General features: G+C 36.9%; 4 protein-coding genes, 1 non-coding gene and 1 pseudogene across 5 annotated transcripts; 2 read left to right on the top strand and 4 right to left on the bottom strand.

The window, feature by feature from the left end:
- LOC113326905 overlaps positions 1 to 1,670 on the top strand; it is a 2,328-nt pseudogene extending 658 nt beyond the window's left edge.
- An 87-nt stretch (positions 1,671 to 1,757) lies between these two features.
- On the bottom strand, positions 1,758 to 4,844 carry LOC113326904 (subtilisin-like protease SBT1.8). The gene is made up of 2 exons (XM_026574568.1): positions 3,084 to 4,844; positions 1,758 to 2,778 (listed from the first exon to the last, which is right to left on the bottom strand). The coding sequence occupies exons 1-2, from the start codon at positions 4,753 to 4,755 to the stop codon at positions 2,078 to 2,080; spliced, it is 2,373 nt and encodes a 790-aa protein (XP_026430353.1). The 5' UTR covers positions 4,756 to 4,844; the 3' UTR covers positions 1,758 to 2,077.
- A 21,614-nt stretch (positions 4,845 to 26,458) lies between these two features.
- Positions 26,459 to 27,630, bottom strand: LOC113326455. Its single transcript, XM_026574182.1, has 2 exons — positions 27,248 to 27,630; positions 26,459 to 26,795 (listed from the first exon to the last, which is right to left on the bottom strand). The coding sequence occupies exons 1-2, from the start codon at positions 27,575 to 27,577 to the stop codon at positions 26,469 to 26,471; spliced, it is 657 nt and encodes a 218-aa protein (XP_026429967.1). The 5' UTR covers positions 27,578 to 27,630; the 3' UTR covers positions 26,459 to 26,468.
- A 2,789-nt stretch (positions 27,631 to 30,419) lies between these two features.
- On the top strand, positions 30,420 to 30,501 carry TRNAS-GCU. Its single transcript has one exon. It is a non-coding gene; the product is annotated as a tRNA-Ser (tRNA).
- A 346-nt stretch (positions 30,502 to 30,847) lies between these two features.
- Positions 30,848 to 33,603, bottom strand: LOC113326900 (RING-box protein 1-like). Its single transcript, XM_026574565.1, has 5 exons — positions 33,387 to 33,603; positions 33,223 to 33,273; positions 33,059 to 33,118; positions 31,288 to 31,359; positions 30,848 to 31,191 (listed from the first exon to the last, which is right to left on the bottom strand). The coding sequence occupies exons 1-5, from the start codon at positions 33,538 to 33,540 to the stop codon at positions 31,154 to 31,156; spliced, it is 375 nt and encodes a 124-aa protein (XP_026430350.1). The 5' UTR covers positions 33,541 to 33,603; the 3' UTR covers positions 30,848 to 31,153.
- A 26,473-nt stretch (positions 33,604 to 60,076) lies between these two features.
- Positions 60,077 to 61,595, bottom strand: LOC113326454 (UPF0481 protein At3g47200-like). Its single transcript, XM_026574181.1, has 2 exons — positions 61,002 to 61,595; positions 60,077 to 60,781 (listed from the first exon to the last, which is right to left on the bottom strand). Exons 1-2 carry the CDS (start codon positions 61,593 to 61,595, stop codon positions 60,077 to 60,079), a joined length of 1,299 nt encoding a protein of 432 aa, XP_026429966.1.
- Positions 61,596 to 72,089: the final 10,494 nt, after the last annotated feature.

The following is a 72,089-nucleotide window of genomic DNA, read 5'->3' as shown; positions in this document are numbered from 1 at the left end:
CTGTAGCTCCCGTCAAAGATGCTGGATTTTACGAATTTGCCCATGGTGAAGCCAGAGGAATGGCAACAAAAGCAAGGCTCTGAATATACAAAATTTGTTGGAAAGAAGGATGTCATGATGCTGATATTTTAGCTGCTTTAGACCAAGCCGTTTCCGATGGCGTCGACGTCATATCGATTTCGGTTAGCTTATCCGGTCAAAATGACTATGACGACGACTCCTTTGCAATCGGAGCGTTCGGAGCTGTTGAAAAGGGTATTTTCGTATCTACTGCAGGTGGTAATTCAGGTCCGAAGGCGGCAACAGTTGAAAACATCGCTCCGTGGTTATTAACAGTCCGTGCGGCATCAATGGACCGAAGTTTCCCCGTCGATACAATTTTAGGTGATGGAACGAAATTTCGGGGAATCAGTCTTTACTCCGGAGCTGGACTAGACCCTAAGGTTCAATATCCTCTTGTTTTTGCTGGCGACCATGGTCATAGACTTTGTGTACCAGGGACATTAAAGAGCGATGAAGTCAAGGGTACAATCGTCGTTTGTGACCGCGGCGCTAACAGTAACGTGGAAAAAGGTAGTGCCGTTAAGTTGGCCGGCGGTGTAGGTATGATTCTTGCCTGTACTGCTACTACCAATTCTGCTGATTTACATATTCTTCCATCGGCATTGGTCGATCTAACGGCCGGAGATAAAATCAAAGAATACATCGAGTCTGCAGCTTCTCCAACGGCTACTCTTATTCCACATGGGACCATAATTGGCCCATCTCCGGCGGCTCCGCAGGTTGCTTCCTTCTCTGGTCGGGGGCCTAACGAGGTAACTCCACAGATTATTAAACCGGATATTATTGCACCGGGGGTGAATATTTTGGCAAGTTGGACCGGAGCAGTGAGTCCATCTGAGTTAGATGTTGATCCAAGACGAGTTGAGTTTAATTTCCAATCGGGTACGTCTATGGCTTGTCCACATGTTAGTCGGCTTGCTGCATTGTTACGTAAAGCCCATCCAAAATGGAGTCCAGCTGCAATAAAATCAGCTATCATGACTACTGCTTACAACTTGGATAATTTGGGTGGCAATATTTAAGATGTCTTCACAGACAAAGATTCTACACCACACCAACACGGGTCCGGTCACGTCGACCCGAACCGAGCTGTCGATCCCGGCCTGATATACGATCTCGGTACCGATGACTATATCAAGTTCTTGTGCTCCAGTGAGTACGACGAAGATAGAATCGCAGTACTAGTGAAAGACCGTACAGTCGATTGCTCTACAATGACATTTGCTAATGGGCCTGGTGATCTTAACTACCCGTCTTTCTCGGTTGTTTTCAAGTCGGAAACCGAAGTTGTCAAGTACCGTAGAGTTGTGACGAATGTCGGGAAATCAACGAACGCAGTTTATGAAGCTAAGGTAATTAACGTCGGAGCCGTAGATGTGAAGGTAATCCCGAGTAAGTTGGTGTTCAATGAACAAAACAAGACCCTTTCTTATGAAATCAAGTTTACAAGTTTGGCTGGTAAAGGTGATGGAGAGCCCAAGTTTGGTGCCATACAATGGAGTGATGGGGCTCATATCGTTCGAAGCCCAATTGCATATTCATGGGATAGCTCACCACATTACTCCTCCATCTAAGAATTATTAGTTTGTACTTGGATTCAATGATCAAGAATAAGATTGCAAAGCTTCTTAGCAAGCTTCTAAGTAAAATACAAGATTGAAGAGTGAAAAATCTATGTGAAGATCGAAGAGTGAAAATTTGTTTTTCACTCCATTCTAATTTTCTTAATTTTGTTTGGAAAAATACAACATCCTCAAAATCAAGCCCATAACATAACAAACCCTCCAAAATCCTCCCCTATATATAAATATAAAAAAATGCACTTAGATTTTTGTAGTGACCCATAAAATCATCAAAATCTAAGCCCATTCCATCACTCTCTTTTTTGTGCCATTTTTTTTTTTTTTTGTGACACCCCCACTAGTTTCTTTTGGGTTAGGTTCATTTTCATCAAATTACACAAAAAAACCAACTCAAAATATTACATAAAATTTGATCTTCTTGTCATGATCTTTTACCCATGGACTTGAGAAGACCACTGGTAAGAAACTGGGGTTCTAACTTGATGCTGTTTACTACTCCAAACAATCTCACCAAATGAATCTCCACTAGCCTTCTTACTCATCCTCATTCCTCCTCTCTTAGCAACTCCTCTTTTAGCAACAAATGTAACCACAAATCTCTTCTTCTCACCAACTTGTCTGAATGTAAGCTGTTTGGGTCTGACTGAGACCCCAACATTCTTAGGCCCAGCAATCATAACATCATAAAGTGCCCTAGCTGGTCCCACATTTGTCAACTCTCTACTATATCTAACGGTCCTGTTTCCTCCAAAAAGAACAGTAAAAGATGGGTAGTTAAGTTCACCCACATCTTTAAACTTCTTGGCACACGTGACATTCGCACGCTTCACAACAGCTTGTACTTGGTTGATTGTGTAGTCCAAGCCGCATAGAAACGCAACGTAGTCCTCAGTTGTGATGTCGTACACAAGACCCGGGTTAAGGGCTTTTTGTGGATCGACATGACCGGATCCGTGAGCCCATGGGTTTGATTTAGATCCATCAGTTGCATCTCGGAGCGGTGATTTGGTGTTGTCTGTTGTATAAGCTGTTGTCATCAGTGCTGATTTCATTGCACTTGGACTCCAATCAGGATGTGCTGCTTTTAGTAACGCTGCTACACCGCTGATATGTGGGCATGACATTGATGTACCTACAAAAAGTGAAACATGGAATCATTATAACCCAACGGTCATGATCAAATCAATCACATCTTAATCAAAAGTAAAAAATCACCATCTAGTGGGCCCCAACTTTGTAGTAGCCCCCATCCATGTTCTATGATTATCTGTAAAGTCAGAGAAAAGTCCAGCATTTGTGCGGCTAATGATGTTAAAAAAACACATAGTGCCCCATTATTCTTGCTAGATCAAATCACGACCGTTTATTCTAACATGCTTATTTTTAGTATGGTACGTGATTTAGTACGATATCAACGAAATGATAGGGTGTACTTACCAGACATGATATTAAACTGAGTCTTCCTTGTATCTCTTGATAAACCAGTAGGACCCACTGATTCAGACCAAGCAGCTAAGATGTTGACACCTGGACCAATCAGATCAGGCTTGAGAATCTGTGGGGTGACAACATTTGGACCTCTAGAACTGAAAGCAGCAGCAACTGGAGATGGACGTATATTAAGAACAGTCCCCCCAAAGCTCAACACAGCCGTAGGCTTTTTAGTAGAGCGTACGTACGCCCTGATTTGGTCACTTACTTTTCTTCCGACGGCAACGGCAGGCAACAAATGGCTATCAGCAACCAGTTCTTCACCGGAGGCAGCCGTGTTTGCTAATATCATACCAATCCCACCAGCATCACGTACAACAGCACCCTTTTCGACACGTGCGTTAATTCCTCTATCACATAAGACCACTTTGCCCTTCACTTGGGCGGGTTCTAACGAACCGGGTAAGCACAAATTACTGGTTCCATTCTCTTTACTGTAAACTAAACTCAATGGCTTTTTACCCATACCCGAACCACTGTATAAAGATACACCCGAATACTTTATGTGGTTACCTAAATCAGCATAAGCTGGGAAATCACGGTCTAATGTACCAGCACCAACGGTCATGATCCATGGAGCAACATTAGCTAACGTTGCCCGACCCGGACCCGAATTACCAGCCGAACACGATACGAAGATACCTTTCTCCATTGCTGAAAATGCACCAATGGCGATCGTATCACGGTAATAGGGAGAAGAACCACCACCTAATGACATAGATAAGACGTCGACACCGTCTGTTATGGCTTGATCCATTGCAGCTAAAATATCCGACCCGAAACAACCAGTAGCCCAACAAACTTTATAAGCAGCAACACGTGCACTGGGTGCCATGCCACGTGCCGTACCCTTTGCGTACCCGAGCAAACTAGCATTCCTTACAATTGAACCAGCAGCCGTGCTGGCCGTATGAGTGCCGTGTCCATCGCGATCTCTAGGCGTCTCATTCTCTTTGGGCTTTTTAGTACCTCCTCCCGCTTCACCACCGCCACCACTAGCCATGCGAAACCCCTTGGAAAAACTCCTTGCACCAATCAGCTTCTTGTTACAACTCGTCGCTTTGAAATCAACACCCGATTCACACTTACCTTTCCACCGAGCTGGAACCGGCGGCATACCTGCATCCGAGAAACTCTCCGATTCAGGCCAAACACCCGTATCAAGAACCCCAACGATCACATCATTAGAAGCATTATCCAACTCTCTCGTGCTATGACCCGTCCATAAACCCATATCCGTATTAAGACCGAGAAACTCAGGTGTCCGAGTCGTGTGGAGCTGATAAACAGTATCTTCGTAAACTCCCAGAACCGAGTCAGATTTCCTCAACGAGTCAGCTTGTTCTGACTCGAGCGAAACTGCAAACCCGTTATAGACGGTATCATAAGTGTACAAAAGTGATGTTTCTGACTCGGTAGCAGTAGAGTCTGACTCAGATGTGAAGTATTGGAGATGAGCAGTGTACCATTCATTTGATGATGAATATGTAGTGGGTTTTAGATTATGATTCATATGAACAATATATGTTTTCTTCTCTGCATACGATGAAGAAATCAAGAAAGATGAGAAAATTATAAATGAAACCCAGAGAAGAGAAGAAGAAGAAGCCATGGCCATTAATGGCGATGGCTATGGGGAGATGAGATCTTGCAGAGAAGAAGAAGAGAGATGTTAGTGACAGTCTTCTCTTCTTGGAAGAAGGGATAAAAGAGAGTGAAGAAGAGAACTAGTGTCGTGTATATAAATAAGAAATAATAAAGAAATGGACTTGTGATTTTGTTTATTTTCTTAAAGTGCCACTGAGGGAAGATAGTGTGTTGTTAGCTGGTTAGAGCACGGACTATGGATCGAGGGTTCCCAATCAAAATGAATTAGTTTCATTAGATTTGATCAAATTAGGTGCTCCTATGTTGCGAGAACACCCACTCATTCATCAAAATTCACTCACATATTCATACAAGCGAATGAGTGGTCGACACTCTTTACTAGGAGGCTGATCTTCTGCCTCCTAAGAGAAACTTGAGTTAGGCTCCTGGAGAAAAAATTGTACTAAGAGGCTGATGTTCTGCCTCCTGGAGATAAAAAACAAAAAGAAAATATTAAAATATCTAAAATCATGTTGGGGAGGCTGATCTTCCGCCTCTTGGGTGATTTTTTCTCTCTCAAGAAATTTTCCCTCAAGAGACTGATCATGTGCCTCTTAGTGTGTATTTTAACCTCTCACATGATTAGAAACACACTCTTTCACTCAGCCTCTCTTTCGTTTAGGTAGTGAATGAGTGTTAAAAACACTCATTCCATAGCCTTGCTCTTAAAATTATTATTGTTTCTAGGTTTATCATTTTTTATTTTTTTGTAATAAAGGTTATTCCTACGTGTATCGCATTTGATTAAACATACTTAGGACTAATGTATCTTGGGTAACAACTAGGGATGTCAATGGATACCCATTACCCGGACCCTGAACCGGACCTGATATATTTGGGTCCGGTTCCGGGTCCTAAAGTTGGACCCATTAGCTACTTAGGACCCGGCGGATAATAAGAGAAATATATTAAGTTTTTGAGGTTTTTTAAATAGTTTTATTAAGATCCAATGGGTACCCGGAACCGACGGGTACCCGAGTATTTAAACGGGTCCGGTTCTGGGTCCACAAGTTTAGGAACCGGATCCGGAACCGTTAGAAACCAGACCCGACCATTATAAGTAGGGTCGGGGTCCGGGTCTTGTGATACCCGGACCCGTTGACACCCCTAGTAACAACTACTTGTAGTGCCTAATTGGAAAAAAAAAAAAAAAAAAAACTGTTGGATACAACCAGGCAATATCAACTCAACCCTCCTATAGCATCATGGGTGTTTTTTTTCTTCTTTTTCGGACTATATTAGCAAAAAATAAGTAGTTGTTGCTAGTGTGATATTAAAAATCGACGAAAAACTATAAGTTACAAGCAGAGAATAACTGAATTCGAAATTTGTTTACACCATAATTGCCGATTGGGTATTTTTTTTTTTTGAAATTATTTGTACAAATTAATAGAGTATTAGCAAGGCATTTAGACGCAAGATATTATTTTCCAAAGGCTTGCCAAAACAATTTGATCCTTGTGCAACATTATTTGTTAGTGGTGGTGGTCCAAGTGATTTTAGTTTCAACAAAGTGAATCATCATCCATCTCCAACTCATCATTTGAGAGCTTTTTTATCATGAAAGTGCAAGACATACTCATCAGCTAGTAGGTCATATTTAGCACACATATAAGATATTTTCTTGAGTTTCATAATTCCATTATCTTTGTGGATATTTGTTATTGATCTCGTTAACCCCACAAAAAGAAATGGATATTAACTAACTTAATCTACTCTTTCTATCAAGTAAAATTGGTGTATGATAACAATGTACCTTAGTATTTGCAATCTTATGTTATCGTACTAAAATTATCTACTAATCACAAAAGTTAATCAATGCAATGTAACACATAGAATCTCCAGTATCACCCTTAGAGCGTCCACAATGGACGACCAAAACTATAAATTTGGTCCAGAAACCAATCACAGGGAATGGGCTAAAGAGTAGTGGTGGACCAAAACTAAATATCAGATTATATTTATTTGGTCTCTAATCTGGACCAAAACTATATTTAGTTCGAAGTTTAAAAATGCGTTTCATATCAGGCACATGTATAATAACCGTTTGGAGTAGGGCGAATGTATAATATACGCTCGCTAACGAGGGAAGGTTTTAAAATCCGTTTGAATATAGCTAAGATATAAACTACACCCCACGGGCCCGTGAATATAAAGTATGCCCCATGCTAGGCAAACATTTAAAGTTCGCCAAAACTACTAGTATTTTTAAACTTCGAATTTTTATATACATAACTAACAAAATGAATTAACTTCGAACAAATACTATTGTCCGACAGCAGACGTACATTAAATCTCCGTCCCATACCAGGTGTTAATGATATATACGCACAACTCAAACGTAGTTTATATGTCCGTCCGAGTGTCAGACGGAGATTATACATGCGTTTAGTTTCAGGCGTAGTTTTAACATGCGCTTGATCAAATTTCACTCCTCACATAACATCACGGACTAAACCCAATTCTTTTAGTTTTTTTCTTTTGGTATTTAGTATTTGGTTATGGTCACACTATTGCAATTGCTCTTATGTTATCATACTAAATATAGTTTTCACCTTGAAAATGCATTACGAAAAATTTAGATCCCAAACTAGTTTTTGATCAAAAGGGTACTTCTATTTTTTTGATTAATTAAATTTAATCAAGTCGAAAAAATTATTCCTTTCTGAAAATTCAAGGGTAAAAATGTAATATTACCTTCGTTTGAAATACTTAGAAAATTGCTGAGGAATGTTTGGTAAAAATAAATAAATAGGGGGAGAGTGTTTGGTAAAATGTAATATCGGGAAACATCAAGGGCAAATAAGAATGGGCACACGTAACAAGAGAGGAGGAGGGTCTTTGTTTTGTAATTTTGTTGGTTGGAGAATTCTTGTTCGTTTGCTTTTATGTTCTTTTTTTTTTTAACTTTAAAATAATCTTTGTGTTGGAACGGAAACAGTAATTTATTTTGACCGAGAATTTCTCTCACTCTCACTCCTCTTTGTTGCTGCAGCAGCAGCACGAGTCAGACGGACCACATGACTTGCAGAAACGGATGAAAACCGCAGAGAGAAAATGGCGTCATTCAAACCCCAAACCCAACCAATAACAAGCTTCCCTTCAACTACACTCCATCTTCACTTGGCATGCAAAGAAATGCTTTATCCACTGAAAAAAGAATTCCAAGACAAAAACCCTGTCAATTTTGTAGCACGCATTTGTTTCTCTTTTTGCCAAAGTGTCTTGGTTTTTTTGTTTGTCTTAAGCATGCCTACTTACCTTTCGGTTTCCATGCCTTTCTCCACTCTAGGTATGTTATGGATAGACTTCTAGTCCATCCTTCCGTTACAAAGTTTGGTTCAAATGTCATCCCAGGATAGGATGGACGTACTGGTCACTTTTGAGCAAGAACTTAATTGATCCAACACAAGTTGAATTTCTCGCATCGCCACCAGCAAACACATAGAACGTATTCTCCATCGTTCATGAATCAAAAACAAACATACAAATTGAAGTTGGATACTATCCTAAAAATTGCCCAAAGGTGCATGACATTTTGTACATTTGGACGACTGTGGGTTTTGTGACATAAACGGCAGTTGGTTATGAGCATCAAAAGAGTCTGAATATGGAGAAGGACACCTATACACTAGATTTAGATTGCTTAATGGAGAGGAATAAGTCCCCATAATGGGGATTTTTGGTCCAATTTGAATCAGTCCCATAAATGGAATCCCTGATATTTTAGGCCTACCAACAAAAGAAAAGCCACTACTCTCCGTTGCAAAAACATATCGTCTCCAAGTCCACCTAACTCAGTGAATTCATGGAAGTGGTTGGAGAACTTTTTAACGGCTAGTATTTTCAAAAAGGAATAGTCATTCCATTCCCCGAATGTAGTGGTGGGCATAACTGATAAGAATACATGATCTTTGGTCATTGCATCACAAACCATTTCTTTATTGCAAAAAGAATTCATAAAGAGATGAAGACGGGGATGTTCATTATGAATCATGCACTAGTAGTTGTTTTGGAAAATTGGAATCTCACCATTGTTTTCATCATCTATACGCGCCATTACTTCATAATATGATGGCCTTCTTCGCATCAACTACATCACTATGGAGTGTATAGAAACAGTTTTATATGCAAATAACACTTACTTTGGGAACAGCCCATGGTGATTTGTTTGTCGTAAGAATAAACAATATGCAACATTATACATAATTCTGTTGCTAATTAAAGAATCTAATTAAACATCTAAACATGGTATGTCGCTACTGACATTGTCTGGAATATGATTAATTACTTGGTACCACCTTATTAATTTTAATCTTTCTTTTGATGGCACCACAATGGAAATGATATAGTAAGAACTATTATAATCTTGGAAGTTATGTAACGTCAACAAGCATCAACCAATGCTTCTGTGTTGAGCCCCTAATTATAAAGGTGGAATGCTTGTTATAATGTAGGCTCCTGCTTAGATATTTTCGAATATATAAATGAACGGTTGAAAATATGTTAAGAATAGGTGTAAACCAGTGTGTTTCCCCTTATGTCAATTTGTTTCTTGTATTGCGTAGGCAATTAAAGGCTAAATGGGCTTTAAAGTCGGTCTGGTCTGGTCTGGTCACACTACTCTATAGCAGGTTCCCACTCCAATTTATTTTTCCCATTTTGTCAAGTTTCCCGTTAGCATTTCTTTTTTCTCTTAAACTAGGATTTTTGTTTGGTAGCTCTATAGCACATGTAAAGATTGCATATAATTGATGGTTCGGTTTCGAAAAAGAAATTGTAGTTATTTGTAGGTTGTCTAATAACCTTTTTATTCAATCGAGTACCTTGTATCTAGTGAAACCATACGTTCCTTTTCATTTTCTATCGATACTTGAAGTTGTTTTCATTTTCTTTAATTCCGAAAGCTGTTTAACTAGGCATCATTCGGATTTTATTTTAATACATCTTGCCCTTTTTGAGTAAAAAGAATCGTCCGGATTTTATTTCGATTTTTCATGATTTGTCCATGCTATCCGAGACTTGTTAATTCAATATGTTTTGGATTCTTACATAATTTAGAAGTCAAAAAATTTCCGAACTATTGATTTATGGTTAACAAACTGGCAGTCCATAACAACCAGCGTGCAATGCCAATGAAGTTCGATGTGCAATACATAAACCTTTAATTTCGTACAGAGAAAAAAAAAGGTTCAATGTGCAATGAAAGTTTATTATGGAAATTAACAAAATCACATAAATTCAAGGTGCGCACATAGATTGAATGGAAAGCCAACAAAGACATGTATTTGAAAATAATTTTAAAGGAAAATTACAGTGAAATACTCATCCGTCCCTATTACAAAAACGAAGAAGGGAAAAAGCAATTTTTGGATGCATATCCAAAATAGGGTGCACATAACCTATCCACATCCGCCAACCCTATCCTATCCGCCAGTTTTTTAACCGTATCCTACCCTATCCACTATTTGGCGGGTAGGGTGGCGGGTGAAGATTTTCTTAACCACCAATAAACGGGTAAGGTGGCGGGTAAAGCTCAAAATTATCCTATCCTACTGGTCTTCGAGCAATTTCTACTAGGAGTGCACATATCCTACCCATACCCGCCAACCCTACCCTACCCGCCAGTTTTTTAATCGTATCCTACCCTATCCACTATTTGGCGGGTAGGGTGACGGGTAAAGATTTTCTTAGCCGCCAATAAACGGATAGGGTGGCGGGTATAGGCCATATCCTACCCACCCTACCCGTTGTGCAGCCCTATTCCAAACAGCCTATTAATAGTGCTAGTTCCCATCCTTCCATTCCCAAGACTAGATTCAAATGTCATCTGGGGATGGAGATGAGGATAAGATGTCAGCATGTGAACATTTTAACCAGTTTTGATCAGAAAAATTTGCCAACTTATTAAGAAAATAATACCAATCTAGCACATCGCCACCAGCGAATAAGTGAATATCGGATAACTTTGTCCCCATCATTTATAAATCAAAAACAAAGATGCAAATCGCATACAATACTAAAATTGCCTATCGGATAAGTGAATATCGTTAGCACACAATTTCTCGATTAAAAAAATATTTTGTTTTTATAAAATTTCATCTTTTTTCTGTTTTTTTCCTTTTATCTTATCCTCTATATAATTTCTCATACGACATAAACAGGAAAGGCATCTGGGAGTTGTAATTCCTCCTATCTAGCTAGTGGGATTAAGATAAATTCAATACTTCTCTTATATAAAAGGGACGGAGGGAATAATTACAAGCAAGCCAAAGAAATAATAATTTTAACAAGCTATTAAAATCTTATTAAAAAAAATGAAAAAAAAAAACAAAGCAAACGAGGGGACCTTGCGTCAAAGATAAAGAAAAAAATTTATGAAAATAACAAATTGTACTTTCAAATAGATATGAATTCTTGAATATAGAAAACCTATCTAACATGACCATTTTTTTTTTGGCCCCCAATACACCGTTGGGAAGCTCCAACTTCCCGACAAGCTACACGCATTGAATAGCCGGGTTATAAAATATAGCGACAAATATTGTTCGTGCCAAGAAAATGTTCGTTGAATTTATTTTCTCGACATTCTTTGCTAGCATGAGACATCATATGTAACTCCACCCTGTTTCAACTTGCCTCTTTACTTTGATAATCTTGTAAAGCCATAACTGAAAATTATGTGCTTTTGTCATGCAATACTGGCTTGCGAGTGATGCTCAGGCCTTGACCATGTTCGGGTCAGTACGAGAGTCATTACAAATCTATTGAAGATTCCTCGAGATCGTGAAGCAATTCCAACCTTCTACTATGGAAACTATTTCCTTTTTGTGATAATGTGCGGAAAGCATGAAAATGATCTAATTCATACCAAGGATGCAACAACCAGTCACATGCCAACCTAGTAGTGCATCACCTTATTCTGATGAACTTGGACTTATGAAGGTACCGCTAAGTTGCAATCTAGTTATCTCGCACGTCTTGCTAATACTAGCCTCACACAATTTACATACTAATGGTGCAATACTCGCTAGGTAGTATGAACAACTAGTAGATGAAATGCGACTACCCATTAAGTGTGATTAACAGCTAGTCTATATTAACAACGATCGATTCAAAGGATGAACCAGTGGATCGTGGATCTCGAGGTAGGCGTGGCTTGTCATCAAAAGAGGTGGCATTTACATTTAACTCTTTTATAACAATTGTTGTTTCATTAACAAAAGTTCATGTTTAACAAGCTCATGCATTGTATGTTTCTGCATTCCATGCATTATTTATTTGTATTATTATAGTTCTGTTAATTCTTTTAATCTTTCCATGATTTGGAAAAGACCTGTAATGTTTTGTTTGTCATTATGAATTGTTATGGGAAATAAGAATTTCCTCCTGTGGTATATCGGATATGCTCCTTCACATTTATACTTACTTACTTTCAGCTTTTATGCTATGTCTAGGGCGATACACCACAATATTACCTAATATGTGTGGAACTTGTTGACACCAATATATACATTGTTTGAAGAAGGAGTTTTTCCATATACGTGTTTGTTTATTTCAGTGACTTGGTCGCTTTTTAATGTTTGGGAAAACATGTATTATTTTCCAAGTCTTGCCATGATTACTTGAAAGTTAAATGTTATTTCTACTGGGCACCCTTATTAGGGATGATGTGGTCACTCATTCCCTCTTTCAGTTTCATAGACAGATCAGAGTTGCGCAGCGGAAGCTTCGAGGAGTTGAGTCCGTTAGTTGGTTAACTTCGGCTATGTTTATTATATTTTATATTCTATTTATAAACCAAATGACTATTGTATACGTATCATTTCAGAGGAGTCCTTATATATATATATATTTCAGAGCGGGGTTAGTTTTTGGGTTAAGTTTTGTAGCACATTTCTTAATTGAATGCTTGAGTATATGATTTAGATCCTTAGTACCTCTTGATTTAGTTAATCTCTTGGATTAGTCAGCTGCTAGCTTTGGGGGCACTACAATTTCTGTCAATTCCAGTTAAGCCATTCGGCCAGCAAGCCCTGCCAGTCAAAGCTCAAAAACCACAGTCAACATGCAGCCAACATCAAAAAGTCAACTCACCAGCCATCCAGACTGCTTGGCCCGTTTCCACTGATTCAGTGCTAGAATCCGCCAGGAAGGTTTTAGAAGTTTCTGGATTAATTGTTTACCAAGTCGTTGCGGTGAATGTTTTGAAACATTCCAGATGTCTTGTTGGCCAAATTATTTGTATATGAAGTTTATATCAGAAGTAAGGTATAGGTTAACTATATAAATACATGTATCCTAAATCCTAAGGAGATACAATTCGGAGGTTAGCTAACCTGAAGAAAAACAATTGTATCTTATAAATCAATAAAGTCTCTCCCTACGGGATTCATCCGTGGATGTAGGCATCAATTGCCGGACCACGTTAAATTTTTGTCTCCTTTATTTTTCTTCAATTCGTTTCCTAACCCTAATTTCGCATCATCAACACCAATCAATCGTGTTTAGTGTCTAAAAGTAATTTTGGATACCACCAAGTTTACATTAGAAAATGATGAAATAGAAAAAAGTTTATTTTAGAAAATGGACTGCAATAAAATTAACGGAAAATGGGTCATTTGTCCAAATATTTTTTAAAAATGGTTCTAACGGACGAGTAAAACTTATTATGGGTGAAATGGACAAAAAAAAATAGCAAGGGATGAAACTTGATTCATCCTGGCTTAAACTTAAAAAACAGCGAGGATGAAACTGGATGCATCCTGATGTAAACTAAAAATGAAGAAAAAATATTTGAAAATTGGTAGGATGAAACTGTTTACATCCTGACTATTTTAACATTTTTGTCCATTTAAACAGTATCAAAACCTAGATGTCTTCTAAACCAATTTTATGTAAAATTAAAGTCCATGCATACAACCCAGAAATAGCTCAGTCCTAGAAAATGAACAACCACAAACGAGAGTTTGTTTGGCAAAATGAACAACTAAATTAATAGTTTATCTAGAAATATGAACAACTAAATTACCAGGTTATCCAGAAAATTAGAGTAATTTCATATTTTAGTATCAAAACAAACAGCCAAATTAACTATTCATCTAGCAAAATGGATCGCCACGTAGTGTTTTATTTAGTCTAGCAGCTAGTTTATTTCATAAATTAATGAACTTTCAAAATGATTTGATATTTAACTAATTTGATAGTATGACGACAAAGGCTTTGAAAAATTAAACCTCATAATGATGTTTGTAATGGTTGTATAGATCCCATCTAAAGATTTGTGAATATATAAAATTGGTCAAATATGATTTTTCTTAGTTTTTATCTCTATTTTTATACCTAAAGTGCAGATATACGAAAATTCCAGTTAATCACTGTTTATGTAACTCGTTCTAAAAAAATTGTCGCGGCCTTCTGCCGCATTGACGACTAATGATATTCTAGCCTTATTCTAGAAAGATTTCTAGGTCCATCCCTGGATATCAGTAGCTTAGATGTTTACATCCTCTAACAAAACATTTGAAACCAGAATATGACTTGGATAGAGTAGTAACTACCCTCCACGTTATCATCACATTCATTTAACATATCCATTAGGGATAATTTTGTTATTTTAATATTAAATAATGATGACGATGTATGTAGGGATCTTATGGCATGTAATAAAAGGTAAAAGCGGTCATATTGGGTTTTGTTAGATAAACTCAAGGTAACCATACTAAAGCTCGTCTAGTTCAGCTCAGCACTAGTTTTCGACCAGTTCAGCTCAACCCTAGATGTTTACCAGTTCAGCTCTTCACTGCGAAAGCCCAACACAGACTCTGTTAGATGGAGTAAAACTAGGGTTTCAAGTCCGATTACCCAGATGAGTCTTACGACCGACTCCTAGTAATATTCACATTAGTCACACCACATATTCCTTAATCTTGTTCAAAACATAAGATAATTATTTCACACGTGGTAATAAGATTCGCGGGTACTAACAATCCTCAACATTATCAATTTTGAGTGTAAGACCACACCTACTCCATGAAATTGCACTGGCACCGTCATAACTACTCCGTGAGGATGACCACGCCATTAGAGTCATATGATTCACCATATAGTCTCGTACAAACAAGAGACACTCATCAGGCACATATACATGCCCCAGTCTAAGCCCCACGATCTCACTCATATACATGCCATATGTAAGGACCTTCAAGATCGTCAACGCTATTTGACTAATCTATCAAGGATTAAGAGACGATTAGCCGCTAAGGACTCGATTAGTTTAATACGAACTTTAATTAATAGAAATTAATCTAACAACGATTTAGAGACGGAACTAGTACCGCTGGATAGATCTCGAAAAGTCATGCGGGATGGACTACTTGAACGTGTCATTCGGACATCGGACGAAGAGAATATCATCAGATTGATTTGAAAGGCAAAATGGTCTTTTCGCAGATAGGCCGACCTAGACTTCCCTTATTTAAGAGAGAGTGTGCAATAATATTTCTCGTTGGTCTTATCTAACCTAGTCGAGCAAATAAGCTCATTTCTATTTCTTCTTTTATTCTCTTCTTCTTCTTTCTCTTTCTTCTTTCCTTCTTTCCCTTCTTCTGTTCTTCATCTTTGGTGAATTCGTGTAAGAATTCTGAGGTTGTAAGTCGATATAATTAGACAAGAGTCATGGTAAAGGTGAATTCTTTTAAGAATTCTGAGGTTGTGAGGTCGAGATAATTAGACAAGAGTCATGGGTTGTTGCTGGAGGTGGTGTTGTTCTTGGTAGCTGATTCTGTTTCAAGAAATCAAGATATTTCAGAGAGAACTGAAGATTAGGATTTTAAGATTTGGTCTTGAGATATTTATTGAATTGAATCGGTGTTTTGAGATACTGATGGATGAATAATAAGAGGGTTCAATATTGATTGAAGTTGTAAGGTTGTTGATGATTGAATCAAGAGTTAGGGTTTCATAGAGGAAACTCAGAGAAGATTCGATAGATGCAATTGATGTTCTAAGGAAGTATTTAGAGATGGGTATTGTGTATTGAGAACAAAGAAGAAGAACTAGGAGTTCAATTTAGGTATTGATTACAGAGAAGAAGTTTAATTAAGAATTGAAAGGTTAGGATTTCAAAGAATGTTTAGAGACGATTTGAAGAAGAAATTGGTTATAGTTTTGAAATTAATTATATCCAAGGAGTCGGAATTCGAAGAATCGATTCACACAAGAAGATGAGATGATGTCAACTTGCTGGAATAGAACTATTTAAGGTAAATATTATGTAAGTAAATTAGTACAACCTTCAATTCATTATTAAGATTATGTGAATGCTTATGAGGTTAAGAATTATGTCGATATAAAATGGAGATGTATTGATTGGGGTTTAGGTTTATTTTGATTTACATAGGTTGGTACTTATTAAGAATGAAACAAAAACTGAGTTTTAGAAGTAGTGTTGACATCATTTACACAAAACTTTGTTTGTTGTAGTGAACTGGACAAGGAAATGGTAATGGTGATAGCTTTAGTGTGGCTGTTGGGTTGTTGTATAGTGACTGAGAAGATGTTGATGAAGAATTTACTTGTTCTATGTGTATTTTGAGTAATCTAGTGGTGCAGGAATGGATAAGTTAAACTACATTTGGTGATGATGTTGTTGTGGTGAGGTCATAGTTGTGATGGAGCTGAACTGATAGTGCAGGAGTTAGAGGTACTAGTAATGCCGGTGGAGGAAATTATAGGTAATATGAAGAGAGTATGATCTCTACTGAAATGCAAATGGAGTATTAAGGTTTAGTGCGATATTATATTGAGTTACAAGTTGTAGTGGTGTTGTTGAAGCTGCAGGGGATATGAGTGGCTGGTGGAAGTTTATGAACTGTTTTGAGATATAGATTAGAGTTACAGTTACAACTTGTTGAGCTGAATTGATTGCTGAACTTTGGAAGTGATAATGGTGGATAATCTGTGGATGTGAATAATGACTGTGGTTAGAATGAGTGTATGTGCTGATGAGAAACTTTGTAATGGTGGTATGTTAGAGTGGTGATTGACTGAATGTGCAATGGTGGCGTCGAGTGTGATTTTGAGTGAAGAGGATTTGGATATTGTAGCTATTGCATTTGCAGATAGGTTAAGCTTACAGTTGTAGTTAAATTATGAAGTTTAACTTAAATTCTATGTATTATTGTCATATTGAACTTTAGAATCTTGTTAGAATGAATAAAATCAGGTTGCAAGTGAATTTGTAGTTACAATAGACTATATGCCTGATAGTCATTCCAGTCAATTTATCTAACTGAGTTAAATCGGTGTTGACTCACTGAGTTACAGATCCTGACCTGAGTCGACTCAGTTGACTTGACCTTAACCATTTACCCTGGACTTTGACCTTTGATTGGACGTTGACTGTTAGTTGAACCATTTGACCATCAGTGACCGTTAGTTGACGCAGTTGGGTCAGCACTTGTATAATGGGCCGAGTCTAGTGGACTTGGGCTTAGTGCCATGTATCCTTAGTTAGATATTTTGGAACATTTATGGTCTGAATTAGCCTTTGACTTCTTCTACACAGTTGTAGATATTCATAAGACTTAGCTATGTACTATAGAATCAACTTAACTGGATTAGTGAACTCTTAGTTATGCTAAAGATAGATAATAAAAAGGTGTAGAACCATAAAAGGGCTTGGAATTATTGGATAGACTTGTATGATTCTTGTGTGATCCATTTTGGCTAGATTCTTAGAGTTCTTGTGTGATTAACAGTTAGTCTTATTAAAAACGATCGATTCAAATGATGAACCGGTGGATCGTGGATCTCGAGGTAGGCGTGGCTTGTCATCAAAATAGGTGTGAATATATTTGACTTTTTTGTAACCATTGTTGTTTCTTTTACAAAAGTCTTTGTTTATTAAACTAATGCATTGTCAGTTTGTGCATTCCATGCATTGTTTAACTTGTATTACCACAATTCTGTTGATTCTGTTAATCTTTCCATGGTTTGGAAAGAACATGTAATGTTTTGTTGTCAATATGAATTGTTATGGGAAATGAGAATTTCCACGTGTGGTATATTGGATACGCTCCTTCATTTATATCTACATGAATTCGAGCTTTTATGCATATTAGGTGTGTAAGGAATTGGTCGACACCAGTATAAACTAATAGGGTGTGTAAGGAATTGGTCGACACTCAATATAGTACTTTGTTTGAAGAAGGAGTTTGTCCATATACATGTTTGTTTATTTCAGTGACTTGGTCACTATTAATTGTTTCGTAAAACATGTATTGTTTTCCAACTCTTGCTTATGATTACTTGAAAGTTAAATGTTATTCAGACTGGGAACCCCTTTTAGAGATGATGTGCTCACCCATTCCCACTTTCAGTTTCAGAGACAGATCAGAGTTGCGCAGCAAAAGCTTCAAGGATTGATTTCGTTAGTTGGTTAAGTTTTAATATGTTTATTATATTGCATATTGTATTTGTAAACCAAATGACTATTTTATATGTATCATTTGAGAGGACTTCATGTATATATATATATATATTTCTGAGCGGGGCTAGTTTTGGGTTAAGTTTGGTAGTAGATTTCTTAATTGAATGTTTAAGTAAATGATTTAGTTTTTAGTTCCTCTTATTTAATTAATCTCTTGGATTAGTCAGCTGCTAGTTTAGAGAGCGCTACAGTGTTGGTATCAGAGCTCACTATTAGATCTTATATGGGAAAGGATAGAAATAGCCAATGCCAGTTAGAGAACTAATTAGTCTAGAACTGGGTTGGGTTGTGAGATAAATATTAATCACTAAAAATTATCTCTAATTAAAAGAATTATTTGATTGATTTGTTTGTTTGTTCGTAATGAAATAAAAATTATAGGGTACACCATTAACTTTAGCTAATAAAGATTAGAAAATAAATAGTTTAGCATTATGAAAACATACATATTTCAATACTAGAAAAACGGTGAGATTAGTATTATTGTTAGATCTGTTAATCACATAGAAACTTGCTGAACATATTGAGTTATATGAAGAGTAAACAAATTGTAATTACGTAAATGTTAATAATATTTTTGGACTCAATGATATTTCTAAGAGTAGTTAGAATAATGGTTCAATCATCAGTGTTAATAGTAAAAAATATTATAATAGTAATTATAAATGAAAATAATAGTGATAATAATTTTAATAAATAAATGTTAGCATTTATCAATTAGTATCATATTGAACTTAACTTAACTAAAATCTTATTAAAGATATATACGTTAAAAATAATAATTATGATTAAATAGCTATGAAAAATCATTAACGCTTACCTACGATTACGTTTTGTAAATTAAACTAATGACAAATCAGGAATAGATGTTTTGCATGTAAATTAGATAGTTAATGAATACTTATTAGGCGTTAGAAGTAAAAAGGGTGAGGATATATAATATATAAAATAAAAAGACTTAACTTGTTAGTAACCTTGTACCGAAATTATCTTTAATTTAAAAAATGATTCAATAAATCTTTAAAATGAAACAAATATACATGGAGTAGTAATAATATAATTATGATGCTTAGCGTAATATTATAATTAAAAGAAAATAAATTCGTATATTAATATGATACTTTACACTGATAGCAAAATCTAAAGACTATTAAGATGTATTATAATTTTATGCAGACACAAACTTAACCATATTAAATTACCAACGCCAATCTTTAACAAGATATAGTATAAGGATTTGAGATGAATAATAAAATGTATTATATCAGTCTTTACGTGAAAATAGAATTATATTTACAAGATTAAAGCTTAGCGTACCAACCAGACTATCAACTTAAGAATAACGAGAATGATAAGGCAGTTGATAATAGTATTCGAATAATTAGACTAGTAAGAAATTTAGAGTAGATTACATTTGGAAAATTTATATATGGTATTACAGTAAAGTTAAAATTATCAAATATTATAAATTGGTGTAAAATCGAATTGGGATTACTTATATTGATAAAATAAATAAGTAAATAACATTCAGATGACTAAATTGCATAAAATGATGTGAATTATTTATATATTTTACGAAGTAAATTTATCAGACTTACACCAGTTACGATAAAATTTTAGAGACTAACTAATCTTAATAAATTAATACTTAGTTAATCTAGCACTGGAGAATAGTGAAGGTTGTGTTATCTCTGTTCGTAGGAAGGCATTGTTGGGACCGGCCAACCTTGACAGGGCAGCTGCATTCAGAAGTGACCGATCATAGATGTTTAGTATGATTTAGATCTTTTAGAAAACCGATAACTATAAAGTCAATTAGAAAGATTCGTAGGAATCTCCCTTGTAATTAGAGAAAAGTATTTTACAAGATAGAAATTAGTGTAAGAAACTTAGACTTCCGTATTTGATAGAACTTAAAATCAACATAGTTGAACCTAGAGCCACAAATTTTAGTTGTAGAAAGCCATATAAGTTTGTGGTTTGAATTATGTTGTTTGCGCTTAGATAAAAGATGGGGTTATTCTTTAAGGTGGGGAGTTTTTGAAGACCAGAAGGATGGTTTGATTTTCGAGGAAGAAAATGAATAAGGTGGGGAGAATGTAAGGACCCTCAAGCTCGTCAACACTATTTGACTAGTCTAGCAAGGATTACGAGATGATTAGCCGCTAAGGACTCGATTAGTTTAACACGAACGTTAATTAATAGAAATTAACCTAAGAACGATTTAGATACGAAACTAGTCTAGCTGGATAGATCTCGAAAAGTTACGCGGAATGGACTACTTGAACGTGTCATTCGGACATCGGACGAAGAGGATATCATCAGATTGATTTAAAGGACAAAATGGTCTTTTCGCAGATAGGCCGACCTAGACTTCCCTTATCGAAGAGAGAGTGTGCAATAGTATTTATCGTTGGTCTTACCTAACCTAGTCGAGCAGATAAGCTCATTTCTATTTCTTCTTTTATTCTCGTCTTCTTCTTTATCTTTCTTCTTTCCTTTTTTCCTTTCTTATGTTCTTCACCTTTGGTGAATTCTTGTAAGAATTCTGAGGTTGTGAGGTCGAGATAATTAGACAAGAGTCATGGGTTGTTGCTAGAGGTGGTGTTGTTCTTGGTAGCTGATTCTGTTTCAAGAAATCAAGATATTTCAGAGAGAACTGAAGATTAGGGTTTTAAGATTTGGTCTTGAGATATTTATTGAATTGAATCGGTGTTTTGAGATAATGATAGATGAATAATAAGAGGGTTCATGATTGATTTAAGCCGTAAGGTTGTTGATGATTGAATCAAGAGTTAGGGTTTCATAAAGGAAACTCAGAGAAGATTCGATAGATGCAATTGATGTTCTAAGGAAGTGTTTAGATATGGTTTTGTGTATTGAGAACAAAGAAGAAGAATTGGCTATTCAATTTAGGGATTGATTACAGAGAAGAAGTTTAGTTAAGAATTGAAAGGTTACGATTTCAAAGAATGTTTAGAGACGATTTGAAGAAGAAATTGGTTATGGTTTTGAAATTAATTGTATCTAAGGAGTCGGAGTTTGAAGAATCGATTCACACAATAAGATGAGTTGATGTCAACTTTCTGGAATGGAACTATTTAAGGTAAGTATTTATGTAAGTGAATTGGTACAGCCTTCAGTTCATTATTGAGATTATGTGAATGCTTATGAGGTTAAGAATTATGTTGATATAAAATGGGGCTGTGTTGATTGGGGTTTAGGTTTATTTTGATTTACAGGGGTTGGTATTTATTAAGGATGAAACAAAAACTGAGTTTTAGAAGTGGTGTTGACATCAGTTACACAAAACTGTGTTTGTTGTAGTGAACTGGACAAGGAAATGGTAATGGTGATAGCTTTAGTGTGGCTGTTGGGTTGTTGTATAGTGACTGAGAAGCTGTTGATGAAGAATTTACTTGTTCTGTGTGTATTTTGAGTGATCTAGTGGTGCAGGAATGGATAAGTTAAACTACATTTGGTGATGATGTTACTGTGGTGAGGTCATAGTGGTGATGGAGCTGAACTGATAGTGCAGGGGTTAGAGGTACTAGTAAAGCTGGTGGAGGAAATTATAGGTAATATGAAGAGAGTATGATCTCTACTGAAATGCAAATGGAGTATTAAGGTTTAGTGTGATATTGTATTGAGTTACAAATTGTAGTGGTTTTGTTGAAGCTGCAGGGGATATGAGTGGCTGATGGAAGTTTAGGAACTGTTTTGAGATATGGAATAGAGTTACAGTTACAACTTGTTGAGCTGAATTGATTGCTGAACTTTGGAAGTGATAATGGTGGATAATCTGTGGAGGTGAAGAATGACTGTGGTTAGAATGAGTGTATGTGCTGATGAGCAACTTTGTAATGGTGGTATGTTAGAGTGGTGATTGACTGAATGTGCAATGGTGGCGTCGAGTGTGGTTTTGAGTGAAGAGGATTTGGATATTGCAGCTATTGCATTTGCAGGTAGGTTAAGCTTACAGTTGTAGTTAAATTATGAAGTTTAACTTAAATTCTATGTATTATTGTCGTATTGAACTTTAGAATCTTGGTAGAATGAATAAAATCAGGTTGCAAGTGAATTTGTAGTTACAATAGAGTATATGCCTGATAGTCATTCCAGTCAGTTTATCTGACTGAGTTGAATCGGTATTGACTCATTAAGTTGGAGATCCTGACCTGAGTCGACTTGACCTTAATCATTTACCTTGGACTTTGACCTTTGACTGAACGTTGACTGTAAGTTGAACCATTTGACCATCGATGACCGTTAGTTGACCCAATTGGGTCAGCACTTGTGTAATGGGCCGAGTCCAGTAGATTTGGTCTTAGTGCCATGTATCCTTAGTTAGATATTTTATAACATTTATGTTCTGAATTAGACTTTGACTTCTTCTACACAGTTGTAGATATTCATAAGACTTGGCTATGGATTATAGAATCAATTTAGTTGGATTAGTAAACTCTTAGTTATGCTGAAGATAGATAAGAAAAAGGTGTAGAACCATAAAAGGGCTTAGAATCATTGGATAGACTTGTATGATTCTTGTGTAAGCCATTTTGGCTAGATTCTTAGAGTTCTTGTGGGATTAACAGTTAGTCTTATTAACAATGATCGATTAAAGGATGGATCGGTGGATCGTGAATCTCGAGGTAGGCGTGGCTTGTCATCAAAAGAGGAGGGAATATATTTGACTCTTTAGTAATCATTGTTGTTTCTTTTACAAAAGTCTTTGTTTATTAAACTCATGCACTGTCAGTTTGTGCATTCCATGCATTGTTTAACTTGTATTACGGCAATTCTATTGATTCTGTTAATCTTTCCATGGTTTGAACAGGACATGTAGTGTTTTTTTTTCAGCATGAATTGTTATGGGAAATGAGAATTTCCACGTGTGGTATATATGATACGCTCCTTCATTTATATCCACATGAATTCGAGCTTTTATGCGTATTAGGTGTGTAAGGAATTGGTCGACACCAATATAAACTAATAGGGTGTGTAAGGAATTGGTCGACACTAAATATAGTACTTTTTTTGAAGAAGGAGTTTGTCCATATACATGTTTGTTTATTTCAGTGACTTGGTCACGATTAAATGTTTCGTAAAACATGTATTGTTTTCCAACTCTTGCTTATGATTACTTGAAAGTTATATGTTATTCCTACTGGGCACCCCTTTTAGGGATGATGTGCTCACCCATTCCCACTTTCAGTTTCAGAGACAGATCAGAGTTGCACAACAAAAGCTTCAAGGGTTGATTTTGTTAGTTGGTTAAATTTTAATATGTTTATTACACTGCATATTGTATTTGTAAACCAAATGACTATTGTATATGTATCATTTGAGAGGACTTCATGTATATATATATTTCTGAGCGTGGCTAGTTTTTGGTTAAGTTTGATAGCAGATTTTTTGATTGAATGTTTAAGTAAATGATTTAGTTTTTAGTGCCTCTTATTTAATTAATCTCTTGGATTAGTCAGCTGCTAGCTTAGGGAGCGCTACACCATAGAACTCTTGTGCTGGTGTCTATGGGACCCATAAAAGAGAATTCGACTTTTTCCCTTTCAAGGATGACCACACTAGGTTGACGCTCATCCAGAGTTCATCTTGTGTCTCACACATGAACCACATTGCTATTGCGTGCTCTCTGCATGACACATACTAATCACAACGTGCAACTAGAGAATATTTAATTGTTAAGAGTGTTGATATCCTAACACCTCATCATACATGAAGGCTAACTCAGTCACAAACATGAAGAGATAAAACTTAAGATTTTGTTCTTGCGATTCGCGACACATGTGGGAAATACCCAACTTTATTTCTCACCCCTAAAAAGAATAATCGCTGGACCAGATTAAGGGAATCAACACACATTCAACTCATCCTATGATGATGGATGAGATGCTTATCGCATTCTTCATCCTTATCCCACCAACTTGATATTAGAGAGTCTACCTATAACCCTACTAAACATATTTCAAAGAGCATGCTTCTACAACCAAAAATTACTCCGATCTTTCTCTTTCTTTATGAAGATCAACCCCAATTCCTCCATCCATGTGGTTATAGAAGTCTTCGGACGGCCATATGCTTGGCTTAGGCGATTTTTGTTCGTCATAAACCTTCACAACTCATAGTAAAACCTAACTTTGACTTTTACCCCCTTATCAGGTCATCCCACATTTTCTAGCAACCCTTTTATTGTGAATAAGTATTTCATTAAAAGAAACAACTGAGACCCTTGAAGAGTCTGTGGTACAATCATAGTAGAGCCATACAATATTGACGACTGAGTCCTCCACGTATTAGATTTATCTACTAATAGTTTTTGAGTAATACAATAAGGTGGCTTGGTTGTCTATTCCATAGTTGAATGCAAAGATCTGACTAATTTTGCTAATGTATCTGCTACCATATTTCCTGTTCTAGTTACAAAAGAAAAACCTAGGAATTGAGGACAAGTTATAGCTATTTTATCTCCTTCTTCGATGATGCTCCTACCACTCCAAGAGATATCAGTTGTTCTTCCATTGAGATAGTTGATTAGTATTTCATAATCCCCTTCGATACTGAAGTTGGTGATAGCTTTTTCTCTCGCCCAAAAAGAAGCTTGTAAGATACTCGCTGCTTCGGCCTCTCAAGGGTCTGAACTGGATGAGTGGCCTGTTCTTCCTTCTTTGACTTCACCTATGTCTCATACGTCGGCATTTTCTATGACCAACAAATGATTTTTGGATTACATAGATAGAATTAGGGATGAGCAAAAAGTCCGGAACCGCGGATTTCACCCGTATCCGTCCGCAAAATTGTGGGTGAAAACCAATCCACAAGATCTATGAACCAAATACGGGTGGGGTTCTCAAATACGCACTTTTAGCGGTTTGGATGCGGTTGGATTTCGAAATCCTTGAGTTCACCTGCACCGAAAGGTAGTAAGGAAAATTAATAGAAGTATTAAGGATAATATTGGAAATATCGGTTTTATATATCCTCTTTACATATAAACTTGTTATCTTTATCAAACTTATTTCTTCTGAACTTTCTTCTCAACTTTCTCAAACTTCTTTCAGGTCTAGAATCAGGTAATGTCGACACACAAGCCATTCTTCCCAGGTCTGGAATCAGGTACCGTCGACACACAAGCCATTGCAATTTGCAATGGCTGCACCATTTCCTCTTCAATATTATGATATCTCTTCAACTCAACATCAAATACTTCAGCTGTCCATTCTTCTCTTACAACTGACTGTACCCATCTTGGAAAATCAATAACTTCTTCGCCTAATGAAGCTTAATTGGTTTGGTGCTTTCCCTGATAATAATCATCCAATAGCAATACACTGAAACTATACACATCGGATTTGAATATCACTTTTTTTGTTTCTACTACCTCGGTTTGGTGGTGTTGCAGTGCGGAACGATGGGTTTAAATCGTAATTAATCGGAAATACCTGTTTTTTTATTAAATTCGTGGTCAATCCGCATCCGGTCTGTATTACCCGCTGAACCGCGAATAATTGGACCGGACACGGTTGGATTTTCTAAATCCGCAACTTTGACGGATTGGACGCGGGTGATCCCTAATCCGCATCCTTTGCTCATCCCTAGATAGAATCTTTTCAAAGGAGGGCCATCCTATAACTGGGTCAAGCCCATAAGACGCAATGGATACTGGGATTTAGGATTAACAGCAATTTCCAGTTCCATATACTTGTCCCATCAAACTAGGATATATTTTGTTCGGTAGCCTATATACGCACATGTTTGAATTTTATGTAAGACCTACAATCAAAGAAGTTGCTGCAGAGCTTGACAGTTTAAGTAAAATAGAGACGCACCTATTTGGAGTTCATAATCAACATAGCCATGACCAAAATTCCGTCATATATAATGATTAGCGAGCAGACTTCTATTCAGTACCAATAAGCTGTTACGTACATCAAGATCGACTTGGCTTCCCATTGCCATGCATCATCACAAGAATGAATGAAAGAAACTTATCTTCTCCACTTAAGGGGCATGCAATAGATACATTAAGAAGCTCTAAAAGAAGAATTTTTATTATGATAAGATATAGTGTAGATATTACAGCTAGAGGTAGTGTATATTATATGATATATAACCATGAGATGGATGGGCATTAATAGGGCATATGAATTGTGGAGTGGTACTTTTCTGTCCAGCTAAATTGCAAGGAGAAGGCCTGGAACGGATATTCCGATTGTGCTTGAGAGCTTGCTCTCCCAGACCGCCGAGTTAATCAATGGAGAAGTGCGTGATTGTCTGGAAGATGAAGACTGATTAGTATTGCTATTCCAATTGTGCACAAAACGCGCAATCGTAAGGGATGTATTGAAGTACTCTCTTACTTGTGTAACGATCCCATTATCATCACTAACTGTCCAAACATGAACCCACGAGATTAGACGACTTAGATCACACCCTTCCACTATGACTAACGAATCAAAAGCAGTGATAGAGCTTGGTGTTGGAATATTTTCAACGCCGCTAACCAAAGGGGGTCCTGGGGGGCATCGCCCCTGGTGGGGGTTTCAAGGGGGCAACGTTCCCGGAAGAATTTTTTGAACTGAAGGTTTTATTTGATGTCTGTTGATGAAGGAACCTGACGTTTCGTGAATAGAAACCTGTTGGCGAATAAAAACCTATTCCCAACAGGTGCAAAACCCTTTATAAATAGCTTCTCCCAGTTTCGTTTAACATATAAGAAAAATCAATCTGTTTTCTCTGTTTCAAAAAAAAGCATCATCAGAAATCAGAAATCTCTTTGTGTGTTCTTGATTGAATCAAGGGGTACAAACCTTGAATTCAGTTTTCGTTGCAGGGCTTTCATTGTATCCTGAAGGCAATATTTCGCATACCTGTTGTAATCGCCAATTGTTATTGGGAGGGTAGAAATATTTGTCTAAAAGAAATTTATACAAGCCTTGAAAGTTTTGGAGTGCAACACTTTCTTCTCTGTGTCATTCATCCTTTGTGAAACCCATTTTTTTCCAACACTTGGCACAAACAAGAATGAGGATGAATCTTCTATATATTCATGGTCATCTGAGGACGATAGAGAAGATGCTGAGGAGGTTCTACTACTGTTAGAACCGGTCCCGGTGAGAAATCGCATCATATACTGGTGAGCTGGTGGACCATGGTACCACCACTCAATGTCCGACGCAAGCAGGCGCTCGATGGTCTCTTTGTCTCGTGCACTAAGGGCTTGGTACAGGGCACAAATGGTCCTTGTATTACTTGCCTCCTTGAATTCTTTTGCGCTTGTCATTAACTTGAACAAAAGAAAGAAACTACACTCCCGCCGGCTTCTTCGAAATGATTGAGAACAATGTGTATACAATATTTGAGAGTGAGATCTTAGTTGGCTAGGATTGATTCCAAATGACACAAGCCAAGAGTCTCTTTTATAAGACCATTCTAGAGACCAAGTGAGATCTTAGTTGAATAACCACTAAGTTTTAACCACAATTTTTTAATCGATTGATTGTCAATTGCAGCTTAGATTATCCAAGCCCGCCCCCACCACATTCAAAATAAACCACCCATTTTGTATGGAAACCCCTCAATGGCTCTACTTAAATTACAAATAAGGAAGGGGCAAAAAATTATGCATACAAGCAACGTTTATAGCCATTTAAAGAGTTTTGCATTTTATTGTAAAACTAGTTTTATTTGACAAAAAATATTCAATAACCTGGACATTGTTGGTGCAAAGTAGTTTAATCGGCCCTGTTTGACTTGCTGCAAAGAATTCGTTGCATTGCAAATGCAATGTCCTGCAAAAAATTTGCAGTCATGTTAAATCTGCGAATTTGCACATAAGTTTTATGGGCTTTGCTGATGGCATTGAAATGTGAAAACTACATACATACCCATTCTTCAGATTTTCTCCACTGTGAAATCCACGCCCAGAAATCTACAGACGCGCATCCATTTTTTTGGTGAAAATTTCTCCCACACCCAAATTGTATAAAATTATGTTATTCCGAGATTTCTTTTCTTTATTCATAAAACGAGAGGCAAAAAGAGGAACTACGAAATCAGAGATAACCATCTACTGTTAATTTTGAAGATTCAATCTTTGGAATAAGAAATATGACGACGAAAACACCATTAACAATATATTTATTTTGATATCTTTCTATCTAATTCAATCAAAATCCTAGAAGACATAACCTAAAACTCAATCCAATCTTTCTTTTGTTGCTTCGGATTTTGATGATTTTATTGTGGACGTATTTGTTTTCTTCAATTTGATAAAACTCATTTTAGACCTGGAAAATATGATTTTGAAATAGGGCAGAAATTGAAGAGAGATTTTGGAGAAGATGGAAGAAATCTGAGATGGGTTTGCGTTCAATTACAAATTAGTTGGAGTTGAGAATGTTTCTGATGTGAAAGATAGAATTTAGGGGTTGGTTGTTGGTTACTGAGAGCTGCGGGAATCAGTTGGTGTTCTCGTAGTTGCTATAGTGCTGCTAATGGAGTTGCTATTGACAGTGGTTTGATGGATGATAATGAAGCGGTGATGCTGTTATGACTGCATAACATGTCATGCAGTCGAGAAAATGTCTGCATAAACTATTATGCAGTCAAGAAAATAGATGCATAACACATTATCTGGCATCTTTTTTATTAGGTATGAAATCGAAAACTGTTGCATAACTTGTTACGCAGTCAAGAAAATGGATGCATAACTTGATATGCATCCAAAATATAAATGCATAATGCATTATGCATCGAGAAAATGGATGCATAACATGATATGCATCCGTAAATATGGTAGCATAACGCATTATGCATCAATTTTTCTGTATGCAGTAAAATCAACCAAACAATGGTTGCATAACGTGTTATAGATGCATAAAAAAGTAATGCAGATGCATAACTTATTATCCAGTCGAGAAAATGGTTGCATAATTTGTTATGCGTCTGTTTTTTCTGTTGGATTTAGGCATATACATCGTTTTAGTGGTTGTATAACCAAAATAATTGATGCATGAAAATATGGTTGCATAACGTGTTATGCATCTTTTGTGGTGTATGCATATTGTGTTATGCATCCTTTTTGGAGTCTGCATAATGAATATGTAGCCAATTTTCGAATTTCTCCCCTAAAATGATGATCACCTCTGATATTTTCATGAATTTTTTTTTTTGATATTGTTGTTTGTACTCGTTGTGTAGGTCTCTTTAAAATATTTCCAACGATATAAAAATTATAAAATTCCAAGAGGCGGTTTTTTAGATATGTTATATCCAAGTTGTGTTGCCAATTATACCCCTGAAAAATTAGGATGCATAACCCGTCATGATATTTTTCAAAATTTTATATAATTATGGGTGTCACCGTATCTAAAATTAATTATGGGTCTGACAATGAAAAATATTATTTTTTTTGCGCCTGCGCCTAATTTTTTGAAGAATTTTTTTCAGCCTTGTTATGGAGCTTCAAATTTCGGGATTTTGAAAAACTTGCATGATGCCAATCAGGGCCAATGGAACAAATGCTTTTCGATGAATAAGTTAAATTTGGTGGTCGGCAGAGTGGACGGTTGTTCTGCAGAGAGTGGAATGGTGATGCCTGGATTCTGAACTGTTTTAACATAATAATAAAAATTTGGCAAACCAATGGGAAATACAAACACTCCATTATCACAAGTAGCTTGAAGGGAAAATCATCGTCACCATTATCAAGTCTTATAATATTGGAGTTGGGTGCCAAGTAGCTTGAAGGGAAAATCATCGTCACCATTATCAAGTCTTATAATATTGGAGTTGGGTGCGCAAAAAAGAGCTGGATTATAGTAAAAAATTGGAATCACTTGACCTTTCTATGTCCAGGTCCAACTTTACCTCTTAACCCTCAAATGCGACCCTTGGAAGAAAGAGTTTTACACATTTAGGGCTACTTGTTGTGTTGTGATAGAGTCAGAGGGTTAAAATCTGGCTCCATTTCCCACAGACTTCAAGAGAAAAAACAAACGGTCTGAGGGGGCAGTATGCATGCATGAGGGTAAACATAAGACAGCCTCAGTCTAAAACAACCTATACCACGCATCATGTCATCATGATTCAAGTGCACATATACAATAATAAGATCAATACCCGACGCTTTGGCCGAGTGGTTAAGGCGTGTGCCTGCTAAGTACATGGGGTTTCCCCGCGAGAGTTCGAATCTCTCAGGCGTCGATTTTTTTTTTTTTTTGCATTTATTTTTCCTACCTGTTTTGAAATTGGGAAGTGGTCGAGGGACGTTGAGTTGAATTTTTTTTTCACTTAACATCAAGCAGCGTATAAGGTTCGCGCTCAAGCAACTCGATGCAAGTGAGAGATAGAGGGATTAAATATGAAGGCTTCTCCATTCTACGGTAAGAAGAGCATAGGGTATCTATCTAGTATCTACAGCAAGTTCAGCTCTGCTTGTGGCAGCAAATTCCATTCCATTATACCAAGGATTCACAGCACATAAGGCCAGAACAAGGCTTGGAACAACATGGTTCCAGTGTTCTGATGCAGTCTTCGGAATGACAACTAATTCCACAAAAAGCAACAGAACACAGATCATATAAACAAGTAATAAATCATTCCTTCATACCAAGCAAAACGTCCTAAAAGAACTATACAGCAAATCATTCAAAATCATAGCGTTTTCATATACTGATATCTAACATAATATATATGAGATCAGCTAACTCTGAAACAAAAGACCAAGTAAATGGAAATCACGGAAAAGTTCCTATTTTTAAGTTCTTATTTCTGTTCAAGTTCAAAGGTTAACACCACTGTGACAGAAACAACACAGATAACCGAATCCCATGCTTGGTTGCTCTCGATCCTACTACTAGTGGCCATACTTCTGAAATTCCCACTCACTGTTGTCTGCAAATTATGAGAACAAATCCCAGTGTTAGCAACAAAACAAACATCTAAAGTGTAAGGATCATAGAAGAGGCGTGAAGGGAAGTGCACACATACCCAGTGGGCACACTTGACGGGTCTTTAGCCAACGACTGATGCAATGGAAATGGAATGCGTGGTTGCATACACCTGTATAAAAATGCAAGGCATAAATAAGAAAATAAAAAACAGTATTATTGCTTAACAATGGCAATTCCATCGGAATCCAAGTGGTGCAACTATTTTTCCTTCTAAGCTTAACAATGGCTCCTCCATGGTTAAGATAAAAGAACAGCGAGTTTTCACATGATGTAATTATCAGAAAGCCAATAAATGTCAAATTATCAGAATGGTTCGAAGTCAGAGGTTAGAGCCTTAGACAAAACAGGTAAGACCTTTTCGACATTTTGGACATGATAAAGATACTGCATCTATTGAGTAAAGCATAGGTTACATGTGGGTTGCTGTTCGATGTGGGCATGGGGAACCAATTAGAATACGACATATGGTATTTAAGTTAGTCAAAATCAAACATTGTTCTATGGGTTGTTAAAAGGAAAATTTTTTTTTTTGGAAATTGGAGCAATTAATCATCCACTGTGAATATTGTTTGATTGTTAACTAAATGCATATCACACATGCCATATTATGATTGGACCGACATGCCCACATCAAACAACAACCCACATCAAAAATTTACATCATTCTAGTCACAAGCATTACTATCATCATAATACCCCAGTCTTCAGTTCACTCTTTTAATCTCTTTCAGATTATTGGACGAGGGTGGGGACAAGCTTAAACCCAAAGATGTTACAGACAGACTATGACTAGGTTTAGATCAGCTATTGACTGTCACATGAACTCGAGTCCCATTTTGCTGAAGAGTAGATTATGCAGGAGGACGGTTTAAGAAAAGTAAAGTTTCAAGGTTCCTACCCGATAAGGGTTAGGACTGGTTTCTCAAGAGGTGCTTGCACTTTTGGGAGTTCAGAATAACAGTCTAAGAGTTTTACAAGTTGGGCAGTGTTTATTACTACAGCCAAGTAGCCAACACTCTTCCCATAAAACCCATGTATGAATAAGGAATCATCAAAGTTTTTGCTCTATCAGTCTGCGAACAATGTCGTTCACATACTTACTGCCTTGAACTATTTTTTTTCTGATCGTCTGGGGAGCCATAGACACGCCTAGACACTAAGCGAGGTGAAGGGCTTGGCGCCAGGCCTCACAAAACATAAACTGAGATATAACGCCTTTGGAAATCACCTACACTTATCATGCAGCAACAACCTCATGGCGGCGATGTTTACTAATCTTTCGGGATTGCTTTTTGGCCCTCCCAACCCGTGAATCATCTGAGTCGCTAACATCAGAACCAGAGGATGTCTTCTTCCTATGTCTACGCCTATGCGAGTACTTACTGAACAACATTAGCTAAGGCAATGGAGTGCAATGATGTTTCCAACTAAACATCCTTCAGATGATCCCAAGAGAGAATCTGGGTAACGGTTAGACAATCAAGAATACATAACTCATATAATAAGGAGCTACTTCATCACTAATGGAGTTCAGAAAGGGAAAATAACTATTAGAAAACCAAGTATCTGGATCTTAGCTTCAATGACTTAGAGGGGTCAGAAATTGCACAAGAGTACACTCCACCACATTCATCCAACAAACAACAACAATCACACTCAACGAAAACCTAAACTAACTAAACATGCTACACAACAAGCAGAGACTAAATCATGTTAAACCTCAAATTCATCCTCGTAAGCATAAATCAAACCTTGATAATCTAATCACCAACAAATCATAAATTAAGGATTAGGTTTTTAGTACATACCCCAAGCAACAGTGCATTCCTCACTTGTATTACTAGCTTGATTAGCTTGACACTCAATACCTAAATCATCAAAACCACTCCCACCGTCAGAAACTCATATTCACAAATCAATAAAAAAAAAAACTAAAATCCAAAAAAAAAAAAACAAATCTACTACTACTTACAGAGATCCATGATATGATTCCTGCAAATAGCACAGTTATCCACAACAATATCTGCAAAATCAAACCAAAAACCAACCCATTAACCAAAAATCAAACAGGTTTCTTCGCTTTTTTGTTCTGAAAAATCAAAATCGAAATCAAGATTAGGGTTTAGGTTTTCTTACCCCAAGCCCATAAGGCGACAGCATTCCACTTCTTGATTTCAAATCTCTTAGGTTTCTTTGGAAGAGCTGATGATGATGAAGATGGATGTTGGCACGGTGGCGCTGCGGCGGCGCTGGAATCCTCCATGTTAATATCACTATCTAGAGAAGCCATTAGGTTTTTTTTTTTCACAGAAGAAAGAAAACGTTTCAAGATGGTATTTGAGAAAAGTGAGACACAAAGACTTGCTTTTATTTTATTTTATTTTATTTACTTGGAATTTTATTTCCTTTAATAGTGACGACATAGTTACCTATGTTATATATCTAATTAGCTAGCCGGACTATTTGCCGTTTAATCAAATAGTAATTTAGAAATGTAGTAAGTGGTGTACCACTGTTAATAACACCAACTTAAGTTAACGTATGCAGCATATATGGGGACACAGATTCTAGTTCACAAAGTTTGAAAGTAAGAGAAAATGGAGAGAGATTTTATTACCTTGTTTCTGTTACAATATTCATCATCTTCAAAATGTACAAAACGGCTATTTATAGCCTCCAGCAAGGTTTGAAAAACTAGTCACGGCTCAGTTTACGGCTACTGAGCGTGACCGTTATGATACGTTTTGACGAATGTGAGCACGTTTCAAACGAAAATCGTGTTATTTAGGAAAGAAATGCATTTTTTATACGTTATTCTAAAATAACGGGCGTTATAACGGTTAAATAGAAAATGAAAAAGTTATAACGGGTCAAATAACGTTGTTATAATGTTTTCTATATATTATTATTTTATTCTTTTATTTTTAAAATATTAATTGTATTTTTTTAATCTTTAATTTAAAATATAAAAATTATAAGAAAATATTTTTATATTATTTTTTATTAAAAAACGGTTATAAATGACGTGAAAACAGAAAAAAAAAATGGTCTAAAAAACTGTTGTTATTTCTTATTTATCGGCATTATATAGGCACGGGATTTGGGGTCCCCCGCGGCCACGGTATATGGGTGTGACCGTTTTAACGGGTGTTTTTCAAATCTTGACCTACAGTCGAGCATGTCTGTTGACATGAGATAGACACATTTTGGTATGCGTGTCATGATCTCCTATTACATGACATTCATGTTTATGCATCACTTATCAGTTGGAAGAATCTCGGTTTTACTCGATTTATTTGAGACCGTAATATAATGGTGGGCCGCCCTTATGCCATGCTTACGTAACACTTCTCTTTGGACCACCATTCCAAAATGTTATCTTGTCAAGACTTCGTTAGGAAAATCTAACTGATCGAAAGAGAAACTATAATCTTGGTAGCTGTAAAACGGTGTTGATTACCGTAACTTTTCTTCCTTCAACAATGTTGTGTTCGGGAAAAACCGTTTGGGTCAAAACCCGAACACTTGGAGGTCAGAAAAGACGTTAATCACCCCATACGGAAAAAAAGTACAATGGACGACGCCAGATAACGGTGCCTAGACATCATATGCGCGTTTCAGGAAAATCTATAGATATACATATCTTAAGATGGTGATCACCGTTCTAAGATTGTTATCTCATTAAAAACGTCGTCAGGAAAACTCATTGGGATAAAAACCTGAACGTAGGAAAACATGAGTCCTCAGAACAGCGTTGGGTCCGCAGATGTTGCCTCGTTAAAACCTTGTCCGGAAAAACCCAGAGGGACAAAAACCAAGACGAAGGAAAAAGAGTACAATATGTCGAACTGCGGGTATCATTGGACTCGCATGCCTCATTAAAACCTTGACAAGGAAAATCCAGTGGGACAAAACCTTGGCTAGGGAAAAAGAGTACACGACGTAATGTCCAATGCTCCCAATATCCATAGTATTCTGTGGCTTTACTCCCCCTGGTGAGTAGTTGTCTCAGTGGATCATTCTGTTTGATAGTATTGCATAAAGATCAAGAACCATCTTTGATTGACTTCAGCAGCTTCAGCTTACTTTAGTTGAAAAACTTGGTCTGATCTACCTTTGTGCAATTTCTAAATGATCATCTTGTTGTGCCATCCTTTTATTCTCCACTAGCTTTGTCTGAACAATCGTAATCGATCGGAGGATGAACAAGTATCCTCTACTACCAGATTATTAGTTAGGAAAATGTTTAGCTTCTTTATTAAACCTGCCAAAAATCAAAACTTAAACATTCTGATTATCTTTTCTCTGTGGGAGACATCCAGCGGTCTTTCATGCAAAAGATCAAGCTTAATGGTACCACGAAGATGAAAGGGGTTTTCTTCGGACCAATGTCTCGATATTGGTGCTGGGTAGAACCAGACTTACATGTTTACCACACACCTAATATCAGGTATCTATAGCATATTTCATCTAATATACCATTTACACATATTTCGTGTAATACAAACCATAGAGTGATACATCTCCTTTGCTGAGATGTTAACCGATCAATCTTTAAAGTAAGAGATCGCGTAGCTACAATTGTGTGAGCTTGTCCATTAAACATGTCCAAACCTTTAAGGTTGACGAAATTAATGGACTTCCATCTACAATGCTCAACCAACAGGTTGAGATCTCTTCAGTAGTTACAATCAAGTAGATGTTGCATTAATCAAAACTAGTCAATGCAAAGTTTATGAGCATATAAGATGGCTCAAATATCCCTGGATAATAAAATCATTCACTTAGGCGATTGACCATATTCTTCCTTATTGGGCGAATGTATATGACATGGTAATTCTACTGATGGGTGCAAACCTTCAGGAATTTGTATGCAGTTTTTCTGTATCTAGTCTTTCATACAGATCTGCAGTAACCACATCTTCTGGATGCACGTCGAGTCCTTAAAGACTGCCATAAAAATAGCAAAGAGGTAGCTTCATCCATAACAGGGAATATGTCTCAACGAAATCCATCTCATGTATCTGTGAAAGACTTTGTGCCGTTAGTTGACCTTGCTTTTTTCACTATGCGGAAACACCCACCTGTAGCCACTCTGGGTTACATTTTCGGATGTCGGAACTGCAAACACCCACCTGCGGCTAAGCGTGGCTCACATTATATAGTGTTCGGGTTGCAGTGCCAATGTTATGCATTTTGCAAGAAAGACATTATTCTGCTTCGATCTCTCCTAGTTTAACCAATCATACCTTTGATGACATTCCCATAGAGAGTGGTTTATACCAACAACACCTACAGCAGTATCAATGGATACTTTTACTATGCCATTAACAATCATTGAATTACGATCGCAAATTTCTCTATTGTATGCATGCCTTATGGAAATCCTCTCATTTTGAGGTTTCACAGCCTTTGCAGGGACATTCTCTTATTAGGAGAACTAGACTCAGAGAAATTAGATCTTCCTTTGATAGTCTCTTTGAAAGCGCTATCTTTAAATGATTGTGACCGGTTCTTCCTTTTAGGAGGCGCAGAATATTTTAAGTCAACTAGTCATCCACGCTGTGGTGTGTTTTAAATGACACACTATCTACTACATGCACAGCTTCTAAAGAAAGCAACTTGATTTGCAATTTCTGAAGATATCAAATATTCAACATGTATTTCATTGCTGAAATCATCAAGATGAGATACATCCTGGTTCATCATTGTACAAACAAGGATACATCACGCAGTTTTTTAGGCGACAACCTTTCCTCCCCCAAACGGTGGGAAGACTTTCTCATCAAATTTGCAAATCTTGCAGTAGAGTAGTAACAACCGTGGAATGTAGCTCGTCCATCAATGCCCAGAGCATCACTAGGATGATACAACATCAACGACTGACAAACAAGAGTTTTTTTTTGAAATCTATACGAGTATAGATACATAGTTACCACCCAAGTGATATGTCGAGTCATGTATGACTGCCAGACCATACTTCCAGGAACCTGGTTAGTGTCTATGGAAACTCTTTGTCAAGGTTAGCGTTATAAAACAAGCGACCTTAATTCTCTCATTATGCTTTCTTATAAGCATCATCTTCCAAACTAAAATTTTTGGATGTTAGGACTGCGATCCTAAAAGAAGATACAAGTGAGAGAACAACTCAATATGGACAGAGATCCATATTTTCCAATCATATAAACTTTGTCGATAATTCCTTTGCAAAGGGGGATATCTATCCACGACAATTTCAGTAGCTACTCTGAACATTATCAACAACCAGTTAATAATCAGTTAATAAACGATCTTACATCATTCTCCAGAGTATGAGGATATCATAATCCATTGGTACCAAGTTTAAACATGCAGATATTCTTTTCCATGAGATATCAACGCAACTTTTATGGATGTGCTCCTCGTCAGGAAAGATATCTACTCCAAACTCAAAGAGAATATGGACGTTATCTGATAGATTGGCATACCTCGTACAAGAGGTTTTCGTCTATGCTTGTAAGCATGTTATCCAGACAAAACAATCGCAATGATTGCATGGTATGCCTTGCAAGGACTTTAATTTACGTCGAATCAAGCAAGCGTACTCTTGCTAAATCTAGCAACAAAGTAATCTCCAACACCTCAGTCATTTCTCGGTGTGAGAATTTAGATGAGACATAATTTGTGTAAACTATTATCGTCGACGATTCTCACCCTGATCCTCAGGCGGGAATGTCTCATCAACAGAACCTTTAGTTCTACATTACCCAACCTAATAAGGGATAAACTGGGTGCAGAAAACAACAATAACGCGCAACCTAGGAGAGGTAACTGATCAAGTTTCCTCTCTCGTTTACTGTCCAGCTGGAATAATTTTAAGAGTTTACATTGTCATGTAAAATCCACAGTAAACTATAAACGAATTTTTTGACCATAGACACTATCTCAATATCAGTACCAGTCCTGCCAAGACGACCGATAGAGATCAACCATAATGAACAACATTTCAGATGCACGTAACATGTCTGTCACAACGATAGCAGAGCTCTACCAGGCTCAAAGATGGCTTATTTAAACCTTTCGTTATGCTATCGTCCCGTATTTTTCCACTTCTGGTGGTACAGGGTTTATCAGATTCTCAAACCTGATAACTATTATGGTTCCCAGATCAAATAGGCCTACAACAATTGTATCTTCCTTCTTTGCCAAAGATAGGCTTATTTGCATAGGCACTTCTGCAAATTTAATTCACCAAATTCGTGATTTTAGATAATAGCTCAGGAGACGAGAAGACATGATATTAACCCTAAATATCATTTACAAAAATGCAACACTCATTATCGCTCGACGTTTGTATATCTACGAGGCGCAGTTAACATTTGCAACACTCGTTTTTGTTCACACAACATATACAAAGAGCAAATTAAGCACTAGCTCATTAACACTCGTCGATGCATATAATTGGCACAAATAATGCACGCCGTAAAGCTAGCGGGTACACATAGAGGCACAAAATATGCAGCTCTCCTTATTTCTCACCACAACATTTTTATACGGTGCATATATCTTCTCCAAAAATTAAGCCGAACTATTTACCACAAAAATCAATGGTGAAACAAGAAAGAAAACATTCAAAATGTAATATACATACGGCCCTAACATGATACCGAAAAATATCCAACTTCGTCAGTTAGGGTCGACGAAATTAATTTATCGAAGTTGAAATATGAACACATTCTTTAAGAGAAATTGTCTCGATATCAATTGCAGGTCATTTCAAGGACCGCTGATAGAGACTGGCTAACCATGTTAACCCAGTGTCCATTTTCATCGCATTCGACCTATGGTGGAACAACTCTGAATTCCGGAGATTATTATAGCGAAGGAATATCAAAATTTTGCTATCCCTCAGGATGCAAAAATTCCTCGCTCTGCCGATATTAAAAACCGTTAACACCAAAAATTATTGGTGTACCAATAAAGGTAATTTTATTCTCTACGCTATCCAAAAAAGACGCGGAAAAACCTTCTGTTGGCTGGCGAAAGAGGAAAATAGCAAAATCTATAAAACTCAAATATTTGGCTAAATTCGAAAATCGAATAATATCACAAATATGAGTTGTTGCTAATACATACCTATTTTGGATATCTCTTCAAATACCGCAATAATTATTTATGCCAAATTCAGCATATACACATGTCACGGTAGTCGTCTAACATCTCTTTTTAACAGTTCCTAATAAAATGGAAACGGAGTTAGACAGTATAAAAACTATATGCATAAATTACTTAATAATAGTTAAATTAAATATGCTAGGGTTGAAGAGAATTATTCTTCTCCGTATCGTCCGCCCCACGTCAATATCCACATAGCAATTCGTGCTGATAACATGTTATATCTAATTAGCTAGCCGGACTATTTGCCGTTTAATCAAACAGTAATATAGAAATGTAGTAAGTGGTGTACTACTGTTAATAACACCAACTTAAGTTAACGTATGCAGCATATACGGGGACACAGATTCTAATTCACAAAGTTCGTAAATAGGAGAAAATGGAGAGAGATTTTATTACTCTTGTTTCTGTTACAATATTCATTTATCTTCAAAATGGAGTACAAAACGGCTATTTATAGCCTACAGTCGAGCATGTCTGTTGACATGAGATAGACACATTTTGGTACGCGTGTCATGATCTGCTATTGCATGACATTCATGTTTATGCATCACTTATCAGTTGGAAGAATCTCGGTCTTACTCGAGTCCACCCTTATGCCATGCTTATGTAACAACCTAACAATTGTGGAATTCTTTTTCAGTTTTGTTAAATGGTGCGTAGGTATTCTTAAGGGGTTGTTTTTTTGAAGTCTTTTTGGAAACAAAACGAAGATTTCATTCTATTGGGATGATTTCCAAAAACTCAAAAGAAACTCTATCAGTTTTAGGTTTGTTAGCTATTTTATGAGCTGCGTAATTGTTTGTTTTAATATGACTGACCTGACTTAACAACATATTACATAGAAGGTGTTTTATTTCTTCTACGTCCCCTGCTTCACCCAATGTACATGAAGGGTTGCACCTTTAATAGAGATTACTACATTCAGACTATCAGATTTAAAGATAGCATTATACACGTTTAAAGTGTTGGCCCATAAAATAGATTCTTTGAAAGCCAAGCATTCTGTCTGTTCAGCATCATGTCCTCCATTGCAGAATTCGCCTCTGATGCCCTGGAGGGTACCTGTGTGATCTCGAATAATTAGACCAATATCATAATTTTTATGTATTCTAACCGCGTAGTTGAATAGAAGTTTTGGCTCTGAACAATACCGTCCAACCAACTATTGAAATACTCACGTGTACAACTTATGTATAATATTCCTCATCTTAGAACTTTTGGTTGTGCAGTGTATGTTGTTATAGTGTTGAAAGTGGTAGTAAAAGTTCGTTGATCGGACTTGTAAAGATTTAAAAATAAAAATATATACAAAAAATATTAACAATATGGGCAAGAGTACTGGGACTAAAGATTCGGCCGTTTTTTTTTCTTCAAATGGTTCAGAAATTAATTCTAGCAATTATAGTTCAAAAACAAAACAAATATTAACTCTAGTTTATTGCCAAGATAGATTTTATAAAATATTACTTGTATTTCTTAAGCATGGCATATCAAAAATCCCTAGGACTAAGCATACTCCATCAAATGAAATCACAAGTAATTAATTTAAAATATTAATTCAATTAAAATTTGTGCAAAAAGTAAATAAAAGAATTAATGAAATTACCACATGGATGAAATTCGACCTCCTCCGTCGTCCCAGTGTTGGGTTTAGCTCATCATGATAAAAACACTCTCAAAATATTTATTTATTGCTCAAAGGGTGTTTACAAGGATGAAAATGGAGATGAAATAATAAAACAGTGAATGTGCGACCCACAGAAAGCGTCCAAAATGAACGACACAGAAGAAGTGCTATTGTTACTGTAGCTCTAAGACCCACATCTACGACCCACGATAAACGACTGCTGGTGCAAGTCCGTTCTTCCTGTTCTTGGTGTTCTTCATCAGCATCAGCAGCAGAAAAATGACAGCTCTGCAACTCGTGAGTTCTTCATTCTGTAGCCTCCAAAACTTCCCCAAACTCTCGACACCCCCTCTGCTCAACCCCAGCAACCTATTTATAGCCAACAGACCCATCGAATCTCGCTCATTCACTCCATATAATTCTCCATTACTCGGAAAATATTTTTTTCCATTTTCTTCACTGTCAGCCGAGATATGATCTTCTCCCTCCCCTCTGCCTGCGCATATGAGCTGTAATACTTCCATAGTTGCATAAACACTTAAGAAGATCAGATATCTTCCCCATTTAGTCCACAAAACTTCCCAAAAATTCCTCTCACAGAGAACTCGAGCGTATTTTCCCTGTTTAACTCTCGATTGAAAGTTAGCAGATTCTAGCCAAATTTAACTCATTCCAACACTCAGAATAATCTTGTTATACTCAATAGATATGACCCAATTAATTCCAGCCATTTAGTCTCTCCACAAATCCATCGAAAATCAATTTGAAAATCTGCCAGGGAGAGAATATATTTTTCCACCAAAAATGAAATTTGAATTACGAGAAGAAAAGTGTCCTCCCCCTAATCCTGTATGGGTGTCCCTTTAGCAATTGGGGTGGAAATAATAATTTTTCTGGGTTCCTCCGGTACATTTCTGGGACGCTTTCTGGTGCATTTCTGAGGTGCCTCCGGTACATTATCCTGGGGTGTAAAACACTACTTTTCGAGCTCATTTCGCCGCAAAGGCTTATTTCTCTAAAAACATCTACAAAAACACAAAATAACACAATAAGTACTTAATCGAGTCTAACAATACAGAACATTGAGAACAAAATAGACACATAAAGGCGTCTATCATATGTTCCAATAGCTCCACCTCAAAGATAAAAAATGGGTCCTCGGTATAGTCTTGGCATTTATGGTGGCTATGACTCTCCATCTATCATTCGATATTTAGAGCCTCAAATAGAAGATGCCTCTAAAGAAAGATTTGTTAATTTCCATTTTGATGAGTCAAATTTCCTGTCGTTAAGGGGAGAAAATCTAAAGATTAAGGAATGTCGTGAAATTTCGTTGGAATAAACCATCATTATCCCATTTTGAACCTCGTATAACCCAACGTAAACTTGCGGTTCGAAGGATTATACATTTGCAAAACATTGCAAGCCTACTTCATTTACTGATACATGCAGGATAACAAAATCACATATAACTTCTACAAATGCTCCAGCGCAAGAAATAATCCTAGAAGGATATCATGATAATGCAAATCAGTCTACGATACGCTTAAAGCGTGGAAGACATCTTGGTGCAAAATATTCAGTTCCACGAAGAGATCAATTATTGGCATTCCGGAACAAACAATTCTCTCTAAAACATTGATTGATCAATCAAATACCGATGCACAGTTGAACATGAGGAGTTAGATGTACCTCAAAACAATGAGATTTCTTTTAGTGTTGATTTGGATGTCATAGAAAACATTGATGATCCTGAACCCTAACTTTTAGATTTTTGATGTAGAAAAGATTTTCCAATATGGAGGGATGCAATTCATTCATAGTTCAACTCATTGGAAATACGTAAAGTTCTTGGTCAAGTTGTTGAAACTCTTGAAAGCATAAAAGTCATCAGATACAAATGGGCATTCGCACGAAAGAAAAACGAGAAAAATGAAATTGTGATATATATAAAGCTCTAATTGTTGCACAAGTTTTTCAAAAATATACCTGGTATTGATTACCAAGAAACCTATCCTATGGTGGTGAATGCAATCATATTTCTATTTCTCATTAGTTTGGCAGCTTCCGAAAAGCTTGATATGTGTATTATGAATATAATTACAACTTTTTCTTTTATGGTCAATTAATAGTGACATTTATATGAAATTCCCTGAAGTATTTCGTTTCCCTAAAGAAAACAAGTCGTTTGTATACTTAATAAAGCTTCAATGAGCTTTATATGGACTAAAAAAATATGGAAAAATGTGGTATATTCGCCTCAGTGAATACTAGTTGAAAAAGATATATATATATATATATTAATAATTCAATTTTTCCATGTGCTTTTAATAAAAAGTCCAGTACTGGATTTATTATTGCAGTGTACGTTAATGATCTAAATCTTGTTGGGACGCTAAAAGAGCTTACCGAAACCATTGCTTATTTGCAAAAGGAATTTGAGATGAAATATCTTGGTAAAATTAACCAGGTATTGTCTTGGTTTATAAATTGAGCATGTCTCAAATGAGATATTTGTCCATTAATCTACTTATAAGGAAAAAGTATTAATTAAAACATTTTTATATGGATGAAGCACATCCATTGAGTTCTTCAATGGTCGTGAGATTACTTGGTGTGAATAAAAACCCGTTTCATCCCAAAAAAGATGGTAAAACTTTTTCGTCCAAAAGTACCATATTGAAGTGCAATTGGTGCTCTTATGTATTGCAAATTGTACAAGGTCGGACATTTCCTTTTCAGTCAATCTGTTTGGTAGATGCAGTTCCGCTCCAACTCAATGTCATTGGAATGAAGTTAAACACTTATTCGATATCTTAGTGGTAATATTGATTTAGGCTTGTTTTATCCTTATGGATCTGAATCGAAACTAATTGGATATGGATGTTAGAGCATTGGTTGGTCGAACTCGCAAGCGTTGCTATCTCAAGCTTGTTTGTAAGGTTTAGTTGCCAAAACTGTAAGTCTTGATTTCTAGTCTACTTATAGCTAAGTCTCGGATTAGGATAATAAGTGTAGTTGAGCTCTAACCTCCACGGCTTTCATCAAATGAAGACGAAGAACTACTCAATGGAACTTGCGGAACTTCATTGAAAAAAGGTATGTGGAGACTTGAACTTATCTATCACTAAAAGTCTATCTGCTCTATCTCCTATTTGAGACAAAAGTCGTATTGCTATAGAGACTTCAATTATACACATTTTCTATTTCGAGCCGAGTTTATCTCGCTTATCTATTTCTCGAAATATGTGTTGATAAGCTTTCATTTCAGCCAAGTTCATCTTAACTCGTGACGAAAGTCATGTTGATTATTTCAATAAATTTAAAATCGCTTTGATGAAAATAGTCTGTGGATAACGACTATTTTAACATCCTCTAAGAAAGTTTCAATGATTGAAATGATAGTTTAGAACATGTAACCATGTTTGGATATAAACATAGTGTGTTCTCACATTTGTGTATAGGTCCAAAACCGGGAACCTAAAGTATGCATACCCATATACATACTGGCGTTTGTTGGGAATCCGGGTAAGTATGTGTACCCATATGCATACTTGCGGAAGATTCACGTCCGTGAATTTCTACTGGAGTTTGAAGTGAAAAACAAACTCAATCCGGTCACTTAAGTATGCGTACCTGTTTGCATACCTAAGCATGTTACTTTCTAAAATCGGTTTGTTCATGAACTAAAACATTTATATAATAAGGAATGAAATATTTGAAAACCGTGGCTATAATGTTCATGAATTGATTCGAGTGAATCAAAATCGATTTTCCTTCGGTTGTGTCTTGTATACTTCTATGAGATCTAAGCAATTGAACAATACTCTAACTAGTTTCATTTGAGTCATTTGAACTAGTTATGGTGAAGATGAATAAGGTTGATATGAAAGTGCTCATATGGCTAACCATTGGTTAACTATTGTTGAAACGACTAAGTGTACACATATAGGTACGATTACTCAAACCTAAATATTGGTGCATTTCATTTGTGTATAACAAGCTAAGTTCGATCTAACGTTTGAAAGATATTAGATTGAATCTAATCAGGTTTTCGATCATCTAACGGTGAATATTGAATACTTTGTTACCAAGGTAACTAAGATTGCAAACACTGATGTGAAATCTATATAAATGAGAAATCTAGAAACTGGGAAACCTAATCCCCACACCTCCTGTGTGATACTAGTTGCAGAATCTAGAGTCGATTCTCCTTTAACCTTAGGTTTTTTACAAAACCCTGTAGGTTAACGACTTGAAGACTTCATTGGGATTGTGAAGCCAGAACCAACTATTTTCTCTGTAGTTGCATGATCTGATCTTGTTGTTTTCTATCGTGATGCAATCGTAATATTTTCTTGAGATTTATATCTCCGATAGGAAAGATAGAAAATTAGTCACAAACACCTCCGTATCATCGTTTATGATTCCACAATATCTTGTTTCGTTAATCGATTAAGATTATTGTGAGGTGATTGATAATACTAGGTTGTTATTCGGGAATATAAGTCAGGGTTATCTATTGGTTCCTGTTCATCTTGATTTATCAAAATACTGAAAAAAAACTCGTAGGCATATCTGTGGGAGATAGATGTATCCATTCAATAGACTTTTCTGTGTGAGACAGATTTGTTTATCAAGTCTCCGACTTTGGGTCGTAGCAACTCTTAGTTGTGGGTGAGATCAGCTAAGCGAATAAAGTGCGTAATATTCTGCTGGGATCAGAGACGTAAGGAGAACAACTGTACCTTGAATCAGTGTATGATTGATTGGGGTTCAACTGCAGTCCAGTCCGAAGTTCATTGGTAGTAGGCTAGTATATGTAGTGGCTTAATACAGTGTGGTGTTCAAATCTGGACTAGGTCCCGGGGTTTTTCTGCATTTTCGGTTTCCTCGTTAACAAAACTTCTGGTGTTTGTGTTATTTCCTTTCCGCATTATATTTTGTTATATAATTGAAATATCACAGGTTTTGCGTTGAATCTATCAATTGGGAAATCCAACCTTTGGTTGTTGATTGAAATTGGTTGATCCTTGAACATTGGTCTTTGGTACCGTTCAAGTTAGTTCTCTTATATTCAATCAGGCTCGCGGATTGAATTTAGAGATTGAGATATAACTCTTTGATATGCTTTTCTTAAGATTGAGTCTGACTGTCTAGTTGATTCTCTTGAAAGTATATTGGAGTTAGTCCATACAGATTGCTAAGAGAAATATTGGGTGAGGTTGTTAGACCACCGCTTTTTCAAATGATATTAGAGCAGGAAAACACATTAAAGACATTATAAGTCTGTGTTTGTAGCGATCTGAATATGGACTATGATGTCTCTAAAAATGCTTCACTAGAAATGGATAAACTCAACTTAGAGCGTGTTCTAGAAACCATCGATAAAGTTGAGAATCCTGAGTTAAAAACTCCATCAATTTTAATAAAATTGATGGACTTCATTGCAAGATTTATATGAAAAATTCTGAGCTTCGAGAACGTTCTGAAGAGGTGGTTGATCTCCAGAAGAAGTTAGATGAACAAATCCAAATCAACTCTGATCTTGCTGAAAAAATTGGAAAATTTAAGGATTTGAAATCTGTAAAGTCATCTTCAATGGATTTGAGTAACTCCTATGATTCTTGAAGAATTATCATAATTCAGGTGATAAGCGAGGATTGTACTTTGTGAAACCTGATGGTGTTCAGAATTTCTTGAAAAAGGATAAAGATGTTGGTACATGTTTGTTTTGCAGATCTCACGACCACTTCCAACATGTATGTTTGGGTTTTAAGAAAATATTAAAAGTTTCTAGTAATCTCCACAAGAAAGTTGTACAACTTTTGTCTATTCTTAAAGACACCCAATACTAACAAGAAAACCTAATATGGCTAGTAGTGCTAGTATGGGAGCTTTTGCTCGAAATTCAACATAACCCTTTCAATGGTTCCTTGATAGTGGATGTAGCCGATATATGACCGGAGATCTCTCGTGGTTTATCAACACAAGCGACTTTGATGGTGGTCCAGCAACATTCGGAGATGGGAGCTTCTGCTTCATAAGAAAGAAGGGGACGATCAAATTACCTGGCGTTCCTGAAATTCATGATGTCATATATGTAAAAGGTATGACTGATAATCTTCTTTCTGTTAGTCAAATCTGTGATAAAGACCATAAGGTTATCTTCAATGCTAATGGATGTGACATTGTATACAAATCTGGAAAAGTGATTTTTCAAGAATCACGTGCCAACAATAATTGTTATCTTTTGGATACTCAGTTTAGTAATTGTTGCAATTTGACTAAGGTGGAATATATACATCTTTGGCATGAACGTTTTGGTCACATTAATTATCGACTTCTAACTAAGATCATGAACAAAGAACTTCTTAGAGGCGTTCCCTAAATCAATGCTAAGATAGAAGGTGTATGTGGTGCCTGTCAAAAGGGTAAACAAACGAAAGTTCCACATAAATCATCTCAAGATATTTTCACTAAAGCTCCACTTGATTTAATTCATATGGATCTATTCGGCCCAATTCACCAACCTACAGTGTCCGGATAGAAGTATGCTTTGGTTATGGTAGATGATTGCACCAGATTCACTTGGGTAGCGTTTTTGGCTCATAAGAATGAAACCCTCAGTGAATTCAAGATTATTGTTAATAGAATCTAGAATGAATAGGGTCGCAAACTAAAGAAAATTAGAAGCGATCATGGCACTGAATTCAAAGACACCAAGATGTTTGAATATTGTGTTTCTCTGGGGATTATTCAACAAAACTCACCACCTATTACTTCATAAGCTAATGGAGTTGCAGAAAGGAAGAATATGAATATTCAGGAAATGGAAAGAGTAATTCTCCATAACAAAAACTTACCGTTAAGGTTTTGGGTTGAGGCTGTCTTTACGGCTTGCTACTTGATCAATCGTGTTTATTTACGGTCAAAGACCTTAAACACTCCCTATGAGTTGTGGTATGTTAAGATACCCAACTTACACTATCTCAGAGTGTTCGACACTAATTGCTACATTCTAAAGGACCGCGAACAGAAAGGAAAATTTGACTCGAAAAGCGATGAAGGTATTTTTCTTGGCTATGCATCTGACAGTTGTGGTTTCCGAGTTTTTAATCTTAGATCCCAAGTCATTATGGAATCTACAAATGTTATGATTGAAGATCTGAGCAATTTTAGTCATGATGACTCTCCTGCTGAATTGCCTCCAACCGAGACAATTGAGAAAATCGAAGAAATTCCAGATTCAGTAGAAGTTGTCCCAACAGTTACTGATCCTGATGTTTCCAGTGATGAGGATAAAAGTTGTAGTCAGGCTGTTGAACAAGAAAGTTCCCCTCCACGACACCTATGGGTTCAAAGGAATCATGGTACTAACAATATTATTGGAGGAATAGATTCTACTGCTAAGACGAGAGGACAACTTCAAAATATTTGCAATTTTGGATGTTATTAATCGCAAGTAGAGCCAAAAAACATTGATGAAGTTCTTAGCGATCCCTTTTGGGTGAATGCAATGCATGAAGAGTTAAATCAATTTCAGAGACAATATGTATGGAAACTCGTACCTTGTCCCTCTAATATCAATATTATCGTTACTAAATGGATATTCAAGAACAAGTCCGATGAGTTTGTCACCATTGTCAGAAACAAAGCGAGACTTGTCGCTCAGGGGTATTCGCAGATTGAAGGAATCGACTTTGACGAAACCTTTGCTCCTGTGGCACGCTTTGAGTCCATTCGACTATTATTACCTCATGCTTGTTTTCTTAAGGTTAAGTTGTTTCAAATGGACATTAAATCCTCCTTCCTATATGGAAACTTAAAGGAAGAGGTCTATGTCACTCAACCTAAGGGATTTGAAAACCCTAACTTCCCAGATCATGTCCTTAAACTCAACAAGGCATTATATGGGTTAAAATAAGCACCTCATGCCTGGTTCGAAAAACTCACTACTTCCCTTCTTAGGAAAGGTTTTTCGAGAGGAGGAGTTGATAAAACGTTGTTTACCAAATGGAGTTGGAAAGATGTTGTTATTGCTCAAGTTTATGTAGATGATATCATCCATGGATCAACATATGAGAAACTTGCAAAAGACTTTCAAGTTTATCTTGGCAAGGAGTTTGAGATGAATAATGTTGGTGAATTAAAATTATTCTTGGGTTTGCAAATTCAACAACATAAGGATGGAATTTACTCATCTCAAGAAAAATATGCAAGAGATCTTTTCACAAGATTCAGTCTTGATAAGTCAACTCCAAAACTAACTCCTATACCTACCACGGGTAAACTACACCGAGATGAGAAATGAGTAAATATGGATCAAAAGCTCTATCGATTTATCAGTGGAAGTCTTTTATATCTTACAGCTACTAGACCTGATATTGCTTTTAATGTTGGTTGTTATGCTAGGTTTCAGGCGAATTCAAAGAATCTCATCTTGCAGCTGTGAAAGGATCATACGATACATTAATCACACTGTCGGGCATGGTCTATCTTACACTTTTGATACTAACAATGATCTTACTACCTATTCAGATGCTGATTGGGCAGGATGTGTGGAAGACAGAAAAAGTACATCAGGGGGTTTCTACTATGTAGAATTGAATCTTGTTTCTTGGCATAGCAAGAAACAAAACTCACAATACCTATCCACATGTGAAGCAGAATATATTTCTGCAGGCTTATATTGTACACAACTTCTTTGGATGAAACAAATGCTTGCTGATTATGGAATTGACACTAGAATAATGAAAATCTTTTGTGACAACTCAAGAGAGATTCGAATCACAGAGAATCCAGTTGAGCACTCAAGAACTAAGCATATTGACATAAGGTATCATTTTATTCGAGATCTCTATGAAAATGGTATCATAAATATGGAATTTTTTCCTTCCGAGCAACAATTGGCTGATATTCTCACCAAACCATTAGATACTAATACATTTCAACACTTACGACAGTCTATTGGTGTTGTTCTGGTTCATTAGTCTTTCAAATACTCTTGTCCCTGCACTTATCTCGATCTGTTGGGCAATTTTGTTTTGAACTCCAGTTAAGTGTTACTACAATTATGCATTTTTTTTCAGTAGTTGAATTTCCGTCTCGTATCTTAGTGTTTTTTTCAAATCCTTCTTTTCTTGTGAAAGTAAGATCTGTCTTGTTGTTGTTTCGGGAATGACATTTTATGGGGAGAGTTCTTAGTTGAACTTGTGCTTAATTTACAAATCTGTGTGGGGAGTGCGGCTGTGGAATATTATAGGGGTTATCTTGTATCTTTATAAACTCTTTGATGAATGCATTTAGTTTCGGCTATATGATTGCATCTAAAAAATTTGATATGTTCTTTTCTTTTGGTAATGAAGTATCTCTATGGAAATTTCATTTGGATCCCACTAATTTTCGTACCGTTGCCAATTTTATTGACAAAAAGGAGGAGAATTAATGTGTAGTTCACACTACAAATACATATGGTTTTCGGATCATTATTTAAGGGGGAGTGGTTTTTATGTGAGATGAAGTATTGACTAAGGGGGAGTGATACATTTCACCATAGTATTGTTGTCGAAGTTGTGATACGATTGAACTTTGATGTTGTATAATAATATTATGACACTGTATAACAAATATTGAGAGCTATTGTTTTCTCGTTGTTGTTTCTACGGATCTTCAACAACTATGATGCTGAATTGAACATCTATGGAATCATGGGAGTACTTGGAAGTGACGAAGATTTCGAGTAATGTTTAAGAACCAAGGAGATCAAGCATTTGGATGAGAAGCTACAAAGTTTTATTTATTTTGTAATCCATATATATATTGATATTTTTGTCACTAAAATTGACAAAGGGGGAGATTTTTAGAGCATTGGTTGGTCGAACTCGCAATCGTTGATATCTCAAGCTTGTTTGTCAAGTTTAGTTTCCAAAACTATAAGTCTTAATTTCTAATCTACATATAGCTAAGTCACTGATTAGGATAGTAAGTGTAGTTGAGCTCTAACCTCCACGACGTTCATCAAATGAAGACGAAGAACTACTCAAGGGAACCATGCGGATCTTCATCGACAAAACGTATGTGGAGACTTGAACTTATCTATCACTCAAAGTCTATCTACTCTATCTTCTATTTGAGACAAAAGTCGTATTGCTATACAAAATTCAATTATACACATTTGCTATTTCGAGTCGAGTTTATCTCGCTTATTTATTTCTCAAAATATGTGTTGATAAGCTTTTGCTTTAGCCAAGTTCATCTTTACTCGTGATGAAAGTCATGTTGATAATTTCAATAACTTGAAAATCGCTTTGATGAAAATAATATGTGGATAATGACTATTTTAAAATCCTCTAAGAAAGTTTCAATGATTAAAATGAGAATTTAGAACATGTAACCATATTTCTATATAAACATATATAGTGTGTTCTCACATTTGTGTATAGTTCCAAAACCGGGAACCTAAAGTATGCGTACCCGTATGCATACTGGCGGTTGTTGGGAATCCGGGTAAGTATGCGTACCCGTATGCATACTGGCGGATTCACGTCCGTGAATTTCTGCTGGAGTTTGAAGTGAAAAACAAACTCAATCCGGTCACTTAAGTATGCGTACCCGTTTGTATACCTAAGCAGGTTACTTTCTAAAATCGGTTTGTTCATGAACTAAAACATTTATATAATAAGAAATGCAATCATTGTAAACCGTGGCTATAATTTTTATGAATTGATTCGAATGAATCAAAATCGATTTTTCTTCGTTTGTGTCTTGTATACTTATATGAGTGTTGATGGTAGTTTTTAGCTTAGGGTTAAAATCGTAAAACCTTAGTCAGACAGTGACGTTACACTTGAGTAATAATGTCGCCACTAGCGCATTTATTAAACCATTAACCATGTCTGCGTAAAATTATCGGGGTACCTTTTTTATATGTCATGATCCACGGAAGATCCCTCGGTACTGACTGGCATCATCTCTGCACATGCCAGCCGCGCATGGTAGCCAAACGTGCCAATCACGCGTGCCACATATTTTAAACTAGGGTTTCAATACGCTAAACCCTAATAGCCATATCTCCGCGCCAAAGGCATGCCAACCATGCCAGCCGCACCATCGTGCCAATGGTATGCCATGCCAGCCACATCTCCGCGCCAAAGGCATGCCAACCATGCCAGCTGCACCACCGTGCCAATGGCATGCCATGCCAGCCACATCTCCGCGCCAAAGGCATGCCAACCATTCCAGCCATAACACCGTGCCAATGGCATGCCATGCCAGCCACATCTCCGCGCCAAAGGCATGCCAACCATTCCAGCCATACCACCGTGCCAATGGCATGCCATGCCAGCCATATCTCCGCGCCAAAGGCATGCCAACCATGCCAGCCACACCATCGTGCCAATTACATGCCATGCCAGCCGCATCTCCGCGTCAAAGGCATTCCAACCATGCCAGCTGCACCACCGTGCCAATGGCATGCCATGCAAGCCGCACCACCGTGCCAATGGCATGCCATGCCAGCCACATCTCCGCGCCAAAGGCATGCCAACCATGCCAGCCGCACCACCGTGCCAATGGCATGCCATGCCAGCCACATCTCCGCGCCAATGGCATGCCATGCCAGCCACATCTCCACGCCAAATCCATGCCAACCGCACCACCGTGACAATGGCATGCCATGTCAGCCACATCTCCGCGCCAAAGGCATACCAACCATGCCAGCCGCACCATAGTGCCAATGGCATGCCATGCCAGCCACACCTTCGCACCAAAGCCATGTCGTCCATGCCTCCATGCCGCTGGCTGCCAAACGAAGGGTTACAACAATCAACGGCCACCCTTCTTTCTGAGATACAAATCTCAGCCGGAAAATTCGCCATCAAACGCGTGGAAACTTTTGGCCCAATGTCAAGCCCTAATTTTGGCCGCGCCTAAACTATGCCAAAACCCTAATTTTGGCCGCGCCTAAAACTATGCCAAAATCCTATCTTGGCCGCGCCTAAACCATGCCAAAGCCATGTCGGCCATGCCTCCATGCCGCTGGATGCAAAACGAAGGATTGCAACAATAAACGGCCACCCTTCCTTTTGAGATGCAAATCTCAGCCGTCCAAATTCGCCACCAAACGCGTGGAAACTTTTGTCCCAATGCCAAGCCCTAATTTTGGCCGCGCCTAAACTATGTAAAAACCCTAATATTGGCCGCGCTTAAAACTATGCCAAAATCCTATCTTGGCCGCGCCTAAACCATACCAAAGCCACGCCGACCATGCCTCCATACCGCTGGCTTCCAAACGAAGGGTTGCAACAATCAACGGCCACCCTTCCTTCTAAGATGCAAATCTCAGCCGTCCAAGTTCTCCACCAAACGCGTGGAAAATTTTGGCCCAACGCCAAGCCCTAATTTTGGCCGCGCATAAACTATGCCAAAACCCTAATTTTGGCCGCCCTTAAAACTATGCCAAAATCCTAGTTTGGCCGCGCCTAAACCACGCCAAAGCCATGCCTCCATGCCGCTGGATGCCAAACCAAGGGTTGCAACAATCAACGGCCACCCTTCCTTCTGAGATGCAAATTTCAGCCGTCCAAGTTCGCCACCAAATGCGTGGAAACTTTTGACCCAATGCCAAGCCCTAATTTTGGCCGCGCCTAAACTATGCCAAAACCCTAATTTTGGCCGTTCCTAAAACTATGCAAAAATTCTAGCTAGGCCGCGCCTAAACCACGCCAAAGCCATGCCAGCCATGCCTCCTTGCCGCTGGCTTCCAAACGAAGGGTTTCAAAAATCGACGACCACCCTTCCTTGAGATGCAAATCTCAGCCGTCCAAGTTCTCCACCAAACGCGTGGAAACTTTTGGCCCAATGTCAAGCCCTAATTTTGGCCGCGCCTGAACTCTTCCAAAACCCTAATTTTAGCCGCGCCTAAAACTATGCCAAAATCCTACCGCGCCTAAACCATGCCAAAGCCACGCCGACAATGCCTCCATGCCGCTGGATGCCAAACGGAGGGTTACAACAATCAACGGCTACCCTTCCCTCTGAGATGCAAATCTCAGCCGTACAAACTTGCCAACAAACGACTTGTGGCAATCTCTTGGCTATGGTGCCAAGTCTTGGCCACGGTGCCAAAACCCTAATTTGGCCACGGTGCCAAAGTCATAATTTGTCCACGCCAAAGCCATGCCTCCAGCCGCTGCCTGCCAAACGGAGGGTTGTAACAATCAACGACTACCCTTCCCTCTGAAATGCAAATATCAGCCGTACAAACTTGCCACCAAATGACTTGTGGCAATCTCTTGTCTACGGTGCCAACTCTTGGCCACGGTGCCAAAACCCTAATTTGGCCATGGTGCAAAAGTCCTAATTTGGCCACGCCAAAGCCATGCCGGCCATTCCTCCATGCCGCTGGCTACCAAACGGAAGTTTGCAACAATCAACGGCTATCTTTCCTTCTGATATGCAAATCTCATCCGTACAAGCTCGCCACTAAACCAAACGACTTGTGGCAACCTTTGGCTACGCTGCCAACTCTTTGTCCACGGTGCACACTTAGATATGCCAATTCTATGGTCATGACACCAAACCCTAATTATCAACTCCAAGAGCATGCGCAAGCCATGCTATCACCGTGGCCACGCCACTGGCTACCAACGAAAGGTAACCACAATCAACGGCTAACCTTCCTCTCAAGATTCAAAATCTCGACCGTCGAAGGTCACCACCGAGCCGGCAAGCCTCCCAAGCTCAACTTGCCAAACAATAGAAACATGCTACACAAAACACTTGAGACATCAAAACATGTCACAAACTGGGGGATGCTCATCAGGGTATTGGTATGGCGGTTTACAGCGTGCGGCGTACACTACGCCTGTTACAACAAAGTGTCATAAGAGTGAGGCGGTTAGTAAATACAAGAAGTAATTGTGAAACGTTTCCTTCGTTATGGAAACATCAATTCCAGGCATTACCCGTTACCGCTTTCTTCCATTTACTCAACCGTTTCCACTTCTTACGAGACCAGGGTATGTTTCGTTGCGACTTGTATAAATAGGTCTCACCTATTTCCACCAAAGAAAAAGTTTTTGTCAGGATAATAAAAAATTCAGAAATCACTTGTTAGCTTCCCAATCTTCTAGCGTTTAACTTTCTGATACAAGTCGTCGAACAACCACTCTTCCAGAATCAACTATTCTGGTCTCAACACTCTCTTCGCTTCCCTCCCTAAGACCAACCCTTCGGTCACTTTGTGACCAAAGAAAGTCTGGAACGACCATTTCTTGGTTTAGGCCGGATTTGTACATATTGATCTCTCTAATCAAAGTACTCCCTTGCAGTACATTGTTTAGGGTTTAGACTCGTTTCTCACCCACATACACGAAATTACCAAAATCAGCAGAAATCGTTTTCACCCTCAAACAATGAGATCTAAAAATTGAACAACTCTCTAACTAGTTTCATTTGAGTCATTTGAACTAGTTATAGTGAATATGAATAAGGTTGATATGAAAGTGCTCATATGGATAACCATTGGTTAACTATTGTCGAACCGACTAAGTGTACACGTTTAGGTACGGTTACTCAAACCTAAATGTTGGTGCATTTCATTTTTGTATAACAAGTTAAGTTCGATCTAATGGTTGAAAGATACAGCTTGAATCTAATCATGTTTTCATATGACAGTGAATATTGAATGTTTTGTTACCAAGGTAACTAAGATTGCAAACCCTGATTTGAAATCTATACAAAGGAGAACTCTAGAAACTAGGAAACCTAATCCACACATCTCCTGTGTGATACTAGTTGCATAAGATAGAGTCGATTCTCCTTTAATCTTAGGTTTTTCACAAAATATTGTAGGTTAACGACTTGAAGACTTCATTGGGATTGTGAAGCCATACCCAACTATTTTCTCTGTAGTTGCGTGATCTGATCTTGCTGTTTTATATCGTGATTGAGTGCAATCGTAAAATTGGCTTGAGATTTATATCTCCGATAGGAAAGATATAAAAGTAGTCACAAACACCTTCGTCTCATCGTTTGTGATTCCACAATATCTTGTTTCGTTAATCGATTAAGATTATTGTGAGGTGATTGATAATCCTAGGATGTTCTTCGGGAATATAAGTTTGCTTTATCAATTGGTTCCTATTCACCTTGATTTATCAAAATAAGGAACAAAACTCGTAGGTATATCTGTCGGATACAGATTTATCTATTCAATAGACTTTTCTGTGTGAGACATATTTTTTTATCAAGTCTCCGACTTTGGGTCGTAGAAACTCTTAGTTGTGAGTGAGATCCTCTAAGGGAATCAAGTGCATAGTATCCTGCTGGGATCAGAGATGTAAGGAGCGAAACTGTGCCTTGAATCAATGTGAGATTGATTGGGGTTCAACTACAGTCTAGTCTGAAGTTCATTGGTAGTAGGCTAGTGTCTGTAGCGACTTAATACAGTGTGGTGTTCAAATTTGGACTAGGTCCCGGGGTTTTTCTGCATTTGCAGTTTACTCGTTAACAAAACTTCTGGTGTATGTGTTATTTCTTTTCCGCATTATATTTTGTTATATAATTAAAATATCACAGGTTATGCGTTCAATCGATCAATTGGGAAATCCAACCTTTGGTTGTTCATTTAAATTGATTGATCCTTGAACATTGGTCTTTGGTACCATTCAAATTATTTCTCTTATATTCAATCAGGATCGCAGATTCTTATTTGTTTGATTGCGGATTGAATTGAGAGATTGAGATCTCTTGAAAGTATATTGGAGTTAGTCCATACAGATTGTTAAGCGAAATATTGGTTGAGGTTGTTAGACCCCCGTTTTTTCAATAGAGATGAAGGTTATCTTTCTGACCCACATAAGGATCGATCACAAACAAGGTATTGGTTCACTTAAGGAGATACAACTATATCTTGATGTTCAATAAAGCAAAAAATTGCAACAACCTCTACAAATCATTCTGAGTTATTAGTTGTCCAGGAAGAAAGTCGTGAATGAGTTTGGTTAAGGTCAGTAATACATCATATTCAACAATCATGTGGACTTCATTTAATTAAAGACTCCCCAACAATACTTGTTTCTACGAAGGAAATACTCTTTTCAATGCACAACTAAAGGAAGGTTTCATTGAAGGTGATCGAACAAAGAATATCTCCTCGAAGTTTTTGTTCACACATGATCTAGAGAAAAATGGTGAGATTGAGATGTTCAGCAAGTATGTTCAAGTAATAATCTAGCAAACCTCCTCACCAAAGCATTGCGAACTTCAACATTCAAGAAATTGGTTAAGATTGGAATGCGTCGTCTTAAAGATTTGTAAACCAAGATTTGTTGAATTATCCATCATGTGGAGCATCTTTGAAAAAGGTATTTCATCGAACTTATCACGAAGTACTTTTTTTCTTTCGTCAAGGTTTTGTCCCACTTGCTTTTCCTTGTCAAGGTTTGAACGAGGCGGCATATGCATGTCCAATACTCTTAGTCTTAGTTTTCAGGTTTTACTCTCTTGAGTTTTCCTGACATATTATGGTGACTTAGACATAGTGGTCATGGGGAGTGATATAAACATATATTTTTGTTAGGAATATCAAGGGAATATCTCATTGATTACTGGGGTGCCTTTTTATCTAGCCCTATAAAAAGAGGATTTAATGTTTGTTTAAATCAAACGTTCAGTAAGGATTTTCCTTCTTTTCTTCTCTACTTTTAAGTTTCTTCATCTTTCACAACACTTTTTAAATTATTTTTAAGAATTAAGTTAGTTAAGAAAATAGATTATATTAGTAAAATTATAGATTATACATGAGTTAGTATTGGTGTATGTAAGAGAATTAAGATTAGATAAGAAGGATAAAAAGACTTCTTGAAAAACTTTTTCAAAAAATAGGTTTTGAGATTCTTGTTCTCAAAATGAGTGATTTGAAAGCCAATTTAGAAGAATGCGAATCTTCAATCTTCATAACGTTCCGGTAATAAATGATTTATGAGTATTGGAACTTTTAAAGGTTAGATCGGAAAAGTAGTTATAAATTCGTCTAGGAAAATATAAGTAAAGGTAGCCAAACATCCTCTTTAATGGTGTTTTGGACTAGGTTCAACTAGAAAAACAAAAGTACAGGCATCCAAACATCTTCTTTGATGGGGTGCAGACTTGGTTCGGCTTGGAGAACTCAAGAACAACTAGATGAATTTCTATTTTGTGTTTAACAAAGTTATGTTCGACAATATTGAGTCCACCATGTTCCTTGGCGATAAAACCAAAACACATACATTTACATAAGGTTCGGTTAGGATTTTTTTTTTCTTCGAAATAGTCGAACATACATTTACAAAAAGTTTGCCTAGGATTTTTTTTTTTTTGAATAGCTGAACATACATTTACATAAGGTTTTGTTAGGAAACTAGAAGGTTGTACTAGGATTTTTTTCCTCGGAATAGCCAAACTGATCTTCATTTCTATTAGGTTCGGCTAGTTCGAATAGGGTTTTTTCACATATTTGCTATCCGAACTTCTCTATGCAACTACAGTTTTTATGATTACTACTCAATTTATGAACCACAAATGTATAAAAAAACTTGGGTTAGCCGGAAAATATTTTCTAGCGTACAAATTTTTAAAATCCGGATTTAAAACGATTATGAAGCGGAAAAGGGAAGAAAATGAGAAGAAAGGAATTTAAAATGAAAATCGGTTAGGAGAAAAAATTGTGCTTTGTATTTATGAATTAGGGTTTAAATTAAGTTATTAAATTTAGGCTACTTTAAGCAAGGGATAACTAGGTCATTTAGTATAACTAGGACATTCCCAACTCATCACGATGGATGGCCTAAGTAGATGAGGGTCTTACGTCGTTGTTTTGCTAGTCGAACTTCTCTATACAACTGCAGGTTTTATGATTACTACTCAATTTATGAACCACAAATGTATAAAAAGACTTGGTCAGAAAGTACTTTCAAGTGTACAAATTTTTAAAATCCGAATTTAAATATGAAGCGGAAGAGGGAAGAAAAGGAGAAGAAAGGAATTTAAAATGAAAATCGGTTAGGAGAAAAATTGTACTTTATACATATGAATTAGGGTTTTAAATTAAGTTATTATGTTTAGGTTACTTGGGGATAACTAGGTCGTTTAGTATAACTAGGACATCCAACTCATCACGATGGATGGCCTAAGTAGAAGACGAGGGTCTTCCGTTATTGTTCAGCTTCTTAAATTATTTTCAATGATTCTTTACGAACCGCCGAAATAAACTACGTGAAAACCGTCCTCTCACATAAGGACGGGTCCCATCTCTACCAGAGCTAGCCGATGGGCCTCACAATAAAAATGCTGTGAGGAGGTTGTTTTCATATGGTTTGGGAGCTCGGTTTATGAAGAATTTTTGAATTATTTTTAGTTAACCGTCACATTGATTCTTGGAGAGCTTGCTTTTGTAGGGCCACAGGCCACTTCGGCCTTTACTCTTAGTTTTTAAATAGCGAAGATGTGCTTTGGTGATGATTGCCTTCCACTCTTCGATCATTCATATCTTTTCCTTGATTTCTCTCTGGTTGATTTCCCTGCTTTTCGAACTATAATCTTGATTTTCCTTCAACGCATGACTAAAAGAAGTATTTATTTCTTCTTTCTCGCTTTGAGTTATTTTTTCTTGGATTTGAGATAGTTTCTGGCGGTTTGCAACCTTCACAACTTTCTTTGATATGCACCTGTTTGTTAGGGTCACATTTATTCTTCTCCTTGAGGGAGAGACTTCAGAGTAGAGGTCCAACTTCTACATTGTATACGTATATTTTGGACTTCTATCCTTATAAATTTACCAGCAAATATTATTTTTAATAGGTAAAAAATTCGGTACTGACGAGTTTTGAACTAAGGTTATTAGTATCTACAACTTTTACTTCAGGGGTTAGAGAAAATTATAATAGCAAAAGCAAAGGCAGCAACAACAACAACAGCTATCAATATAGCCTAGGGCCTTAAATAGAGAAACATTCCTAAAGAGTAAAGACCAGACGGAGTTAGATGGTGAATCTGAAGTTTAATGTTTCTTGCGCAAGGGGTGCTCTGCATAATATGAGATGACGGTGTAAGCGGTTTGGATCACAGTCAGTGCCAAAAGAAAAGCAGCTCCGGCTACCGAGATAACAGTCCATGGATTGCTAAAGTAAATCGAATAGAGTTTAGATCGCCAATCACGAAACCTTCTCCTCCACTTCTTCATACTCTCTTCATAATACTTATTCATCTCTCCTACCACCAAGTAAGACTTACAACTAGAATCCACCACTGTGTCCCTCGCAAGCTCCTTCACAACCTTCACCACAGCCTCGTCGCTGCCCAAAGCACTAATTATGATGCCTTGGGATTGGAGCAACTTGACATCCTTAGCTGATTTTACAAGGCTGTCAATGAGGTAAATGTACGAGTTCATATCTCTTCCCGTTCCCACCCGAAGCTCATATGCTAACAAATTCAGAAGTGTAGACGCATTGTAGTCACTAATGATTATGGAGGGAAGCTGTAGTATTGCAACGTTCTTGTCGAATTTGATGTCCTGGTAACTCCCGACCTTTTTAAATTGGATACCAGACTGGTCATGAAGCTCTGATGCAGATCGAGTTACGAGTATTTCCTCCTCAAATTGTTTGCCTCCTGTAAGCAGTCCTTTCATATACATGTCGAGCATGTGCAGCCCTGGATCTTCGTTAGGGGCAAACATCATCCAGGGTAAAACCCGATTTACCTGGTGCACGTATACATGCCAAGTTTAACACTATAATTATGCAGCGATAAACATTTGAGGTAAAACATACTCCCTTCGTGTCAGGAAAACTAATACTTTCACTTTTTTATTTCGGCCTATTTTGAGGCAAGAATGAAAAAGTGAAAGTATCATTTTTCTCGAAACGGAGGTAGTATTAAAAATGAAGGAAATAATGGCTAAGACTAAGTCAGTCGCTCACCTCATTCTCACTTGAGCCAGTACTAATAGACCACAACCTGAATAGCACCAGATAAGGCAGTTGGTTCTCCACCAGCAGCAAGTCATGCATCACAGGATTATAGTTAACTATCGTACCGTGGTAGCTAAACATGGGATCCCTAAGAGAATAACTATTTATTTTGTGGTAGTTTGCACTAGCAGCCAAAAATTCAAGAATGAAGCATCCATCTTGGATCATTAGCTCGACGAATCTATTATCGTCGACTGCCCATTCTTCATCCAGCTGCCGAGCATATGACTCCCTGAGGAGATGCACATCTTTTAATAGTCCCAGCTTATAAGACTGAATGGGCTGGCTCCCTCTTTTAACAAAATGACGAACTAATCTTCTTTTGTGGACTTCCATTGGCTTCAAATGAGATTTAGAGTAGTGGTAAGGACCGATGGACACCACATGAGGCTCATAGGCTTTCACATTCCTATCTTTAACGAAAGTGGGCAACTCGAATATGGACTCCTTCTTCCAATGCTCTTCCTCCATTCCAGGTTCTGCCGACTCGAGTTCTCTAGTTACACTGTTTGACCATGTTTTCTTGGTTTGATCTGTGTTCATCTTGAAAATCTTAAACCAATGCTACTACTCTACTAGTCTCTATCTTTGAGAAGTAAGTAGAAAACAGACGGCAGCAATTATATTTGATGCTTGATGATTCCTTGCTTGCACTGATATTTAAAGCAATAAAACAAAGTACAAAGGACACAAAATCCTTTCTCGGATCTTTTTTGTTGATTGTACAAAGAATTTTCTTTACAGGTTCACGAACGAAAATATTGGCGTCGTAAAAGATACCTCTCGTTTTCATCCCAGATATTAGAGTTTGGAGTCTTGGTAAGGATGGTAAGGTAGTGCAAAAGAGGCGTATAACTTTCTTATTTTCAGAAAGTTGGTATCCAAAATGCCAATCTGGACCGGAAATTCCTGTGAAGCATGTGAGCAGTGGTGTGCAACCACGTTTGTTAGAGCATTGCTCGGTCGAACTCACAAGTGTTTCTATATCAAGATTTTTGTCAAATTTAGTTGACCAAAACTATATCTTGATTTCTAGTCTACTGATAGACACATTTTTGTGTCTGATATAATCTCAATTGTATATATTGTTAGTGCTCGATTTTGTATTTATTATGGCTTTTTGTGTGTTTGTAGGTGTTTTTGGAGAAATAAGCTTTTGCGGGAAAATTGGCTCGAAAAGTGGTATTTGCGCTCGTGGGAGAAAATCACTAAAGGCACCCCTTATTTGGATAAGGGGTACTCAATTACTAAGGGGAACCCACTTGTTATTTACAACCAGGACACCCCAAGTGTTAAAGACACCCGACAGTTGGTTAAGGGGCACTCATCCTCTTTGTTTGAGATATAAACTTTGGCGGGAAATCAAGTGCAGACACTGACAGATTTGGACTTGAGTTTTGGAGCTGTTGTAGAGAGATTCAATCGCCGAGTTGGATTTATTTAGGCATGTTAATGCTAAACAGGTCCAGTATAAGCCATTACTTCGACTAAATTTGGATAGATATCGGGAGGAAGCAAAACAGGGAAGTAAAGTTACTCGGGTTGTTCGACTTATTTTTAGGAAGATTTTGTTGGAGAATTTCGAGAGATTTAGATGGAGTTTTTGTCGCAGTTCGATGGGGAATATCCTGTTAGGTTAAAACAACATAGGTACTTGTCTCGGAATCGAAAAAAGAAAGGAAGAAACGTCACTTGGAAGAAAACAGAGGTGGAGAATATCACGGGTTATTCGGCGTATCTTAGGAAATTATCTGGTGGATTTGGAGAATATCTTCCCTTGGAGATTTAATTCTATCATTAAAAGAGTCGATACCAACTCAATTGACGTAGAAAAAAAAAGAATAAAAAGGGAAGAAATACCGTGACCTGCGGGAGAAGAAAAGAAGTTTTCTCCGAGTTTTATTCGGCTTGTGGTGGATATAAAAGGTGGAGGAAGTCATAACAGGGAGAAAAGAGGAGTTTGGGGCCTTTACATAGTTTAGAGGAGGCTCTGGTACGAAGAAATCACGCTGCAGAGAAAGTTGCAGCAGCAGGAGGAAGAAGACGAAGCTGAAGAACATTGGACGACCCAAGTCAGTCGCAGAAAAGTGTGGTTTATCCACGACACACATAGTATCATTCCCAGCAGTCTTATATCTTCTGTATCGTTAGTAACAGTCGATCTGACACGCATATAAACGTTGCAATTGATCTATTTTGGTGATTTTCCTTGTACTTCCATCTTTAAACACTCTTTGAGCCATGTTTCTATCTTTTCAGAGTTTGTACGACATCATGAGCTAAACCCCAACACTGGGATGACGGAGGAAGCCATATTTCACACGTGTGGTAATTATATTTAATTCTTTCATGACTTTTTGCATGGATTATTAATTGTTTTATGGTTTTTATTGAACGGTTGTGATTTCAATTGATGGGTTATACTTAGGTTAAGTCTTTTGATATCCCATGCTTTAGATTTATAGTCGTTGCTTTTCAAAAATCTACCTTGGCAAAGAAACAGAGTCAATATTCTATTTGAGCTATAATTGTCTAGAATAACTATATGAATCGCACGAATGGATTTACTGGTGGAATCCTGAGTCCCAGTCTCTCGTAACATTAAGTGAAACCAAAATTAAGTCTGAAATCAAATCTGTACAAGTCTTTGAACGAACTTCTACTTATCACTTTAAAAAATACATCATCTACAAAGTAACGGATTATCATAGAAGCGCAGTTGGGAATCATACATCAATGCATTCATCATTGTGTTCTACCATTTGAAGACGAAGATCAACCGAAGATTTTGGAGAACTTCTTCAACAAAAGGTAAGTGAAGACTGAGCCACATGTTTCTCAAGTTATATTCATATTTTTATCTATGCATATGACTAGTTAGACTATCGTAAGCATATCAAGAATTTAGAGGTAAGTTTATCTTGGTAATAACATTCTCGATATATAATGACTAAGATTAATGGACATTTGTTCATACTTGATGAGTTTCGGTTAAAAACAATTTATTGTTCATAATCAAAATCGTGATTCAAGATTATCTTTATAATATATCATAGAACAGTGATATGTGTCATTGATGTTATTTAGAAATATTTCGAATTGATTTAGAGAGAAATATAGAACTACTTTAATTTTTGATACAAGACAATATGTATAACAATTTCACAAACTGGGAGAACTATTATATGTCCGGAGCCACACTACATGTACCCAGTACATATACCAGCATGGATATAGTTCGACAATGACTTAGTCATACACATACCCGGTATCCATACCATAAAAAGTCTGTGAACTAGTGAACCTGGAATGGTACGCATACCTACTATAGATACCACAAAAAAACTGTTGGTTTTGAAGGCGGTGTGGTATCCATACCCACTACGGAAACCGGAAAAGTTCTGTAAGTTCCGGAACTTATTTTTGGCTTAAGGGTACATAGACCCGGTACACGTACCATGACGAAAATAATCACGAACAAGGTTGAAGTACACGTACTTACCCTGTCGAATATTTTGAGGTGCACATAAAATTATTTCTACGAGATAATTAGCATTTGAACAATTCTCTAAAAACACTATAGAAATATTTGATCACATGATTGTGACACAAGATTAAAGTCTTAAGTGTTATATGAAAATGATTAAGATTATTATTCAGTTAGATAGTTTCGGATAACCATTCATGAACGCTGTCTTTGTACACGGTTCGGTTACGGTTCATCCTAACCAGAGTGTATATATTATTATGTTAATGTAATTTCAAAGATTCATCTAACGTTGGCTATTGTCTGCTTGGTTCCAAAGCTATCTTAGATTAAACCTAAATGGCCTATTCTTTGAAAGTCTATATAAAGGAGAACCTCTGCAAATGCAATTTTGAATCGTGTGTCCTAGTTGCAAACTAGTGTCATCCTCTCCCTTAAACCCTTCTAGGGTTTAACAACTAAAAAGACTTCACCTATGGGTTTGTGAAGCCAAGTCCAACTATGTTTGATAGTTTGGGCATCCTGATATTGTTTTATATTGTTGAGCTTGCTCCATCATTCAAGATAAATAGTATTCCAAAATTTATCCTCGTCTTAGACTTTGTGATTCCACAAGTTTAATACTTGTGAGGTGAATCATAATCTAGTATGCTCTTCGGGAGTTATAAGACCGAATTTTGAGGTTTGCTAGACTTTTTCTATCGCAATTGATTTCTGGTATTATCTAGATCTCTGATAAAAAAATGAACTGACAAGTATAGGCTTATCTATGGGAGGAAGATTGGTTTAAATTCTTCAATTGAGTTGAATCAACTCTTAGGATGTAAAAGACGTCAGCTAAGGGAATGAATTGCGCGGAGTCCTACTGGGATTCAAGAGGCGTAAGGAGCGTTATTGCAACTGAGTTGTTGGGACGGTTTAATTCAGTACCAACGATATTCCAGTCCGAAATATTGATAGAAGGCTAGAGTCTGTAGAGGCTTAATACAATTTGGTGTTCAATATGGACTAAGTCTCGAAGTTTTTATGCATTCCTCATTAACAAAATCTTGTGTGTGTTATTTACTTTACTTCCGCATTATAATTTTTTATTATAATTAAGCAAATAATATTATGGTTCAATCACTTGATATTGATCCTATAGTAAATCAGTTTCGGGTCATAACTATTATCAAGTGAATATCAAGTTGTCGTATTGTCTCGAATTTGTCCATAGACGATCACACTTGGTATCAAACTTATAAGTTGATATTAAAAGATTGTGGTGTATTTAGGTGCCGTCGTCTTTTCAGAATGAAAATATATAACACAGAAAGTTTACAACATTGTATAAATGTTACAGACAGACTGTTATAGAGAAAAAAAAATATGATTAACGATTGGTAAATATAGATAGTCAGTTGCTGAAACTCTGCTGCTGCAGATTTCTCTGAAGCTTTTTTTTTATCGACCCCAATCATTTTATTCCTCTTCTATGAGTCGAACCACTTATATTTATACATCACATGTTCTAAAAATCGGAAAATATCTTATATTTTTCATAAGTCACGGGATTTATTTCTTCTCATTTTTTATCTCATGCTGCTTCCCTGATATATTCAAAACTTTTCTAAACTCGATGGAAACTAAATATAAAAGAATATATCTTGTTTTTCTCCACGTATCTTCCATATATAACACCAACAGAAAACCCGATAATAAATTTCTTCATTTTTAATCCAAAACCCGATTTTCTGGGCTAGATCTATTATTACAACCATATCAACTATGTATTTCCATAAGAATCCCATCCCATATCTCTGATTGAATCTCCCTAAAACAGTCCCAAATCTCGACGCTGAAATTAATTTCAAATGGGAAGAAGATGGGTGCCCCTATCGGACAACGGAGTCCATTTAGCATTTGAGGGTACAAATTGTAACTTTTGAGGGTGTAAATAACAGTTTGTGGAGTGCAATTAGTAATTTTAGGGCGTAAATAGTGAAACTCTTGGGTGCAGTTATCAAATCTTCCAGGTGCCAATAACACATTTTTGAGGTACCTTTAGTAATTTTTTCCGGAGGTTTAAATGCCACTTTTTGAGCCAATTTTTTCACAAAAATTTATTTATCCAAAAACACCTAAAAAGACATAAAATACCGTAATAAGTATAAAAATGAGCACTAACAATATATATAATTGAGAAAAATCAGAAACAAAAATGTGTCTATCAATTATATAAACAAAATAGGTTTGCAACGATGAAAAAAGAAATCAAAATTTACATGGGCCATATAGATTCAATTTATAAAAGTATACCTATTGAGGATAAACATTAGAAGAAGTTGTAAGTATTATTCAATGAGGCCTCTTATTTTCAATTATATACATATTTTAAATTATTGATCTTTTATATATGAGAGATTATATATGTTTAACAGACGCATGCAAAACGCTATATTTCGAACATAAAAGAAGAGAAATATCACGTAATCAAGTCTACCAAATTGTTAAGAATAATACCAGAGATTAAATCTCGCTATCATACCGATGAAGAAGCTTGAGAACGGAAAACAGATAAATTGATTTAATCATGCTTTTAAGTTTATTGGTTAAAATGTAGTTTAATTTAAATATTTAATTGTAGTTACACCTTGTTTGTTTGCAGTTGACTCATCTGAGTCATCTGGATCTGAGTCGTCTGGATCTGAGTGAAATTACCTGACTCATCTGGATCTGACTCACTAAGGTCTGAGTCAGAAAATATGTTTGTTTTGTGAGTCAGACCTGACTCAGCTGACTGGATTTTTTTGGACAGAAAATGCCCTTGTGCACGTTTCAAACCATAACATTTATCACTACTGAAACATCACAAATTGTTTCATTCCAGTCTAAACAACTTCCCTTTTTGATGGAATTAAACATATTAAACATCATAAAACAATAAAATCTAAAGATTAAAGTCCTACAAACATAAAAGAAGCAACAAAATCTAAAGAAGACTAGCTATCTCATCACGTAAGTTGTTCATATATATCTGCTCTTGTCGTCCAAACAGACGAGGTGCATTTTCTTCCGTTTCCGCTTCCACTTCGACTTCCACCCGTGTCTCATTCATATCAAATGTCTCATTCTCATATTCTTTAAATAGCCAATCATCCAATGCATTACGACGTAGAAAGTTATGTATTGACATGCAAGCAATAACGATATCTCTTTGAGTCTCAAATGAGTAAGAAGGCATTTTACTTAAGACGGGAAATCTTACTTTCAATACCCCGAATGCTCTCTCAATCACATTCCTCAATCGAGCATGGGCTTGATTAAACTTCTCCTCTTTTGCCGTTGGAGGAACTCTTCGGTAATCACCTATCCAATACCTTATGTTGCGATACGGACACATAAACCCTTGTGTATGAGAGTACGCAGCATCACATAGATAGTATTTGTCTGCAAATTTTCAACAAAAACATTATGAAGTCATGCTGATGAAACTGCAGCAAGAGGTAACATATATGTTAGTCCAAACTCTAATCACATCCTCATCTGCCAAAGAAACCGGGCGCCTCTCTGCTATTAAGGAGGGTAGGCACAGAGCTAATCACTACTATGACTACTGTCTCACGCTTTCATATGTTCCCTTAATAAAATAATTAGGTGTAAACTAAGAACCTACTAATGACCATAAGTTACTACAGTGATTAACATGAGGGACTGTCAAAAACTTTAAAAAAAAAGAAAAGAGAAAAATAGAAGAAGATGAAGAAGCAAATGCTGGATTCATACGGGAGATCTCACATACAGTATATATAGCTTTTGGCGCAAGTGGGGCTAACTGAGGACAAGTCATAAGGCATGAGACGCGAGGACGCCAGCATGACAGAAATTTTAGGCGAGAAAAAACAGAGTAGAGCATATATATCCTAATTCCTAAGTAGAGTTCGGTATATAAGAACGCAGTGCACAAGAATCTAAATAAAATTGAGTAAAGAAAACAAACCCAATGCAGAAAAATGGGACTTAAAATAGAGATATTACCTGGTGGAGGTACAGGAAACTTGAAATATGGATCACGCACTGCCTCGGTCAACACTCTCGAGTCATGAGCAGTGCCTTCCCATCCAACCACTACATACAAAAAGTACATATCCCAATCACATATCGCAAGCACGTTTTGGGTACATTCTCCTCTTCCCCTTCCTCTATACGGTATTTGCTTCTCGACTGGAATGCTCGCACTAATTAGAGTGCCATCCAATGCACCAACAACACCTTTGAAAGCACCTTCTCTGAGACGTTTATGCCTTTTAGTTATAGCTGGCTTGTCAAATACATTAGACGGAGGAACTAAAACTTCAGCAGACCAAATATTCATAGCAGCCAACACTTCATGAAAATACTTACTAACCGTTTCACCCGAATGTTGAAAGTGATACAAAATTACACGATTCCTACAGTTATGCCCAATTGTATATAAGAACATTGCCATCTTCTCCTCTACTTCTATATATTTACTATCCTCTAAAAGTCCTTTGGCTCGGAACTCATTGCATAATAGGGTAAAAGGAACCTTACTCATTCTCAATAGGTTGTACATATTCCTCGGATTTCCATCTAACAGGTCTTGGGTGAAAGCCTTTCCCGTTAAAATTGACTTCTTGTACTTCGGGCGTACACGCCGTTTAGCCTTCTTAAGTTTCTTCACTAACAAGCATAAAACTACTAGTTGAGATAATAGCGTTTTCATTTTCCTGAAAAGACCAAGTAGATGAAAGAAAATCAATTTCAATACAATATTTAGTAGAGATGAGGAACAACATACTCAAATTTCAAAACAAAAAACCGACCATAAAAAAAGCAGTGGTTCTAACTCCTCAATGGACATTAGAAGAGAAGCTCAATTACTCATTCAACTTGTAAGGAAAAAAAATGAAGAAAATACCCAAACTTCAATTGAATAACCAGAAACTAACTCTTCACCGATCATTAGAGTTGAGATCAGTCGAAAATTCAAAAACCCACTGAGTATGAGATGTAGAAAACAGGAAAGGAAGAATAAGATCTACAAAGATTTTTAATCCTAATACTGAAATCTCTAATTTTAACAGAGATTTGTAAAAACCTTAACTCCAAAATCTCTAATTTTAACAGAAATTAGTAGAAACCCTAGCTCCAAAATCTGTAATTTTAACAAACATTTGTAGAAACCTAACTCCAAAATCTCTAATTTTAACAAACATTTGTACAAACCTAACTCCAAAATCTCTAATTTTAACAAACATTTGTACAAACCTAACTCCAAAATCTCTAATTTCAACAGAGATTTGTACAATCCCTGACTTTGATTTGATATAAAGGACGGGAAAAAAAATCATAACTTTTAAACCTGATATTTCAACTCAAACCTATATAAGAAAATGAGTACTTGCCTGTATTTAAGTTCTCCCTTTCTCTAAACCCTCTTCCTTGTAGCCTTTCAATCTGCAATAAAATGGAAGAAAAGGGTTAAAAGCATAAATAAGAAAATAACCAGCAAGCAATTCAATGTAACCAATAAGAAAATACGTATTCATTCATTCAACATTCACTCATTAAGCACAAATAAGCACAAATAATACTGATTCATCCATTAACTTCAATAAATACTCATTCAACATTCAACATAAAATAAAACTCGAGTACGTAAGTAACAAACACGAATGTTTTGCAACCCTAACATCTCTAACTATTTCCTAATTTCTCAACATCTCAGTGGATGAGTATTCAAGATTTCTCAACGTTCTTTTAAAAGTTTGTGTACAAAGGCAACACGACGCTCATCGCTTTTCAAACTGACAAACAATTTCTGCCAACCAGGCATCTCTGAAGCTTTTAGAGTTATGCTCAAATACTCATCCATTGTGATGCAATCAGTCTCAAGTAAATTATCCAAAGCTTTCATGAATTCGGCTGCGCTATCCTTTTCTAGAGCAAGTTTCTTATGTTGAAGATGAGTCTCCATCGATGTTACAATAGAACAAACTTTCTCAGTTAATAGATCACTTGATTCTTCCTCGATTTCCTTCTTCCTTTTCCTGCCACTCCCTTTTGCATTGAGACTAGAATCAACCTCGTTGTCATCCTCATGATTTTTTTCTTTTCCATGACTTGTACGAGATTCAGATCCATTATTGGAAACCCCTGCAGTTATATATTTTCCAGCTGAACAAGGCGGTTCCACTCTTCCAGGCGTATCTCTATTAGCTCCAGTGGAGAATTTCCCATCAAATAAATTCTGCAACTTCTCTGCATCTTCCATCCCCTTGTTCTTGAATTGACTAGCGTTTTTGATTGTGTGCATCAATTAGAAAGTAAAAATTAATAAATATGTTCAGCTGTTTATACAATCAAAGTTATAATTAGATGCACCAAACAGAACATTACGGTTCATTAAGGTTATGGAAACATTTAACACATTGCCTTAACTGGATTAACCTGATGAACTATATAGAAACTTGTTTCGTAAAATATATACTTGTTTCATAAAGTATATATACAGTGTGGATTATAACGGAAGTTTAATTGCTTGTCCTCAATCAACTATATAGAAACTTGTTTCATAAAATGGTGAACATATAATAGAAAATCTAAAGAAACTAAGAGCAAATAGTGAAGAAAGACATTGTTGACCCAAGTCCTAAAATACCTCTCAAGTGGGTATAATTGCTTTCCACGACCAAACTGTAGCAAAATCATAAATTAACAGATCACGTAGGTTGATCAAAAGTTGTCTTAACTGGCTTAACCTGGACAGCTAGATGTCATTACATTCACATGCTTATATATCTGATATAAATATCACACCTGTTCAAAGATCTTACATTATAGCGCAGTCTGTGTTTCTCAGCTCATTGTACAAATAAAAGAACAAATGACCATATTATACTGTCACAACATAAGAAAATCACCATATTACCAATGTCGCCATTTAACACCACGGGCCTGCACTATAGGATCCTTGAGATGATGTACGTAGTTACGAGGTATGTGATATGCCCTTGACATGAGATATATTGCTTCTGCAGCTTTTACAGCTAGATCTCCCGGGGAACCATTTATTGACCATTAAACACAAAAATTCACAAGAGGTTCTTCATATACATACTTTTGAGCATGATAATCCCCTGGAATAGTATGGTATTTTCATGAGACCTTTTGGAATTGACTTACTGCAGTAATACAGTAGTACCAAAGTCATCTGAATCGACCAACAATGACCATACTATATATCTCACCTCATATTTCATTGGAAGCTGTCTATGATTCTAGTTAGGAAGTGCTTCCGGTCAGTTTAAACCTTAATTATCAGCTGAAATGACTATGGAATTATAAAAACATGGTCAAACATGGGTACACGAATCAAGAACTCATAAAATTTGCATGGGGAACACAATTAAGCCCTGGTATTTATCAATAAAAATGGGATATGGTTCATGGTAATAAGCATGATCAAATTTTAAGCATAATTCAAACTTAATTCCTAAAGCCAAAACACATTTCCTTAACTGGCTTAACCTGATGGCAGAGCGGCA

Source organism: Papaver somniferum, unplaced genomic scaffold (genome assembly GCF_003573695.1).
Source record: "Papaver somniferum cultivar HN1 unplaced genomic scaffold, ASM357369v1 unplaced-scaffold_10, whole genome shotgun sequence".
Lineage (NCBI taxonomy): Eukaryota > Viridiplantae > Streptophyta > Magnoliopsida > Ranunculales > Papaveraceae > Papaver > Papaver somniferum.
This window is presented reverse-complemented; position numbering and strand designations above follow the sequence as displayed.

What these genes read in the sequence shown, in the direction of transcription:
- LOC113326900 (XM_026574565.1), bottom strand. Translation starts at nt 33,540, where the DNA reads ATGGCTTCTCTAGATAGTGATATTAACATGGAGGATTCCAGCGCCGCC. An exon ending in TGTCGCCTTATGGGCTTGGG is followed by an intron (nt 33,274 to 33,386) that starts GTAAGAAAACCT and finishes TTGATTTTGCAG; the next exon opens with ATATTGTTGTGGATAACTGT. An exon ending in GGAATGCACTGTTGCTTGGG is followed by an intron (nt 31,360 to 33,058) that starts GTATGTACTAAA and finishes ATTTTTATACAG; the next exon opens with GTGTATGCAACCACGCATTC.
- LOC113326455 (XM_026574182.1), bottom strand. Translation starts at nt 27,577, where the DNA reads ATGACAAGCGCAAAAGAATTCAAGGAGGCAAGTAATACAAGGACCATT. An exon ending in ACACAGAGAAGAAAGTGTTG is followed by an intron (nt 26,796 to 27,247) that starts CACTCCAAAACT and finishes CCCCCTTTGGTT; the next exon opens with AGCGGCGTTGAAAATATTCC.
- LOC113326454 (XM_026574181.1), bottom strand. Translation starts at nt 61,595, where the DNA reads ATGAACACAGATCAAACCAAGAAAACATGGTCAAACAGTGTAACTAGA. An exon ending in CTGGCTCAAGTGAGAATGAG is followed by an intron (nt 60,782 to 61,001) that starts GTGAGCGACTGA and finishes TACGTGCACCAG; the next exon opens with GTAAATCGGGTTTTACCCTG.
- LOC113326904 (XM_026574568.1), bottom strand. Translation starts at nt 4,755, where the DNA reads ATGGCCATGGCTTCTTCTTCTTCTCTTCTCTGGGTTTCATTTATAATT. An exon ending in TCAGTTTAATATCATGTCTG is followed by an intron (nt 2,779 to 3,083) that starts GTAAGTACACCC and finishes CACTTTTTGTAG; the next exon opens with GTACATCAATGTCATGCCCA.